The sequence below is a fragment of the Panthera tigris genome, chromosome D2 (assembly GCF_018350195.1).
Source record: "Panthera tigris isolate Pti1 chromosome D2, P.tigris_Pti1_mat1.1, whole genome shotgun sequence".
In the NCBI taxonomy this organism is placed as follows: Eukaryota; Metazoa; Chordata; class Mammalia; order Carnivora; family Felidae; genus Panthera; species Panthera tigris.
This window is the reverse complement of record NC_056670.1, coordinates 29598296-29659243: the sequence shown is the minus strand read 5'-3', so window position 1 is coordinate 29659243 and position 60948 is coordinate 29598296. Positions and strand designations below refer to the sequence as shown.

Sequence of the window (60948 nt, the reverse complement as noted above, 5' to 3'; positions counted from 1 at the left end):
CCACAGAAGGCTTCAAAGAGGATACAATTCAGGAAGCCATGGAATAGTAGACTAAGAAGCACCTATGGTGAAACACTCCATATGCCTTTCCCAAACACACATGTAGAAACATAAATGTAGTTCTCAAAAATACTGAGACGCCATGTTTTAAATCTTTGCAGGATGTAAGGTCCACTCAATTTTTCTATTTTTATTTGAACACAAAATATTTAATTTTTTGCATGTAGAGAATAAGAGGTAATTATTAGCATGAAAAAGGAGAAAGTATTTATAATCAACATTACGAAGAAAGCAAATTACAAATACCAGCCTACTCACGTGAAAATCTTTAATGTTTATGTTGATGCATATCTGAGTGCTTATAATCAAATCAAAGTGTGCAGTAAAAAAAAAAAGAAAAAGAAAAAAAATGGCAGCTTAAGAAAGTTCCAGTGTTTCAAAGAAAGCGCTTTTTTTTAATGTATATACATGAAGAAAATTTAGTTGTATCATAAAATAAATGCAGCACTGTAAGATAAAGGAAGACTATTATAAATGGAGTTTTGGCCTTTCCCCCCCTACAAGCTGCAACCATCTTTAACCTGCTGAACGTAACCTCAATGGATATAGGAGTTTTTTGTTTTTCTTTTTTTCTCCTATTCAGTTCACATTTCAGGCTGTTCAGCAGATGCCTGGGAGTCTGGTGATTCAAATCGCTGGTGAAAGTTTGTTCTCTGTTTCCTCAATTTTTCAGGAGCTTTTCTCCATAAAATGATCTCCTAGTAAAACAAATGCAAGACATCGACAAATTAATATTCTCATATTATGCCTTAAGTTTTCATGATGGAAATAATGCCATTTCAATATTTACTGTAACAAAATTAATTTTTCTCCCAACAAAAGCTGTTCTCTTTGCTGAGTGACCTACTTTCTTCCAATTCTAATCTCGGACCACTCCTTCTGCCAATCCTCCCCCCCCCCCCATCAGCACCTATGCACACCACCACCCCCAATCCAGAGCACCACAGCACAAAGTTCTAGCTACTACTGCTTTAAATAATTCCTAAAATCTACCCTTTGGTTTGCTATCACTTGCCTTTATCCAAGTTCAAACCCTGTCACTTCAACCTTAGACACTTAAAAGAGCTTCTGGGTAGATGGCTCTGCCTCCAGTGCCTGAGGCCCCTTTCTAGCCCATCCTTCCAATCACGACTAGATTCGTCTAAAACACTGCTTGGATTGCACTTCAGGAGTTCTCAGCACCTCTAGGATAAATCTCCAACCAGCATTCAAGGTCCTTCTTAACCTTTATCCAACCTTTGCCAACATCACTCCCCCCACCAGCCAAAATGAGTTAGCTCTCTGCTCCCAATGCACTCCAAATAAACCTGCCCTACAACTTCTATATGTTTTTCAAATACTCATTCCTCTGCCTATTTAATCTTACCCTAACCAATACATCCTGAGTCTCTTTTAAATTCCTAAAATTCAAAAAAATCCTATAATTATTTGCTTCATAAAGTCATGACAGGCTGTTTATGTTGGTTACCAAACATCCAAGTGAATGCCCAAGGGAAGCAAGGTACTTATTCCATAGGGCTACACATGCAACATTTTGGAAACTGTAAAGTTTATATAATCCATCTTGACTTACAAATTACCTATGTTTAATTATACAGCATTACGGCAGTATCAATGCAAAAGGTTTTCTCTCTTCTAAATTATTGTCAAACTATTATTTAAGTTTTTTGTTAGTTAATTTAGGGGTATATCTAGGTGGCTCAGTCGGTTAAAAGCTGACTCTTGGTTTCATTTCAGGTCATAATCTCACAGTTTCTTGAGTTCAAGCCCCACATCGGGCTCTGCACTGACAGTGTGGAGCCTGCTTGGGATTCTCTCTCTGTCCCTCCCCTGCTCATGCTGTCTCTGCCTCTCAAAATAAATAAGTAAATAAACTGTAAAAAATTTTTTAATTATATAATTTTTCTTTTTCTGCACATATGCAATGTGAGGACCTTGAAGACAAAGTATAAAAAGTAGTTTTTGTATTCTTCACCATACTCAGCCAGAATGATTTCCTTTTTAACTTTATTTATTTTGAGAGAGAACGCGCATGCACACACATGTTCAAGGTAGGGAAGGGCAGAGAGAGAGGGAGACAGAATCCCAAGCAGGCTCCATGCTGTCAGTGCAGAGCCCAACTCAGAGCTTGATCCCAAAAACTGTGAAACTACGACCTCAGCTGAAATCAAGAGTCAGAGGCTTAACCGACTGAGCCACCCAGGCGCCCCAGCACAGAATAATTTCTAATTTAGTTTTGAATGCTCAACTGACACTCAAGTATTTATTAATCTCATTCAGAATACAAAAGACCATTCCAATCACAATCTTCACTGAAAATTCACCAAAGGCTTGCAATTGATCTTCAAATGAGAACAAGTTTTATGGTAAACATTATATATAAAAAAAATTATTAGATTTGGGTCATCTCAAGTACATTTACAACAAAATGGAAACCCAGAATCCATCAAGTTAATGCAATCATTCAAAGTGATAATGGAAATCTACATTTTTTGATAAAGGAAAGATATTCAAGACACTATTCAGTGAAAAAGCAAATTAAAGAACAACACACATAATATGGTCTAAATACACATATACAAATTTATCTGGAAAACTTTGTTGACCTTTACTTCATTCTGTTCTTTACTGCCTGACTTTTTTTGTTTAACAAACAATAGGTATTATTTTTATAAGAAAATACAAAACCTTGGGAATGCAAGCTTGTGCAGCCACTCTGGAAAACAGTATGGAGGTTCCTCAAAAAACTAAAAATAGAACTACCCTACGACCCAGCAATTGCACTACTAGGCATTTATCCATGGAACACAGGTGTGCTGTTTTGAAGGGACACATGCACTCTCATGTTTATAGACGCGCTATCAACAATAGCCAAAGTATGGAAAGAGCCCAAATGTCCATCGATGGATGAATGGATAAAGAAGATGTGGTATATATATATACAATGGAGTAGTACTCGGCAATCAAAAAGAATGAAATCTTGCCATTTGCAACTATGTGGATGGAACTGGAGGGTATTATGCTAAGTGAAATTAGTCAGAGAAAGACAAAAATCCTATGACTTCACTCATATGAGGACTTTAAGAGACAAAACAGATGAACATAAGGGAAGGGAAACAAAAATATAAAAACAGGGAGGGGGACAAAACAGAAGAGACTCAAAAATATGGAGAACAAACTGAGGGTTACAGGAGGGATTGTGGGAGGGGGGAAGGGCTAAATGGGCAAGAGGCACTAAGGAATCTACTCCTGAAATCAGTGTTGCACTATATGCTAACTAATTTGGATATAAATTTAAAAAAATAAAAAATAAAACAAGTTAAAACAAAAAAAATACAAAACTTCCAAGAGAAAAATAAAAACGCTGCCAAATGATAGCCCATTCTGGTGTTCTGCAGAATGACAGGGAACAAATCTATCCCAACACTATTCCACTCACACTTGCTTTCCTAGCATATTCATAGAAACCCCCACTTGCTCAGTACTATAAAGCATAGAAAAGTGAGTACTTTCCAGGTGTTTCTAGAACTGCCATAGAACAAAACATCAGCCTGGGTTGTGCCATACCTGCTGCTTGAAATACCTTCTGTCTTCCTCATCAACAAGGACTAGATTCAAGAAGTACCTTACTGAAAATTTTTTGTTCACATCTCTCATTGTTGGAGTTGGGTCATATCCCGCTAAAAATAATCTTATTGGAATTGATTCACCTGAAAGAAAAGCAATTTCCATTTAATTCTAAAGAAGCATTATAAAGAAGACACTAACACTTTAGCTCTTCATGAGACGGCAGCATAACAGAAAACTTTAAACCAGGGTTTCTCAGACTTAGCACTACTGACATTTTGGGCCCAATTATTCCCTGTTGTGGGTGAGGTCCTGTGCACCATAGGAGTTTAAGCATCATCCCTGGCCTCCACTCACTAGATGTCAGCAGCACTCCCCAAGTGTGGCAACCAAAAATAACTCCGGACAACAGCAAATGTCCTAAGGGGGGGGGGGGGGGGGAGCAAAACTATGCAAGATGAGAATCACTGCTCTGCAGTTGGAATACTGGATTCAGATCCCAGTTCTACAACCTACTGGCTGTGGGACGTTGGCCAAGTCACTTAACCATTCTGTTTCAAGTTCCTCATCTGTGAAATGTAGAATACCAGTAATACCCATCTTGTAGAGACTTTGTAAGGACCATATGAGTTAATATATGTAAAAAGCTTAGAATGGTACCAACAGATATGTCCTATTTTAGTAGTTTTGTTATTCTTTCATGAAGTTTACCATAATTTCTAACCACGTGTATAATTTCTTTAATACGTATTAACTAATTCATCCAAAACAACAAATGCGTTCAGAATGAGGATTGGTCATTCATTACCAAAAAGACTACTATTCGGATTCTCAAAGTTTCTCCTTTCCTAAGGGTAACTATTTGCATATTCTGTTAAGTCCTTTTTATGTAATACTTTTCTTGTGCACATCTATTTCCTGAAAGATATATGACCTATTACTTTACATAAAAATTTGTGGCTGCTGAAATTTTACAAAATAATGTTGCATCACAGAAGTGCACACACACAGGTCTTGAAGCTAGAAAGGCCTGGGCTCTAACTCCAACTCTGCAATAATTAGCTATTGAAGGAAACCAAATTATTGCACCACAAAATCTACCTCTTGGACATAAAATTATTTTGAACTGCAGGCAATTAGGAAGCAGCAAAAAGCAGAAAAGGCTCCCCATTTTCTGCCTAAAGGCAGGATATAAATTCTCCTTTTAATGAAGACAGAGTCTTACCAGCCCAGGGATGGCTGATAAAGAATCCACAAACAAACCTTACTCCATTAGTTTCCTCCCATATATTTACCTTCCCACAGTCTGCCCTACCTTTGGAAGCCTAAAATTGCTCTGCTTTCCTTTGTCTGGTCATCTCTCCAAATTTATTGTTCTTTTGAAGATGTTAGATAAGCTGAAATTTTAAGCCACTGTTTGTTTTTTTTTTTAATTTTTTTTTAGTGTTTATTTTATTTTTGAAAGAGAAAGAGAAAGAATGCAAGCAGGGGAGGGGCAGAGAGAGAGACACACACAGAATCCGAAGCAGGCTCCAGGCTCTGAGCTGTCAGCACAGAGCCCCATGCAGGGATCACGAACTCACGAACCATGAGATCATGACCTGAGCCAAAGTTGGACGCTTAACCAACTGAGCCACCCAGGCGCCCTGCCACTGTTTTGAGCTATTTGTGTTGAGGTTTCTCCTTTATGATGTCCACTGCATCCATTAGTAAACTTTTTTTTTTTCCGTTATTTATCTGTCTCTCTGCTAAAGGGTCCCAGCTGAAAATCTAAGATGGGTAGAGGTAAAGTTCTGCTTCCCCTACACTATATCACCTTTAACAAGTTTTTTAAAGCTCTTTGCATCTCAGCTTCATCTGTGGAATAAGGAATACCATCACCTAACTTAAAGGAAACATTATACCATCACCTAACTTAAAGGAAACATTAGAGCACCTCAGAGTATAATGCCTCATTTACAGTTGGCACTCAGTAAATGAAAGCTACTTTTTTTTAAGTAATTACTAACAGAGTGAGAAAAAAACAAAGACATAAATTTAAAATGATAAATCCTAGGGCGCCTGGCTGGCTCGGTTGGTGGAGCATGCTACTCTTGATCCTGGGGCTGGTAAGTAAGTTCAAGCCCCATGTTGGGTGTAGAGATTACTTTAAAAATAAAAATCTTAAAAAAATAAAATGATAAATACTGGCTTCATTATCTTGGATACTGAAGATAATAATGGAACTGCTAGTTTTCTTGGATACTATAAGGACTACAAAATCCCACAGAAAACCCCACAGAAATTAATGCTCAGCTATACTGTAACTTGTATTTAATGAGTAAAAAAAAGACAAACTACTCTAATAGAAGACAATCAAAATATTACAAATTCAGAACTAGAGAATATATAAATGTCTCTTCTAAATACTAAATTTAAACTTAGTAAAAAAAATCAAACCTTATTTCGGACCAGGAAATATCATTACAGTCATTCAGTATCTATACAAAGATGACCTTAAAAACAGTATTTTAAGAATCATTTTAAAAATTCATAAATACTTCTATACTAAAAATTTTCAAACTAAATACTTTCAAACTAAACTTCCATGAACACTATCTGCACTACCTATCACAAAAAGTAGTACATGGAAAGTATGTTATCTTACCTTTTACTGGTGCACCATCCATTATTTCGTATTTAGCAATTGTTTCTGTTTCTGTGGTGGTACTGGGTCCTAGCACAATAATGTAAATGACATTACGTTAACTATTTCCAGAATATAATTTCCAGCCTTATAACTTCTTATTTTCCAGCTACATTGAGTATTAATTTATCTTCCCATTTTGTGAAAATGTAATTCATTCTTTTCTATTTCTCCACGTACATTTATTTAATCTACTTATCACTCAACTGAATGATTCACTCCCTTCTTCCCAAACACATAGTTCAGAAAGAATATTCTTCATAGAGTTCCTTCAATCACTTCTAGTATCTACCAAAATAGAAACTAACAATGCACATCAGAAATAACCACTGACATGCTAGTTTTCTCTGCAACATCCAAATTGTTTTCTTTCATAACACAGAGAAAACATCAAACTGAGTACCTGATTGACATAGTTCTTTTAAATTTGGGTATTTATCTTCTAAGAGATTATTTGATCCCAGAGATTTTTAAAAAGTCAACGATACGGTAAGTGAAAAAAGTATACGAAAGCATATATTAATGATCCCATTGTTCTAAAATACCCACAATATGCAGGCTACATCTTCTGAATAATGAGTACAGATTATTTTTTATTTAAACTTTTATAGAATCAGACAATTTTTATAACCAGAAAAAGTATTTAAATAATTTCTTTTTAAACAAAAAGGAACCCAACACTTTATTTTAATATCTTTAAATCACTTAAACTTTTATTAGTAGGTGAAAATGGAGATTAAGATATCACAGATGTTTCTAATTATGACTACAATTATAAATTCTTAAAAAGTGTCGCCTAGGGGCACCTGGGTGGCTCAGGTGATTAAGCATCCGACTCTGGATTTCAGCTCAGGTCATGATCTCACAGTTCTGGGAATCGAGCCACATGTCAGGCTCTGCGCTGACAGCACAGAGCCTGCTTGGGGTTTTCTCTCTCTCACTCTCTCTGCCCCTCCTCTTCCCACATGCTCTCTCTCTCAAAATAAATAAATAAACTTACAAAACAAAGTGCTGCCTAAAATTATTTTCAGCAAAAATCCAACAAAGGAGACAAATCTATACACTAATTAAAATTAAAGAGCAGTTATAAATAATTCTGGGGCAACTGGTCAGCCATCTGGAAAAAACTAAAGTTGGATCCATACCTCGTATCTTAATCAAGACAAATTCCAAAGAAATTAAAAATTTAAACAAAATGCCCAAACTATATTATTTTAGGAGAATCAAACACAATTATTTTCAGAACCTCAGTGTGAAAAAGGCCTTTCTGTGGCATAAAACCTAGAGTCTATAAAAGGAAAAACTGGTAAATCTGACTACACAAACATCAAAAATCTCTACATGGCAAAAACCATCATAACCAAGACAAACTGGGAAAAGTTTTGCTGCTTTTAATACAGAAAAAAAAAAAAAAAGCTGATTTCCCTAATATATACAGAGTTTCTACAAATCAGTAAGAGACTAATAATAATAGAGGTGGAGCAAAGGATATGGATAGGCAGTGTATATAGAAAAGAAATAGCTTTTACACACAGGAAAAGATGCTCACCTTCATTCAGAATGACAAAACTAAAACTACAATGGGGAACCTTCTTCCCCTACCCATTATATCAGCTAAAAATTTTACAATGTTGTGTTGGTAAGAACAGGAGGAAAGAGGCACTTTTCTACATTCCTTGCTGGAATGTAGAACCCCTAAGGAAGACAAACTGGTAATATGTATCAAAATCACAAATGAATACACCCTCTGAAATAACAATTCGACTTTTAAGATTTTTATCTTGCACACACACTTGCACACATGTAAAATGACATTATTAAGTAAAGGAAATGACTGGAAACAACCTGTAGCAGACCAATTAAGTTCTATACATCCATAGAAAGAATACTATAAAAAAGATGAGGAAATATTCTATCCAGTGATATGGAGAGATCTCTAAAATATACTGTTAGGTGAAAAAGCAAAGCATGTATTGTACATAAACATTTAACTAAAAGCAGGGGGAGGGTATAATATAGAGGCACTTATTGTATATGTATAAATATCTAGAAGCATTTTAAAACTTATATGACCTATGAGCTGAAGTACACAGACACTTTTTACTGTATAGTAAAACTTTTTACACTTTATTTTTGAAATGTGTGAATTTATAACCTAATTTTGATGCTTTTTAAAATATTTATAAAAATTAATTTCTAAAAGGCATGATTATTAAACAATACTAAGTATCAAAATTTGTATCCAATGTGTATATTTACTGTGTTTAAACAATATTTTAAGATTTTTAAATTTCAACTAAAACAGGAATTTTAATTCAAATATTTTTTTTTGACTTACCAATTCCTGTGATCTCTTTTTTGATCAGTTGCAACTCCATATGTTGGATTTTTATTCTTACTAATAAAAAGTAAATTTTCCCAACAATCACATCCTTTAAATGATACCTTTGGGGAAAGAATATACCTCATTTACTAAATATCAGTTTAAAAAACAAACAAAAAGAATGAAATATGTCCTGAAAGGCTTTAGCAGACATCTTTAGGATAGTAACTATTTAAGAATACCATTTTGGGGGCGCCTGGGTGGCTCAGTCGGTTGAGTGTCCGATTTCAGCTCCATGAGTTCAAGCCCGGCATCGGGCTCTGTGCTGACATCTCAGAGCCTGGAGCCTGCTTCAGATTCTGTGTCTCCCCCTTTCTCTGCCCCTCCCCTGCTCATGCTCTCTCTCTCAAAAGCAAAAAAAAAAATAAAATAATTTTTAAAAAAATAAAAAAAGAATACCATTTTGACTCTTCATATTATTTAATGTTCCTTTTTTACAAAAAAGTATTCATTATTTTACTATAAAATTAGGAATCGGGGTGCCTGGGTGGCTCAGTCGGTTAAGTGTCTGATTTCGGCTCAGGTCACGATCTCACAGTTCATGAGTTCAAGCCCCGCGTCAGGCTCTGTGCTGACAGCTCAGAGCCTGGAGCCTGCTTCAGATTCTGTGATTCCTTCTCTCTCTGCCCTTCCCTGACTGACGCTCTGTCTCTCAAAAAATAAATGTTAAAACAAAAAACAAAAAACAAAACAAAACAAAAAAAACAGGAATCAAGCTTTTACTTGACTATCAATATACCTCAAAGGAAGAATTAGCCTGATTAACTGCAGGTCCTTTACTTAAGAGCTTAGTTTCCAAAGAACTTAAGCACAAAAAATTAAAATTTTCATGCTTGCAATATTTATTTGGTGTATAATGATGTTTCTGAACATCAAAACTCTGCACAAGAGTTTAGTGTCCTTACTCTAAGTGCTAGAATAGCACAGTTAACAAAGCACTTGGCCATAAAGAGACTCCACAGGTTGAGTCTGCTGCTGTGATATCTAGTCATCAAAGACCTTTCCCAAGTATTCTGAAATAATGTGGTAATAAACCTAGAAATTACTACAATACCCAGAGGGCTTTTTAACCTTCCCCCAGGTTTGGATCTCAAAATAATTTCCCAGGAATTGATCAACGTAATTATGTCAGGCTGAAGGGAGGCTTCCAGTGACAAGCTTTTAGGTCCTAAACAATTTGATAATTTTATTAATAATATGATTTGAGACCCTGAAGGCATGTCTATATCACATTTTTAGTGATATACACTGGCGAGGGACAAGTAATAAAAGTCATTTAACAGAAGAGTACACAGGAAGGGGATAAAAGTATACATCCATTTCTTCAACAAATAAATTTTAGTGGAAAAAAAAAACAAAAGAAATTTAAGAGTCAAACTACCAAATGAAATGTGTTTGGATACACTGGATTTGAACAAATCTTGTGTGGATACTGATTTGAACAAACCATGTGGGGGGAAAAGATATTTTATGAGACAATCAGGGAAATGTGAACACTGACTGGATATGGTATGGGTATTAGGAAACTATTAATATTTTTAGATATAACAGAATTACCGTTCTATTAAAAATGATACACAATTTTTATGGATGAAATTCCATGTCTGGAACTGGCTTTAATATAATCTATGAGGAGTGTGAGGGCTGGATACAGATAAAACAGACCTGACCATGTGTTCATAACTACTGGAGCTGGGCAATGGGTACCTGAGGATTCACTGCAGTGTCCATATACTCTGGTCTATGCTTAAATTATTCCATATTAGTTTAAAAAGGCATTAAACAATAAACAAAACAGAAGCCCATTTCTGTAAAAATGCAACATTATATAAATGTGCTATATACCTTCCCCTCCCCCATGGAAAGGTACACAAGAGAATATTAAATGTGATTAAGTGGGAAAAATAATAGGAGCTCCTGGGTGGCACAGTTGATTAAGCGTCCAACTCTTGATGTCAGCTCAGGTCATGATCTCACAGTTCGTGAGTTCAAGCCCCACATCAAGCTCTGCGCTGATGGTGCAGAGCTTGCTTGGGATTCTGTCTCTCCTTCTCTTCTGCCCCTCCCCAACTTGTGCTCGTTCTCGCATGTGTTCTCTCTCTCTCTCTCTCAAAAATAAACTTAAAAAAATATTTTTAAATAATAAAATAATGAGAAAAACATGATTGTTTTTTTTACTTTTCTAACATTGCCAAAATTTTCAGTAATGAAAATGTATTGCTTAGGTGGACAGAAAAAGCATTTTTGTTTAGTTTTAAAAAGATAACTAGGGGGGCGCCTGGGTGGCTCAGCCGGTTAAGCGTCCAACTTCGGCTCAGGTCATGATCTCACGGTCCATGGGTTCGAGCCCCGCGTCAGGCTCTGGGCTGATGGCTCAGAGCCTGGAGCCTGCTTCCGATTCTGTGTCTCCCTCTCTCTCTCTGCCCCTCCCCCATTCATGCTCTGTCTCTCTGTGTCTCAAAAATAAATAAAAACATTTAAAAAAAAAAAAAAAAAAAAAAAGATAACTAGGCTAAAGTTATATCAGCCCAGTCAGGTAAATTTTTACAGACATAAGGTATTAGTTGCCCTCTGAGATGGTAAGATCCTCTACAAAAATTGACGGGGGCACCTGGGTGGCTCAGTCAGTTGAGGATCCGACTGTTGATTTCAGCTCACATCAAGATCCCAGGGTCATGGGACTGAGCCCTCCATCAGGCTCCGCACTGAGTGTGGGATCTGCTTGAGATTCTCTCTCTCTCCCTCTGCCCGCCTCCCCAACTTGTGCTCTCTCTCTCTCTCTCCCAAAAAACAAAAAACAAGCAGAGACCTATTAGGAATAGAATACAAAAGACACCTGCACTGAGTTAGAAGACGCCAAAAGTTTCTTTCTGTTCAGAGATTCTACTGGGCTGTTAACATCCGATTAATGTCAATTCTATCCTTACCCTGACCAATTTACAAAGACCTGAAAGGCTTGTTAATTTTCCCTGAACATTTAAGTTATCTGTTGTCAAAGGTACTTACTTTGATTTATTATACTCAAATTCTATGTGTAGACAATCTTCAATGCCCACTTCCATCTTAATAGAGTTGTTAACATCAGGATATGTGGCAAGCTGGTGAACAATAAGATCATATTCTTTTACCAAGTCCGTGAGTCTTCTTACTATTGTCACTTTAAGAAAATACCTATGAAGTTAAAGGAGAGGGTAAGTTAAATCTCCTACCATAAATTTCAGTGTCTTCAATAAGCAAACATTAACTGCAACTCAGCTTTCCTCCTTGCCGATCCTTTGGGATCAACTTCATTTACGAATTCAAATTTTTAAATGCCCCCATCAAAAAAATACAAACAACAATTTTAAGAATAGTGTACATACTTTTTTACACGCATTTGAAGTGCTGTGGTCACACCTACTTGGGGAAATCTCTCTTCAGCACTTCTTAACCACATACTAAATGGGATTTGTTGGGAAACTAATGGATTTTGAGGTAATTCTGTTTACCAGACAAAGAAAGTACCTAGGGGATGATTCATACAAAAAAAGTATATGACTAAACCAAACTTCTCGTGACGGGGTTCTCTAAATCTATGATAGAAGACTATCGTTACCTCAGATGAGCATTAGCTAGACAAAACAAAATATTTGGCAGAATTCCTAAAAATCTAAAGCCTTTCAGTCCAGAATTGTAATTAAAAGTTCTAAGGAGTCATTCAACAGTAGCCATTACTTTCTGTTTTTGACACTATCTATTCCGTTGCTAATACGCATTCATACCTCAAGCGGACATTGGCACCGATGTAAGATTCATATGGCTTTTCAACTTGCATAAATTCAAAATCATAACTTCTGCTCTGAGTCAATTCTCCAGGCAAGGCTAGTTCTTTCACTAGGTTTACAAATTCGTGAGTATTACTCTTGTCATTGAAAAGTTCTAAGAAATTTGAAAAAGCAAAAACGACCAATTACATTTAATATAGTTTCATTAAAACTCAAACTTCTACCTCCAAAGCAAATCATTTTTACCAAAATAATTAGTTGGATTTGTCTCTAATACACTAGAGCTATGATATAAATTCCATTATTCCCTTCATTATGCTCCACCTAGGCATAAAAAAATTCAAGCAGCACAGCACAATGAAAATTTCTATTATTAATAACGTATTCATCCCTTTAATGTAGTTAGAGTTTGCCCAATATGAAGCTGTTTTAATAGACACATTTCCGGCAATTATTTGAACCTCCTCCCCTCAAGGCAGAAAGCATTTATTGTTTTGCTTTAGTTAGGCAAATATATTACCTTGATAAAACTATAATATACAAATACAAAAAACTTTTCAACTATCAGTGAATTACTAAAATTTGCCCCCTCAAATATAATCTCGTCTGGAATAGATACAGAAACAAGTATCTACCCATTCCAATTTTGACACTTTAAAAATGTATAGTAAAACTTAGAAAGCTAGATTTAAAACCCAGCTATGTATACTGTATTAGAAAGACCCATTTTCTTTTCTCTTTTCTGAATCTGTAGTAGCAAAAGATTTATAGAGTTTAACTCCTACTAAACCAAGAATGCCTCTGAAATACATATATGGAAATATTTATGGAAGCTGATCTAAGTCAAGAAGAAATTACATCCCTCCTTTTCACATGGAATCTTCTGACAGGTGAGTCTGGCTACAGGCACACATTAGGTTAGGAAGACAAATGGCATGGGTAATTAGAAAGTGAAGGATGAAAGTGACACTGGAAATTGTAAAGCTGGTGAAAGATGCAGGCAGATGGAAATTCCAGTGAGTCAACTAATTTTACTTGAATTATTTCTCAAGGCTGGTAGCTCACATAACTCCTTTCATTTTTAGTAACTAAGTTTAATAACAAATAAAGGCAGGTTGAGTCAAGTATCATTTAATACAATACAAAGAAACCTGTTTTAATGTTTACAAAATAAATCCTCTTTTATTATGCAAAATCAATTCCTTCCTTCCACAAAGCTAAGCTCTAATTCACGCATGTAAGTGCCAAATCCAACCCTCTTCAAACTCAGTTATCATTAAAAAAAAAAAAAAAAAAAAAAAAAAGTAATACTATTTTAAAACTCACCAATTTGACCTACAAATTCAATTCTAATTCCTTGGTGCTCTAGCCTCTTTCCAGGTTGCTTAAAGGCTAGGTTTACCTGCCAAAACATGAAATTATAAAAGATGTTAACAATCCTTTGAGTGGGCCTACCAATAGATTCCTTCCAGATGAATGCAATATATAAGCCCTTCAGGTATTCATTTCTGAAGTTTGAGACACCACCACATACCTAGATCATGATGACTTTATAGCAGTAGAGAAGGTATAACTTATACAATCACTTATTCATAAATTTAAAAGCACCTGCTTTGTTAGGAAGGAATCCTTTATAAGCTGGAGAACTATACTCAAATCAAAAAAAGGGAAAACTTTCAACTATTCAAATGCGTTTTCCAGTCAAATAGTTAAACAATTCTACACAATAGCATTTTAATGTAAGGTAATCACTAATTCCAAGAATTTACTTAAAAAGATCATTTTCAGCTCTTAGTAACCAAAAATATAGTTATAATTCCTAACCTTAAAAGCCATGTTTATTGCCCCTGAATCTGCTACTCACCCTAAAAACAGAATTTCTAAAGATTTAAATTTTGAGTATGATTTATCTCACATATTTTTTAAGTAAAATATATAATCTTTAAATTCCTAAATTCACATCTGCCAAATGGAAAACTTAATTTTATAAATTTTTAATTTGAATTGACAAAATATCTGTAAAGTACATACATATTAAGAAAATTTTTTCCAAACATTAAAGGATTAGCTAACATATAAAAAAGCCTACTTCCAAATGTATTCTTTACTATAAAAAATATTAACATGACTCAAAAAAGCATTTTTAATAATGCTTCTCAAAAGATAACAGTAATCAAGGGTCAATAAAAGCAGAGGTCCAATTACTTCTGTTTGAAAACTATATTAACTAAAATATTCATTTTTCTGTATCTTCCATATCTGTAACCAGAATGAGTTAGTTACTTGCCTTCCAAATTAATATCTCAGAGAAAGAATAAACAAATTGTGGTACATCATATGATGGAATATTATTAAAGTTTAAAAATAATAAGATCAAAGAATTTTTAATGATGTGGGAAGATGTGCATGGTATGTTACATGAAGGAAGCATGGTCAAATTGTATACAAGCATAATGCCAATTGTATTTCTTAAACTACACAAAAGAAATACTCTTAACAACAGTTACTTCTGGAATGTATGAGTAATTTTGTTTTCTTCTTTGTAGTTTTCAAGATTTCTTTTGTTGCTCTTTTACAATAGGCAAATAACACCTTCAAAGTCAGAAAAATACTTCTTGAAGGAAAAAAAATTAGTACTTAGAGGCTCCACATACACTAACAAGTTGAATTTTAGGCTCGAACCACAAATAAAACAAGCATAAAACTAGCATAAAACAAGCATACTCCCAGCTGTTTCTCAAGCCAAGCAGGAATTAGAGCCCTTCTCTAATTTATACTAATAAAACACGTAAGAAGAACATACTTTTTAAAATGTCTATTTGGTAACAGGTTTTGGGAATGCCTTCATTTGAACATGGCTGTGTCTGGTATTTTTTAAATGTACAGACCTTCAAAAAACATTCTGAAACCCTATTATTAAGGTAGAAATGCAAAGTTATTTCATTTTCCTACCAAATTACCTAAACTCTGAAATTGTCCTTGGTCTCCTACTGATGTCAAAAACAGTTGCTTTTTAAGCCTGATGCAAGATATTCTGGAATCTAAAGGATCCCAGAGTTAGAAAACATAATTGAGCATATTTAAAAGCTGTTCTAAAAGGGAGCATAGAAACATAAATTAAACTAGGATAGTGAACTGGGTTAAAAAGTTTTAATACTAACTGTTACAATTTTGTAACTTTTATTACAATTTCAAATTTACAAAACAGTTTTAATAACAGCACAAGGAAATTCCATATAATCTGTATTCAAATTCATCATGTTTATATTCTGTCCCATATGCTTTACCACCTTTTCTCTCTCTATATATGTGCATGCATAGATACACAACTTTTTTTTCACAGTTGAGAATAATCTGGAAGCATCATGCTCCTCTATAATCTCTTACATAATCACAGTGCAATTATCAAAATCAGGAAAGTTAAAACTCCACAGTTTATATTCGAATTCCAACAACTGTCCCAATAATGTACTTTATACCCTTTTTTCCTTCTGTCCAGGCTCTAATCTAGAATCGTATGTTACATACAGTTATGTCTTTTTAGTCTCCTTTAATCTCAAACATTCCTCAGTCATTGCCTTTCCTGACCTGGATGTTTTTAAGAATATAGGTCACTTACTTTGTAGAATATCCCTCAATTTGGGTTTTGTTTGACGTTTTACCACAGTTAGACTCAGTTTATGCATTTTTGCCAAGAATATCGCAGAAAATGAAGTTGTATCCTTCTCAGTGTATCTTATTAGGAAGTACATGATGCCAATTGGTGATGTTAACTTTGATCATCTGGTCAAGGTGATCTGCCAGGTTTCTCCAATTTGAAGTTACTATTTTTCCCCTTTACTATTAATAAGTAATTTGGATATGTGAGACTATGTGTATATGTATAAAAGGCCATGAAAACAAAACATAAGGAAACAATCCATATATAAAACATACACAGGGGCAACTGGGTGGCTGAGTCAGTTAAGCATCTCTTGATTTCGGCTCAGGTCATGATCTCACAGTTAGTGAGTTCAAGCCCCGTGTTGAGCTCTGCACTGACAGTGCAGGGCCTGCTTGGGATTCTCTCTCCTCTCTCTCTCTCTCTGCCCCTCTCCCCGCTCATGCATTCTCTCTCTCTCCTCTTTCTCTCTCAAAATAAATAAACGTAAAAAAAAGACATATTCATCGCTCTAACAGGCCAATCTCAAAGCTCATTCTTCAGCATATAATATCCTGTAGATGTCTCAAATAATGCTGTCTTCAGGAGCTATGTAAGTGAAATTCATCTACACTGTGTTTAAGACAAACATGTATCAATTTCCATACCATTTATAGTATAATTTACAGTTAATTACCAAGATATCTGTACTCTGTTGTTGCTGGATATTGTGGTTTCCCAAAATTAGTTTCAACTGCTGCCAGAAGAATAAAGTCCATATTCTTGAAAGATACTTCAGTAATATTCTTTGTTTAAAAAATTAAACTATAAAGCCCTTAACCTCAGAATAAACCTCTGTTCACTTTTGTAACAAGGAATTCAGAATTCACTATGGGTGGCTTGGTAGACAAGCTTGAATTGCTTCAAGACAATTTACTTATCACTGATCAATCTAAAAGAATGTTAAGGAATGATACCTTATGAACCCACCAAAAATATTCCCAGAAAAATCACTATCAAATCTTTCACAATTCACAATTTTCTACAATTATTGTACCTAGTAATTTCAATTAATAATAAACAATAATTAAACAATCAGTAAGACTCTCAGAATTACTCAGAAGGCCTAGTGATACAAGCTGAAATTAATTTCATTTATTTTTCACTTAATTTTTTCAATGTTTATTTTTAAGAGCACACGTGCGTGCAAGTAGGGAAGGGGCAGAGAGAGGGGGCAGAGGATCCAAAGTGGGCTCTGGGCTGACAGCAGATAACCTGATGCAGGGCTCAAACTAACGAACTGTGAGATCATGACCTGAGCCAAAGCTGGACACTTAACCAACTGAGCACTCTTCCTCTCTCTCTCACAGTAAATAAACTTAAAAAAAAAAATGAATACAATTCAGAGAACAGGAGAAAATATTTGTGAAACATAACTGATAATGGACTTGTATCCAGCATATAAAGGAACTCTTGTAACTCAATAAAAAGACAATAAAAAGAAAAAAAAAATGGGTATGAACAGACTTTTCCCCAAAGATATACAAATGGCAATCAGCACATGAAAAGATGTTCAGTACTAGTCATTAGGGAAATGCAGACCAAAACCATGAGATGTGATAGCACTTTATACCCACTAAGATGGCCATAATAAAAAATACAATATTAAGTAGTGCCAAAAAAGTGAAGAAACTGGAACCCTCATACATTGCTGGAAAGAATGCAAAATGGTGCAGCTGCTTGGAAAAGACTGGCAGTTTTTCCAAAAGTTAACACAGAATTAACATGACTGAGCAATTCTACTCTAACGTATATACATCTAAGAGAAATGAAAACATATATTCACACAGAAACTTGTACACAAATGTACAGCATTATTATTCATAACAGCCAAAAAGTAGAAACCCAAATATCCTCAACTGATGAACCGGATAAAGGAAATGTGGTATATCCCTCCATATTCCACACGGATATATATTGGAATATTAACCATAAAAAGTGATGTTTTGATACATGCTACATGAACAAACCTTGAAAACATTATGCTAAAGGAAATAAGGCAGACGTGAAAGGGCAAATTTTGTATGACCACCTTTAAGAAATAACTAGAGGGATGCCTGGGTGGCTCAGTCAGTTGAGCGTCTGACCTCAGCTCAGGTCATGATCTTGCAGTTCGTGAGTTTGAGTCCTGCATTGGCCTTGCTGCCCTCAGCACATAGGCCACTTTGAATCTTCTGTCACCCACCACGCCATCCCTTCCCTGCTCACACTCTCCCTCTCAAAAATAAATAAAACATTTTAAAAAAATAACTAGAACAGGTAAATTTACAGACAACAAAGTGGACCAGAGGTATCCAGGGACTGGGAGAAAAAGGAAATGGCTAGCTATTGTTTGATGGGTACAAAGTTTCTCTTTGGGGTGATGAACAAATTTTGTAATGGTTGTACAACTCTGGGAATGTAATTAATGCCACTGAATTGTACTTAAAAAATGGATAAAATGGCAAATTTAGTATATATTTTTTTTTTACTAACTTCTTAAAAAGGAATGAACCCTGAAAACATCACATTAAGGAGCTAGACACCAGAGGCTATATATTGTACGAGTCCATATATATAAAATATCCAGTAAAGGCCAATCCATAGAGAAAGAAAGATTTGTAGATTAGCGACTGCTAGGTGTCTCAGTCCATTCGGGCTGCTATTACAAAATACTGTCGACAGGATGGCTTGTAAACAACAGAAATTCATTGCTCACAGTTCTGGAGGCTAGGAAGTTCAAGATCAGATCAAGTGCCACCAGACTTGGTTGAGAGCACTCTTTCTGGTTCACAGATGGCCATCTTTTTCACTGTGTTCTCACATGGCAGAAGGTATAAGGGATTTCTCTGGGGTTTCTTTTATAAGAGCACTAATCCCATTCATAAGGGTTCTGCCCTCATAACCTAATCATGTCCCAAAGGCCCCATCTCCAAATACCATCACATTGACAATTAGGTTTCAACACGTGAATTTTAAGAAGGCACAAATATTCAGTGTATAGCACTAAGGAAGCGATTGCTAATGGTATGGTGTTTCTTTTGGGGTGATGAAAATGTTAGGGAATTAGTGGCGGTGGCAGTACAATTCTGCAAATATAGTAAAAACACTGACTTGTACACTTTAAAAGGGTGAATTTCATGGTATGTGAATTATACTCAATAGGTTATTTTTTAAAAAAGAAAAGAGCAAATGTCACAAATAGACCAACGGAACACAACAGAAGTTGGAATAAAATCATACAACCTCTAAACTATGACAAAGGTGATATTGCAGTGCAATGAAGGAAACGATAAGTGTTCTGGGTTCACCAGATATCCATGTGGGGGGTGGGGGGAAACTAGCCTTGACTCCTATGTCACACAGACAAAATCAACTCCAAGCAAACTGAGGCTCTAAATGTGAAGTGTAGGGGCACCTGGGTGGCTCAGTCCATTAAGCATCCGACTTCGGCTTAGGTCATGATCTCATGGTTCGTGAGTTCGAGCCCCAAGTCAGGCTCTGTGCTGACAGCTCAGAGCCTGGAGTCTGCTTCAGATTCTGTCTCCATCTCTCTCTGCCTCTCCCCTACTCATGCACTCTCTCTCTTTCAAATATAAGTAAATATTAAAAAAATTTTTTAATGTGAAGTGTGTAAAATAAACAAATTTACAGGAGAAAGGTAACAGGAGAATATCTTCATGCCCATAACGTAGGCAAAGATTCCTTAAATAGGATACAAAACATACTAACAAAAAGGAAACTGGGGCACCTGGATTGGCTCAGTCATTAAGACTCTTGATTTTGACACAGGTCATTATCTCACGGTTTGCCAGATCAAGCCCCATATGCACTGATAGTGCAGAGCCTGCTTGGGATTCTCTCTCTTTCTCTCTTTCTCTCTCTCTCTCTCTCTCTCTCTCTCTCTCTTTCTCTCTCTCTCTGCCTCTCCCCGGCTCGTGCTCTCTCAAAATAAATAAACTTAAAAAAATAATAAGGAAACGGAACATTTGTAATGTATTAAAATTAGAGCTATTCATCAAAAGACAGCCACAAGGGGGCGCCTGGGTAGCTCAGTCAATTGAGCGGCCAACTTTGGCCACGTCATGATCTCAATAGTTTTGGTTGGCTGCTGTCAGCACGGAGCCCGCTTCAGATCCTCTGTCCACCTCCGCCCCCCCCCCCCGCTCCTCCCCCACTCTCATGCACTGTCTCTCCAATATTATACACCAATAAGAAAAAAGTCAACTGAGTAGATAAATGAGCTCTCCCCACTCCCCAAAAAACGTGAATAGGCACTTCATAAAAGATATCAAATGGCCAATACATCTATGAAAAGTAGTTCAACTTCACTGAACATCAGGGAAATCAAAATTAATACCATGTAACAATCAAGGGAATGAGACTATGAGAAGACAAGCCATAGAATGAGAAAAAATATCTGCAGGAGACACATCTGGTAAAGGACTGTTATCCAGAACATAAAAAGATCTCTTAAAACTCAACAAGAAGAAAACAAACAATTTAAAAATCTGCCAATTAAAAATTAGGCAGATCATGTGAACAGGAGCCTCACCAAAGAAGATACACACTTGGCAAATAAACATAAAAAAGATATTCAACATCCCATTACCACTACACACCTACTAAAATGGACCAAATCCAGGGGCGCCTGGGTGGCTCAGTCGGTTGAGCATTCGACTTCGGCTCAGGTCATGATCTCACAGTTTGTGAGATCGAGCCCTGCATCAAGCTCTGTGCTGACCGCTTGCTCAGAGCCTGCTTCAGATTCTGTCTCTCCTTCTCTCTCTGCCCCTCCCCAGCTCACGCTTTGTCTCACTCTGTTTCTCAAAAATAAATCAATGTTAAAAAAAAATTTTTTTTTAAATAATAATAAAATAAATAAAATGGACCAAATCCAGAAAGCTGACAACACCAAATGCTGACAAAGATGTGGAGCAACAGGCGCTCTCACACGTTGCTGAAGGAATGCCAAATGGTAGCACTACAATGAAAGACAGTTTAGCAGCTTCTTACAGAGCTAAAGATAGGCTTACCACACCATCCAACAAGCACACTTCTAGGTATTCATCCAAATGGGCTTAAAACTTATACCTATACAAAACTTGCACAAAGATGTTTGTAGCAGCCTCACTCATAAATTGCCAAAACTTGGAAGCGACCAAGATGTGCTTCAGTAGGTGAGTGGATAAATAAACTGTGGCACATCTGGGGCGTCTGGGTGGCACAATCAGGCATCTGACTCTTGATTTCAGCTCAGGTCACGATCTCACGTTTTGTGAATTTGGGTCCCACACAGCACAAAGCCTGCTTGGGATTCTCTCTCCCCCTCTTTCTCTGCCCCCCTCCTGCTTGCCCACCCACTCTTTCTGTCTCTCTCCTCCTCTCAAAATAAATAAGTTAAAAAAAAAAAAACTTTAGAAATTCTTTTTTTTTTTTAAATGAGAGAAAGAGAGCAAGCAAGCAGGGGAGGGTCAGAGAGAGACGGAGACACAGAATCTGAAGCAGGCTCGACTCTGAGCCATCAGCACAGAGCCCAACACAGGGCTCAAATTCACAGGCTTCAAGATCATGACCTGAGCCAAAGTCAGACACCTAACCAATTGAGCCACCCAGGTGCCCCCACCCCCCCAAAAAACCCACAAACTTTAAAAAGAAAAGACTGTGATACATCCAGACAATGAAATTTTATTTGGCACTGAAGAGAAATGAGCCTGTGAAAAGACATAAAGGAACCTTGCGTATTACAAAGTTAGAGAAGCCAATCTGAAAAGGCTAGATACTATATGATTCCAACTACATGACGTTCTACAAAAAGCAGAACTATGGAAACAATAAAAAGGTCAGTGGTTTAGGGGGCAGGACAGGGAAGACGAACTGGCAGAACAATCGGCGGGGGAGGACAGGGGAGATGAACAGGTAGTACAAAGAAAGTATTTTTCAGGCAATGAAACTATGCTGTATGATATTATAATGATGGATATATGTCATTATACATTTGTCCAAACTCACACAATAGCAACACTAAAAGACTGAATCCTCAGATAAACTATGGACTTTGGGTGATTATGATGTGTCAATGTAGGCTTGTCCTTGGTAAAGACTATGCCACTCTGGTGAGTGATGTTGATAATGAGAGGCTATACACGTATAAGGGCAGGAGGTATACAGGAAATAACTGTACTTCCCTCTCAATTTTTCTGTAAACCTAAAACTGCTTAAAAAATAATTCTTAAAAAAAAGTTCTGGAAAAAAAAAAGTATGCAGACAGAAATTCACATGTCAGGAATACCATAAAAAGAATTTATTCTTGCTTTGGATGGGATATCAGACCTCTTAGAACTTCAAAACTAGATCTAATATATGCAGGATTTTTATGCAGAGTCCCTACAATGCAAAGCCAAGTTTGGAAACCAATTATTCAGTCCAACCTCCCTAATTTTAAGGTGAAATCCATAAGGTTAAATGACTGCCCCGAATTATCTACCAAGATTGGTAAAGTCATGGCTAGATCTCCCACCTCTAATCCAACAATCTTTTTTATTATATTCAGATATTTCAGAAAACCTAGACTTGTTCTTAGTGAACATGCTGGGTCACAGATAATCAATGCTTGTTTTCTTCTCTTTTAAGCTATCTTTTCAAAATACTCATAAATCATCTATTTAATAACGTGTTCTAAAGGTATGTCAGGAATCAATATTAACAGCAGTTACAACATTTGCAAAATAGATACAAAAAGCAAATATCATGTACCCCTCTGATAAAAACAACAACAACAAAAACACTACCCACATATACTCTTGCCAATGGAATTTAACTTGTGTCTCATCAAGTCTCTAAATTCAGCTACCAATTTACAAGGCAAAAACTCTGTCATGAGTATCCAATCACAAAGAACTCTGCAGTTCAAGTGTCCCAAGTTCTTCAAAGTTTAAAGAAAAGATAGTCATAAAGAGGGAACCAGAGATTGAAAGAGATTTAAAAGCGATATCAATCTTTTTAAAGGAACAAGAAACGATTAAGAAACACAAGGGATTTTATTATTATAGAAAGCATAGTGGCTGGCTTCTTTTGAGAAGAGACTATAACTGACTGAGATGAGACACAGGGACTACTGGCAAAGTTCTCCTTCTTGACTACAAGAAAACATGCCTTATATTTATTTTGTGGTTTTTCTCTACGTGTTTTATTTTACAATAAAAATAGATTTTACAATAAAAATTTATTTTACAATAAAAATACAAAAAAATATTTTAAATAAAAATTTAACCTTTTATTTTACAATAAAAAGGTTAAAAATGAAAAAACAAAATCTCAGGTCAATAAATAATCAGATTCCAGATACGGTATCTTTTGAGCAACAGAAAACATTTATCTACAAAAGGTTTTATCATTTTTAAAAATGTAGTCTATAGTTATTGATTAGGTCTACATATGATCTCTAGCAATTCCAAAAATATAATCTGAAGGCCTACTGTTTTTTAAAAACCACACTGAAGTAGCTTTATTTCCTTAAATTTGTCCTCTTCCTTTATTTGTCCTATAACATCAGCCATGAACTCCTAATTGGCCCAGATGACATAAGATTATGTTAAACCAGACAATAAATGTTGCCTTCTAGACTTAAAAACAAACGGGGCATCTGGGTGGCTCAGACGGTTCAGCGTCCTATTTTGGCTCAGGCCATGATCTCACGGTTCCTGAGTTCGGGTCCCGCATCGGGCTCTGTGCTGACTGCTGACAACTCAGAGCCTGGAGCCTGCTTCCGATTCTGTGTCTCCCTCTCTCTCTGCTCCTCCCCCACAAGCACTCTGTCTCTCTCTGCCTCTCAAAAATAAAGAAAACTAATAAAAAAAATTAAAAAACAAACAAAAGTTATGATTAATGGGTATCAATCATATTTGCTAAGGTGTAAGATTATTCTTCTACAAAAAAAGATTATTCTTCTACATTGCTTGATAAGGAAAAGGGGCAAAAGTGAAACCTTACGTAAGGTATCATAAACGTATCTGACTATGCATAGATACATTCCAAATGTACATTAAATCCTCTACAGGGTACCAAGAAATGAGATCAACAGACACCACAGTAGTAGTGTAGAGAGATAAGCTACAAAGAATGAGAAAGAAATTTTTAGAAAGGTATACTAAAGAATTATCCCCAATCTCTACAACTCAACTTAATGTAAAATGAGAAACAAACTTTTGAGTGGATCACAGCCCCAGTGAAGAAGCTAAAGCGAAACATGCATAGTCACAAACACAAAATTCTGCATGCAATTTTAGACTCTGTCCCTGTAATCCTTCCAGTAAGAATCTCTCTTGTAGGGGAACCTGGGTGGCTCAGTCAGTCAAGTGACTCTTGACTTCAGCTCAGGTCATGATCTCCCAGTTCGTGAGTTTGAGCCCCAAGTCAGGCTCTGCGCTAATAGTGTGGAACCTGCTTGGGATTCTTTCCCCCTCTTCATGTACCCCTCCCCTGCCCTATTCTCTCTCTCTCTCTCTCAAAATAAATAAGTAAACTTTAAAAAAAAAAAATCTTTCTTATAAATGCTCTAATGGAATCAAGGATTTTAGCTGACCTTCCAAAAAAACCTTCCATCTCCAACAAAATCATTCAAATTTAGAAACAGCACAGACAACTTTGATGACTAATTCTAATATCCTACAACTAGGTAGTTCTCCCAAACACAAGATTTACCTTTCCTGAAACAGATTCTCCATCATAGAAAAGATAGTGTTTTTCTACTTTGCCATCTTCAGTTTTCATCTCGGCCATTTTCCTGGTTTCCCCATCATTAAGGACAACATCGATCTCACAAATGGGTCCAAAAAAGCCTCCAAGAAAACTCTGAAATAAAAGGAAAATGCCCATAATTATGTGTTGTTAGACAGTACATTTTGTAATTCAAGTAAAATTACCTATGACCTACAGTTAAACAGACTGCAAATCTGTTGAGTACAACAAGGAAATAAGAACTTAAATTCCACATCAAAACTAAACAAATTTAGGAGCACCCAAGCTGGGTCAGACCGTGCAACTCTTGACCTCGGGGTTGTAAGCTTGGGCCCTACATTGGGTATAGAGATTACTTAAAAATAAAATCCTAAAAAAAAACAAAAAACCTAAACAAATTTAGTATAACAATGCACATACAACTAATATTGTACTGTACATTAAAATGTTAAGAGGACAAATTTATATGTTTTTTACCACAATTTCTTAAAAGACAAAAAGAAAACTAAAATTTAAACATGCTATAATTTCAATCATTGCCATAGGTAAATGCTATAATTAATTACTAACATATACCAGAAATCTAAAAAAATTTTTTTTTATTTATTGATTTGAGAGAGTGGGGCAGAGAGAATCCCAAGAAGGTTCCATGTTGTTAGTGTGGAGCCCAATGTGGGGTTCAAACCCACAAACTGTGAGATCATTACCTGGGCAAAAATCAAGGGACAGACACTCAACAAACAGACTGTACCACCTAGGCACCCCTAAAAATTAATTCTTAATATATGGTTTGAAAAGTCCCCTTTATTCGTGGATCTTTCATATAGCAGAACTCATAAAATCCAAATTATGCGTATAGATCCAAATGAATTATTACTATGTAATACTTACTATAAAATGCACCGCGATATGGGTCTGAACAGGACGCGTTACATTGTGTAAGCCCTTGGAATAAATAAAACTGGCTCTAGTAGAGGAGACTGACTAAATTTCTGTGAATTTTTCCGAAAAAAATGTATAAGCTGGGGTGTCTCGATTGCTCAGTCGGTTAAGCATCCGACTTCGGCTCAGGTCATGATCTCAGGGTTGTGGGATGAGCCCCGCATCAGGCTCTGTGTTGGGGACACGGCCTGCTTAAGATTCACTCTCTCCCCCTCTCCCTCTGCCCCTCTGACTCTAAAATACAAATAAATAATAAAATTTACATGAAGAACCATCTCCTATCCTGTCATCCTACATCCTTTCTTAGTCTGCCCTACACAACCATAGTAATCTCTCAAAAACATAAACCTGATCATATGCTGTTTAAAATCCTTCAACAGGCTGGTGAGAGTACAAATGGGAACAACTACTTTAGAAAACAGGTGGCATTATCTGGCAAAGCTAAAGATATACATACCCCATGACCCAGCAATTACACCCCTAGTTATCCACCCTAAAGAGAACTCTTACACATGAACCAGGAAACAAATGTAAGAATGTTAATAACATCATTGTTCACAATAGCTCCAAATAGGAAACAATTCAAATATCCATCAACAAGAGAATGGGTACATAAATTTTAGTCTATTCATAAATAGGCAAAGGAATGAGACACAACTATACACACAGATGACTCACACACACACACATACCCACTAATACTGAAAGAGGTCAGACACAAAAAGAATACACATGCAATATTATTCCGTTTATTAAAAAGTCAAAAACATGTAACATACACTCTAGTATTAGAAATCAGGAAGTGGCTAGAAGAGAGCACAGAGGGAGCTTCTAGAGGGCTAGTTATGCTGTTGTGTTTTTAAATTTTTTTTTAATGTTTATTTATTCTTTGAGAGAGACAGCGCATGAGTGGGGAAGGGGCAGAGAGAGAGAGGGAGACACAGAATCTGAAGCAGGCTCCAGGCTCTGAGCTGTCAACAGAGCCTGATGCGGGACCCAAACACACGGACCATGAGATCATGACCCGAGCTGAAGTGGGTCACTCAACCAACTGAACCACCCAGGCACCCCCTTATGCTGTGTTTTTATCAGAGCACTTCCTACACAGGTTCATTCACTTTGTGAAGATACATCAAGCTGTATATTTGTGCACTCTTCTGTACTTCACTGTTACACACACACACACACACACACACACACACACACACGTATTCCCTAACGTGGCCTACATGTAACTGGCTCTACCCATTACCTCCAACCACACCAGCCTCAAATTATCCAAGTTAATCAAATTTGCCAGTTTCTTTCTCATCCTAGACCAAGTATCCTTAACCTAACTAATTCATCCTCTGAGTCTCAGTCTGACTCATTTCCATAAAGAGGCCTTCCTTTCCTTCCTAATTGAAACTAGAGTCTCCAAATTTAGGCCTCACAACACCATGTAGTTTTTACTTCATCATTTATTATACTGTGTGCTTATTCAATACCTGAATCCCTAACTGAACCGTAAATTTCCTGACGACAGATACTTTATCCTTTGCTCATCACTAAAGACACAGTAGCTATGGGTAGTATGTGGAATTTAGTAGAAAGCATTAAAATATATATTGAATGTTAAATTAATATTGAATAAAACACATACTGTTCTGGGGACCCTGGGTGGCTCAGTCGGTTGAGTGCCCGACTTCGGCTCAGGTCATGGTCTCACAGTTTGAGTTCAAGCCCCACACTGGGCTCTGGGCTGACAACGTGAAGCCTGCTTCAGACCCTCTATCTCCTTCTCTCTCTGTCCCTCCCTCCCTCTCTCTCTCTCTCTCTGTCAAAAAAAACATTAAAGAAAACTTAAAAAAATTAAATATAAAAAAGTTAAAAACACATGCTGTCCTCATAATAAAAAATAGATACAAAAGAAAGGAGTTAAATCTGGAATATTTGATGAAACTAGCCCTCCCCCCAAAAGTTAGCATCGGTGCAGTAGATAAGTCTAGAGCAAGGAACTTGCATCAAATCTCAATTCTGTCCTTAGGTAGCAGAGTAACAGCAAGCAAGCTAATGATCCTCTTAAAACTCAGTAGGTCACAGGATGATACCATGATCAAAGAAGACAGTGTTTTCCTAGATTCTGAGCCTGCTGGGTTTTATTAATCCTATATTAACAAAAAGATTGTGATTTCAGGGATGCCTGGGTGGCTCAGTCGGTTAAACGTCTGACTCTTGGTTTCCACTCAGGTCCCGATCTCACGGTCTGTGGGTTTGAGCCCCGCATCCAGCTCAACACTGATTGTGCAGAGCCTGCTTGGAATTCTCCTTCTCCCCTCTCTCTCTGCCTTCATCCGAGTTGTGCTCTCTCTCTCTCAAAATAAATAAACTTAAAAAAAAAAATGGGCAAGTTTAAAAATAAATATATCGTAATTTCAAGAAATCAACTCAAAAAATTGCCAGATTTGTATTTTTGACATACTACAAAAACACAAGCAGCATGTTTTCCTTTCAGCAATGTTTTAATCTTTCCTGGCAACATTACAAATAACAAAGTCAATTTTCACCAGAAAACTAATTTTAATCAGAAAATGATTCTGAACTTAGAATGAAAAACATCAGTGATAGGTCATGTGCACTGTCCCTTCCTAGTTAGCTTTCACACTCCCAAGTTTTAAATTCAAAACTTGCTCAAGATGGTTTATGTCCTCCTAAGGGCTACAGATATGACAATGTACAGCAGCTCAAAATCAGGCTGCTGATATTTACTAATTATCAACTATGTGCAAACTACTGAGCAGCCAAGGTGGCAGGGAAGGGTGGGAAGGTGGGAACTGCTATGGGAGGAGCAATTATGAAAGGGTAGAAGACAACAACCTCATTTAAGATATAAAATAGAAGCAGGAAAATAAAATTCAATTTTTTCATTCGCCTTTAATACTTCCCAGAGCTGCTTCCAGGAAAAATGAGATTCGAAAACTACAAAAATTCTTTTACAAATAAAAGCAAATATTATGGTAACTTTTCCCACATATGGATACTTAACGCACAGAGAACTTAGGATTTGAAAGCTGACACTAAAAGATCAAAATCAAAATTGCCACTAATTAAAGTGGTGTAAAAGAGGGGCACCTTGGTGGCTCAGTCAGGCTAGGCGACCAACTCTTCATTTCAGCTCAGGTCATGATCTCGCAGTTCAGGAGATCGAGCCCACATGGGGGTTCTACACTGACAGCACAGAGCCTGCTTGGGATTCTCTCTCTCCCTCTCTCTTGCCTCTCTCCCGCTCACACTTGCTAGTCTTATAAAACTTCACAATTAACTAATAACATAATTATATAGTTAAATAGTCTTATTTTGACATGATAGGTAAAAATCAAAAATTCCTACGCATTAAAAATATGTGAAAGCTATGTTATCCTTTATTACTTTCTGTATGCCTGTAGTATTTCACAACTAAAACTTTAAAAAGTAGGCTTACTTTTCAACATAAATTGTCAAAACACTAAGATGGGGACAGATTAGATTTTTTTTAAAAGCCCAGTTATAATACATACAGAAGCATAATAGATTAATAAACTGTAACATTTTAACAAGATTAAGTTAACAAACACCATGAGAATTCAGCACCAGGTTAACATCCAGTTTTTCACATTAGGACACATCAAAAACAAACTAGTCTTATCAAAGGCCTCCAGAAAACTGTCAAGGTCTTACAATTAACAAGTAGACAACGGAGAGAAAAAGACATCTGAGGTAAAAGTTTGGCTTTTCTCTTTTCCTTCTTTTTGTTTTTTGTTGCTTATGTATTTTTGAGAGAGAGAGCAAGCAAGTGGAAAGGAGGCCAGAGAGAAAGAGAGGGAGAGACACAATCCGATGCAGGCCCTAGGCTGTCAATACAGAGCCCAACAAGGGGGGCTTAAACCCATGAACCTTGAGATCATGACCCCAGCCAAAGTCAGATGCTTAAGCGACCAGACCGACAGAGCCACCCAGGCGCCCCTTTGTTTTCCTTCTAAAAGGAGTTGAAAGAAAAAAGATTTGTCTACCCAAAGTCTTGCTTTTGAAGTTTTTACTTACTACAAGATATGCATCTTCCGTCATTTCAAACAAAAGTCATAAAATTAAAATCTTTTTTAATTATTCACATCAAATTTTAATAATTTTCCTGTTATGTAAACAAATCAAAATACATAATTGACAGGATGGTGAAGACTAGGAGGTAGAAAGTGAATGAAAATTGTAAAGAAGGTTAGTATACATCAACATAGGCTTTTGCTGAAATTACAGAAGACATGTATTAAACTGAAAGATTACTCATATCTTCAAGTGAACATTTAAAATATGAGATTTTCAGGAGCAATATTAGACAATAATATACAAGTCAAAACTCTTAGGTAGCCTTTAAATAGCTAACCTGCAATATATATGACTATTAAAAGATTACAGCATTGTTTTTACAGTTTTCTAATTGTGGCCTAACCCTCCTATCACCTTTAGGTTAACTTAAGATTTTCCATATAATTCATAAACCCATACTGGGCATTACCACCCAGCAAAATTACATGTGAATATGTTAAAAGCCAACAAACTCTTTAGCCCTCACTGAAGAAATTTCACTACCTCCAGTGGATGTAAAGAAATGCAACTCAAGGTGAGTGGATAGGGAGGCTCTCAAAATTTACACAAGCAATGAAACAGCAAATTTTCTTGCATAGGTTACATTTATGTCCATTTGTGTTATAAAGCTTTACAATTCAGTTTATGTTTGATGAGTAACTTGAAAATAAATTGCTCTTAAACTATTCAAAAGCTTATTAAAAGTAATAATTTTAAAAATAAGCAATAAATAGGAGGGCCTTTTATGTCTTCTTGGCAAATTATATTCAATTAAAAAAGACTTCCCTAACTCCCTCACTAGGCAAGGTCTCCTTTTTAGATTTATCACAACTGTAATTTCCACGTTAAATAAATAATTTGTACAAACAGATCAAACAGATGTTTACCTCCCTCTAGACTGTAAGCTACAAGAGAGCAAGGCCTGTTTCAGTCTTGCTCGTGGCCCCTGGCCAACCTAAGTAATTATTTGTTGCATGAAAAAAAGGGCCCCCAGTTTAAGAATGAATAGGTCTGTCTTTTACTTTTCTGATTTTAATTAAATCAACACGATTTCTGAGTTTAAGATGTATTTATTCAAAACAATTTATTTTTAATTTTTTTTAAATAAACCTAGCTTCTGCTTCAGCCAAAACTCTCAGTTTACTCAACCAGTGAGCTTTGGTAAAGCTAACAGTATCAAGAGAGCACACAGTAGGCACTCAACGTACACTTGTTAAAATCAAACGAATACCACAAAGTGAGCCAAATGAGATCCAATCTAGAGACGGCCAACGCACACAAAGTTAAACGCCTTGTGCTTCCCACGAACCGGTTGGAGTACTCCGATTTCCCTCCCTTCTCTGTTCCCTAGGCCATTTCAACATCCCGAAGCGTTAAGTTTCTAGAAAATGGCTTGGGGAAGGAAATGAGAGCCAAAGCTTAAACTAGCGGGCACAAAACCAGTGTCTGAATTAAAATCATCCCACTTCAACGTCCTTTCCTTTTTTTCTCCCATTCTACAAGTGTCAAAATCAAGGCTGAACTGGGGTCAGGATACGGCAGAATGTCACCACAAAGAGATTAAAACAACAACAACCCGGAGTTTATCAAGCTCGTGACACTGAAAGAGAGTGACCCAGTACCCCCCCCCCCCCACCAGCCCGGAACTGGGGGACTCCCGGGTCACTCCACCTGAAGGGAAGCTAGGCTGTCCGGAAGGAGCGGAGGGACTAGCTACCTTGGAAGGGGAGGCGGCGCTGAGCCCCCGCAGAGGCGGGGTCCGAGTACCCAGCCAGGGCCCCCACAGCCGGTCGAGGAAGGCGGGCAGAGGCTCCGACATGGCCAGGAGAGCGCGCAGCCGCCCGCAGGTGCTCGGGCCTCTGCGAGACCGGGAAAAGGCGGCCCCGCCCGCCCTTCCCCGCTCCCGGGGTGGCTAGACAGGCCTAACCCGGTTCCCCGCCCTGCTCGCCGCCCCCCTCCTGCCGCTCCCCTGCGCCCCACCCGGGATACCCGGCCCCGCCGTTGGCGGGCCCGCCGCGCGCTGTAGGGCCAGGACTGGAGGCGAGCGCGCGGGCCGCCGCGCACTCACCATTGTCAGCGCCGCCGCCGCGTCCCCCCCACTTCACTCCGCTTCCCTCAGGAGAACTCCCAGCCCAGATTCCCTCCGCCCCAGCGCCCGTCACGTGACCTGGAGCCGCTGGCCGCACGTGACCCCTCCCTTCCTTTCCTCCTCTCCCCCTGCTCAGGTCCCCTCCCGGCCTCTTGCCCCGCCCCACTGGCCAGCCAGGCCCTCGAGGATTGGCAGTTTGGGGGCGGGGCCTCGTGCTCCACCCTACGGCTGAGGAGGCGGGGCCACTGAGATGACGTAAAGTGGGAGGGGCCTGGGCGGACGCAGGCACCACAGGCCCTCCTCTCCCTCCCTTCCGTCACGTGAGGGGCGGTCGGCTGACGGGCTTTGCCACGCCCAGTTCCTCTTCCCTGTGGAAGTTTGAGTAACTGGAAAAGGACGGGGGCGTGGTTTATCTCCCTGGGTGGGTTACTAGGGCCCCTCCGAGGTGAAGGGGCGCTGTTACCCGAGGCCCTGCTTCCCTAGGCCTCGCAGGGTACGTGCTCTCTTCATCCAGGGATTATGCATTTTTCCATCTTTCTGGAACTCTGCCCAGCTCCCGCTCCTTCTGAGAGGTTCTGGGTTTTGAGAAACTTATTAGCTTTGTAGCCTCTGAAGAGCCAATAGAAAAAACGTGAGGGTGCTACATCCGTTGCTTTGTAAAGTACGCGGAGAGCTTGCGATCTAGCCCCGCCTCCCCCAGGCCCTGCAGCCCAGCCAGTGCGTGAGGTGGGGGAAGCCTTCCTAAAACAGGTGATGCTACTAGCCACTACTCTGGTTTTAACCGCATCCTGACGCTGTGGTGTAGCCTAGAGGCCCTCCAGTTGAACGGGAGGCTGTTTTAGTTTTTAAAAGCAGTGTTGAACCACCACGGTGTATTCTGTACCTGACCAAAGCAGGAAAAGAATGATAATCTGAACGCGCCATCGTTATCCCATCGTAAAACAAAATCCAGTTGGTGCCGCAGGGCCATAAAGCAAGCACAAAATTAGAGTATGGTCTCTAGCCACAAAAAAATTCAACTAGAAATATCAAAAAGATAGTCAGAAAATCCACAAACATGGAAACTAAGCAACATAATTCTAAGCCTCTATGTCAAAGAAGACGTTAGTGGAAACTTAAAAATAGTTTGAACTAAAAGAAAATGAACCTACAACATAGCAGAATTTATGGTACGAAGTATATACAGGGAGGTCTGTAGCTTTAAATGTATATATTTGAAAAGAAGAGTTTAAAAATCAGCAATGTAAGTTCACATCTGGAAGTAAAAGCATATGAACATGTGGAGGGGAGCAGGGGGTATATGAGAGCTATACTTTGCACTCTACTTTTCTGTGAACTTAAAGCTTATCTAAAATTAAATATATATATAGTAAGTCCTCACAGGGATGGTTAAATTATCTTCAATAAGGATGCCACGACAACTCAATGAGGAAAGGACAGTCTCTTCAACAAATGGTGTTGGGAAAACTGGATTTCCACTTACAAGAGTAAAGTTGGACCCTTATTTTACACCGTATAGAGAAATTCACTCAAAATGGGCTTAAGACTTAAAACTATAAAGCTGGTAGGAGAAAACATAGGGGAAGATCTTTGGACTTGGCAATGATTTCTTGAATATGACACCAAAAGCAACAGAAATGACAGGCATAGGACTGGCAACAAAAGCAAAGATAGACAAATGGGACTGTATCAAACTTAAAAGCTTTTATGCATCAAAGGACACAACAGAGTGGAAGGGAAACCTATGGAATGGGAGAAAATAGTTGCAAATCATATATCTGATAAGATATTAAGACTATATAAATTACTCCTACAGCTAAACATATTCTTAGTATTAGACTATAGGAAGAATACTATAACTCAATAACAAAAAATCAAATAACGCGATTAAACAATGGGCAAAAGACTTGAGCAAATATTTCTCCAAAGACGATATACAAATGCCCAATAAGCATATGAAAAGTTGCTCAACAGCACTAATCAGAGAAATGCAAATTAAAACTACAAGATAGCATCTCACAGCCATGAGGGCAGCTACTTTTTTTTTTAAGTTTATTTATTTTGAGAGAGAAAGAGAGAGAGGGGGAGAGTGTGTGTGCACTGGAGGGGCAGAGAGAGAGAGAATCCCAAGCAGGCTTCACACTGTCAGTATGGAACCCACTTCAGGGCTTGAGCTCACAGTGAGATCATGACCTGAGCTGAAACCAAGAGTCAGCCCTTAACCGACTGAGCCACCAAGGCACCCCAGGGTGGCTACTATTTTTTTTTAATGTTTTTATTTATTTTTGAGACAAAGCATGAGCAGGGGAGGGGCAGAGAGAGAGGGAGACACAGAATCCAAAGCAGGCTCCCGGTCTGAGCTGTCAACATAGAGCCCGACGAGGGGCTCAAACTCACGGACTGTAAGATCATGGCCTGAGCTGAAGTCAGACGCTTAACCAACTGAGCCACCCAGGCGCCCCAAGGGTGGCTACCATTAAAAATAATAATAACAAGTATGGGTGAGGATGTGGAGAAATTGGAACTTTGTGCACTGCTGGTGGAATTACAAAATGTCAAGGCCCCTTATGGAAAACAGCATGGAGGTTCTTTAAAAAATTGAGAATAGAACTGTCATGATCTGGCCATCCCACTCCTGGCTATGTATCCAAAAGAATTGAAAGTAGGGTCTCAAAGAGGTATTTGTACATACATGTTCATAGCACATATGAGCACTCATATTCATTCATAATAGCCAAGAGGTAGAAGCAACCCAGATGCTCACAGACAGATAAATGGAATATTAATCAGTCTTGAAAAGGAAGGAAATGCTATCACACCCCACAACATAGAGGAAACTTGAGGACACTATGCTAAGTGAAATAGGCCGTACACAAAAAGATAAATACAGGATGATTCCACTTATATGAAGTATCTAGTCAAATCCATAGACACAAAAAGTTCCCAGAAGCTGAGGGAAGGGGGAAAGAGGAGTTACTGTTTAATGAATATAGAGTTTCAGATTTGCCAGATGAGAATGTTCTGGAGATCTGTTTCACAATGTGAATATACTTAACATTACCACACTGTACACTTAAAAATGGTTAAGTTGGTAAATTTTGTGTGTTTTTTTACCACAACAAAAAAATTAAACTCTGAGAGTAGAAGGAAGGAAAACAAAGATAAGAATGGAAGTCAATGGAATAGATATAGGCAAGCAGTAGAGAAGATCAAGAAATCCAATAGTTGGTTCTTTGAAAAGACTAATGAAGTTGATAAGCAATACTGATCAAGAAAATAAGAGAAAACACAAATTAACAATATTTGGAATGGAAAAGAAGGCATCACTTCAGATCCTACAGACATCAAAAGGATAACAGGGAAATATGTGAACAACTTTTATGCCAATAAATTTGACAACTTAGGGGAATGGACATGTTCCATTAAAACAACTTTCTGAAATGAACATAAGAGGAAATACAAAATCTGAACAGTCTTACATCACTGAAATTGAACACAAAATTTAATATCTTCCCACCCTAAAATTCATCTAGGCTGCAGACTTCACTGGTGAGTTCTACAAAACTGTAACAAAGAAACAATACCAAGCTTCCTACACAAACTTTTTAAGAGAATACAGGAGGAGAGAGTGCCTCCCAACTCCTTTTCTGAGGCCAGCGTAACCCTGATATCAAAATCCAACAAGGACATTACAGGAAAGAAAACTGCACATCAACATCCTTCATAACCTTAGCTGCAGAAAATCCTAAACCAAGTTTATAAAGTAGAAATTTCTGTAAAAACCATGATCTGTGGGTTAGCCCTACACTGTGGTTAAATGTGTTCCTTTGTGTGCCTCTAAAATTCCTATTTAGTGGAGTGGGACAACATCTTTGTACATGTTTTAAAGTTTGTCTCTGTTATTGTTGATGCTCAAATCAGCATTAAAATATAGGTAAAGGGGTGCCTGGGTGGCTCACTCGGTTAAGCATCTGACCCTTGGTTTCAGCTCAGGTCAAGATCTCACAGTTTGTGGGATTAAGGCCCCTGTGGGGCTCTGCCCTGACAGCAAGGAGCCTGCTTGGGATTCTTCCCTTCTCTCTCGGCCTCGCCCCTCTGCCACACTCTTTTCCAAAATGAATAAGTAAACTTTAATAAAATATAGATAATAATGAAACAAAAACAAATGAAACTTTAAGGCTGCAAAGAAAGTAAAGCTAAATCTAAGAAGAGGGAATGTGTTCTATGTTTTCCCCTTCTAGATAGTTTTGTTGTTGTTGTTGTTGTTGTTGTTGTTGTTTTTTAAATAGGAATCTCCATCAAATAACTATTTCCTGAAGCCAGATATTTGGATTCTGGGATGCAGACATTTGTTCATTAAACATATAGTTATTGAGTGCTTACTAAATGACAGGTGTTGTTTTAGGCTGTGGAGATAGAACCAATTAGAAAGTAATAATAATAATAATGAATGATAATAATAAGCTTCTTGTCCCCAAGCACTTATGTTCTAGTGTAGAAAGTGGTCAATAAACAAGTAATTAAATATAATATTTTTAATTAGAAGAAAGCACTAAAAAGAAATAAACATGGTGACATGAGTGGAAAAGAGCTATTTTTAAATTTTTCTTTTATTAACGTTTATTATTTTTTGAGAGACAGAGACACAGCATGAGCTGGGGAGGGGACAGAGAGAGAGGTGGAGTCACAGATTCCACAGCAGGCTCCAGGCTCCAAGCTGTCAGCACAGAGCCCAACGAAGGGCTCGAACTCACTAACCACGAGATCATGACCTGAGCTGAAGTCAGCTGTTTAACCGACTGAGCCACCCAGGCGCCTCAGAAAAGAGCTATTTTTAGATAGGGTGGTAGGAAAGTGACATTTAAACTGAAATATGAAAGGAGGAGTCACCTCCCTTTAAATAGTTTCTCTTCCTTACCAGTTTAGGGAAGGAACCAAAAGTTACAACTTCATCCCATACCTCTGACCGACTGCAGTACCTAAAACCCAGTAAACCCACAGTAAATATTTTGACTTAATTTTTAATTAGATCTCTAAGTGGAGATCAACTAGTCCCGACTCTTATTAGGATCAAGACTATACAAATGGTGAGGGTAGAAGAGCTGATGACCTGACTTACAGTACAGTTCTTTTTAACCCTACCAGACTACCCACTTGACATTAATAAATACTAGGGGTGCCTGGGTGGCTCAGTTGGTTAAGCGTCCGACTTTGGCTCGGGTCATGATCTCACAGTCCGTGGGTTCGAGCCACATGTCAGGCTCTGCTGACAAGCTCAGAGCCTGAAGACTGCTTTGGATTCTGTGTCCCCCCCTTCCTCTCCCCCTCCCTCATTCGTGCACTGTCTCTCTCTCTCTCTCTCTCTCAAAAAAAGTAAACATTAAAAAATTATTTTAAATAATAATAATAAAGAGCATAGTCAAAGCCTGTTTAATAAGTCAGATAGAACCTGGATGGAGTCCAATGATTTCTAAATTTCCAAAAGTTATTTTAAAGCTGTATTAGATATTAGTATATTACTCATAACTGTATTGATGCTGATACTGTCATTTGAACTGTGAGAAGAAAATCATAACAATAATGCCAAATCTTCATGAAATGACATTACTAATGAAAAAAGAAGATGATTTTTTTTATATATATATACTTAGAAGATATGCCTGTTATCTTGACTGCTATTCTGGTTCCCACCCACTCTTGTCTGGGGGCCTAAATATCAACACATTAAGGAGAATAAATGAAAGAAAAGTAGCAGCAGTGAAGAAACACTGAAGCCAAGTATGAATAAGAGCTGGCAAAGGAGGTCATGCCAAAGGCCAATTTGTGCTAATGACTTGTCCTGCTGATCAAAACCCAATAGCTATGTTATTGTAATAAATACAAGGAGCAGTGGAGCTGTTGAGCAAGTTATCTATCTACCTACCTACCTACCTACCTATCTACTTATTTGGCAAGCCAGAATGTTAAAGCTGCATTGTAAGAAGTACAGTGTTTTTCCAGGCAAGGACTGTGACATCTGTAAATTTGCCCTTTGCAAATAAAAGAGGTGGGGAAAATAGGACTAACTTATGAGCATTTACTTTCATAAACAGAAGGACCAGGTTTAGGAAAAAAGTATTAGGTGAGGGGCGCCTGGGTGGCTCAGTCGGTTAAGCGGCCGACTTCGGCTCAGGTCATGATCTCGCGGTCCGTGGGTTCGAGCCCCGCATCGGGCTCTGTGCTGACAGCTCAGAGCCTGGAGCCTGTTTCAGATTCTGTGTCTCCCTCTCTCTGCCCCTCCCCCGTTCATGCTCTGTCTCTCTCTGTCTCAAAAATAAATAAACGTTAAAAAAAAAAAAAAGTATTAGGTGAGAAGATAGTTTGAGTCTTTATCTACCTACCAGCAACCTCTTAAGAGAAAAATAGCCATTTGTTGAAATTCATGAAAACTAAAAAGTCATATTAATACCTGTGACAGTGTAAAGGAGCAGCTATTTGCAGAGTTGACAGCCAAAGCTAAATAAAGGGAATCGAGAACAAATACATGAGGGGCACCTGAGTGGCTCAGTCAGTTGAGCATCCAAGTCTTGATTTCAGCTCAGGTTATGATCCCAGGGTCATGGGATCAAGCCCCGTGTCAGGCTCTGTGCTGAGCGTGGAACCTGCTCAAGATTCTCTCTTTGTCACTCTCTCCTCCAGTCCCTCTCCCTTGCTCTCTCTCTCTCTCTCTCTCAAATAAGTAAAAAGAAAAAGGAAAAAAAAAGAATAAATATACCAAAAGAATGAAAACCTTAAAATCGAATTTACAGTATGCTGAGTATAAAAACACTTTTTTTCTCAACTTAGAATATAGATATGTATTCTAAATAGATATAGAATATATATAAATATATATAAATATATTTTAAAATATACAAATATATAATATATAAAATATGTAATATATGATATATATGAAAAAATATATAAAAATATATATATTATCTATATATAGATATCTATCTAGATAGATAGATATCTAGATAGATAGATATCATCTATGGATAATATATCTATCTATATATAATATATATATATAATATAGATAGATTATATAGATAATATCTATCTATCTATATTATATAGATATATATAGGTAAATATATAAATATATTTATAGGATATATATGTAGTAGAAAATATAGAGAGAATATATAAATAGAATATATTTATTCTCTTTAACTTTAGCTGGTACAGTTGTAATCACGGTAAATACTCTTTTTTTCCCCCTTTTCAAGTCACCATTGTAAATAGCAATTGTTTCTTTCAAAAATACATAGTTCTTTTCTTAAATGTACTCAATGTTTTATCTCAGTGTCCCCCTTTTTTAAATTGAGATATAATTTACATACAATGAAATATGCAAGTCTTAAGTATACAATTTGATCAATTTTGACAAATGCAAGCATTTGTTTAACCTACACCTCTATCAAGATATGAATGCTGCCATCAACCCCAGAAAACCTTATATTGTCTCAACCAACCCCGTCTCCAAGAAGCAAATGCTATTTTGATTTTTTTCAATATTGGCTAGCTTTGAGTGTTCTGTAATGTCACAGTAATGGAACCATACAATAAGTACTCTTTTGTGTCTCATTTCATTTGCTGAGCATAATCATTTTGAAATTCATCCATGTTATTCTATGTTATCAGCAGTTCGTCCGTTTTTATTGCTTAGTAGTATTCCATTGTATGAATAGATTACGGAGTATTTTTCCTTTCTTCCCGTTAATGAACATCTGTTTTTTGAAAGCGCAATTAGCATTCATATACAAGCCCTTTTGTGAACATACCTAAAATGGAATTTCTGGGTAGCTCAAGTATATATTTATTAAGAAACTACCGCACCCTTTCCCAAAACCGTTGTGCCATTTTACTCTCCCATCAGCAGTATTTAAAAGTTTAACATCTTTACATCTTTGCCAACATTTTGTGCTGTCAATGTTTTCAATATTAGCCATTATGGATGTGTAGTTATCTCACTGTAGTTTTTTTTAATCATTTAGTTTTGAGAGAGAGAGAGCACGAGTGGGGGAGGCACACACACAGAGAGAGAGATAGAGAGAGAGAGGGACACACAGAATCAGAAGCAGGTTCTAGGCTGTGAACTGTCAGCACAGAGCCCAACGAGGGGCTTGAACTCATGAGCTGTGAGATCACGGCCTGAACCGAAGTTGGATGCTTAACCGGTTGAGCCACCCAAGCGACCCTCACTGTAGTTTTAATTTGCATTTTCCTGAAGATTAATGTCAAGCACATTTTCATGTGCTTGTGGGCCATATGTATACCTCCTTTTGTGAAGTGTTTGTTAAGACTTTGCCAATCTTTGGGGCACCTGGGTGACTCGGTTGGTTAAGCAGTGGATTTTGGCTCAGGTCATGATCTCACACTTCATGATTTCGAGCCCCACTTCGGGCTTTGTGCTGACAGCTCAGAGACTGGAGCCTGCTTTGGATTCTGTGTCTCCCCTCCATGTCGCCCCTCCCCCGCTTATGGTCTGTCTTTCTCTCTTTCTCTCTCAAAAATAAATAAACATTAAAAAATAAAATAAAAGGTAAAAAATCCTCTTTCCAAAAAAAAAAAAAGACTTTGCCAATATTTTATTAGGATGTTTATCTTATTATTGAGTTCTAGTTTATTAAATATTTTGGATACATTTCCTGTATCAGATATATTAATTGAAAATATTTTCTCTAAGTCTATAGCTTGCCTATTTACTTTCTAAATGTTTTTGGATGACCTGAGAATTTTGGCTTTTAAATTGAGGTATGTGATCCATCTCAAATTAAAGTTTGCAAATAACATGAGGTGGGATTTGAGGGCTTACTTATGTCCACATGGTTCCAGCACCATTTATTGAACATAATTTTCTTTACTTCCACCAAAACAACAACAACAACAACAGCAAAAACAACAGCAAAAACCTGCTGTGATTTTTATTGAGATTGGTAGCTCAGTTTGGGGGAAATTGACATCTTAACAATATCAAGCTTTCCAACCCGTGAACATGGTATATTTCTCTATTTATTTAGATCTTCTCTCAGCCATGTTTTGTAGTTTCCAGTGTAGAGGTCTTATACATCTACTGCTAAATTTAGCTCTAAGCATTTATATTTTTGATGGAAATTTAAAATTTCATTTTCTAATTCTTTAATGCTTGTGTGTATGGTTTTCTATTTTGACTTTGTATCTTGCAACCTTGATACATTTCTTTGATTTCCTCTCACCTCTTTTCTCTCCTCTCTCTTCCTGGATCCTCTATTAGTCATATATTGGGCTTACTGGATTGGTTGTGTCATTTTCATATTTTTTCTTTCCTATTTTCCACCTATCTGGTTGGCTGTTTTGTTTTTATTTCTCTCTTTTCCCCAACTTTTTGTCCCAACACTTACAATTTTTTTTTATTGCCATGTTATGGTAGCCAGCTTCTAAGATTACTCCCAACGATCCATACGTCAGTGTAGTCCCTTGTCAAATTCTATCAAGGTTGTTCTGTATGCCCAACACAAAAAAGATGGAAGTGATAGTGTGTGACTTCCAAGGCTGCTTCTGACTTGCTCTCTCAGATCATTCACTTTGAGAGAAGTCAGCAGCCATGTCATGTAGCACGATGGAGAGGTCCACAAAGTGAGGGTCAAGGCCTCCTGTAAACAGCTACACTAACTTGTCAGCCATGTGAATGAACCATTTTGGAAAGCTGGTCCTCCCATCCCAGTCAAGCCTTCAGATGACTGCCACCCAGCTAACATCCTAACTGCAACCTCCTGAGAAGACCTCCTAACCAGAAATACCTAGGTAATCCCCTCCCAGATTTCTGACCCACAGAAACTATGAAATAATTAAAGTTTATTGTTATTTGAAGCCAATAAGTTTTGAGGTAATTTATTAAAAGCAATAATTAACTAATAGATACTATTATATTTTTTTAATTCTTAAGAACAGTTTATTATTCTCTGAAAGTCTCATTTTATTAGCATTTTGTCCTTGTGAAGATAAAGAAATAAAATATCCAGTAATCAACATATAAACATTTTAAAGTGTAGATTTGTGCATAATTTCCTCTGTAACAAATCACATATCAACTAGCTGCATGATTGTGATAGTAAAGTTCCAAGTTCCTGTGAACCAATTATAAGTGATAAATCATACTATACCGTTATAAGCTAGAAACATAACTGATAAGACTTAAGTCCCAAAATAATCATTGGTTTAGTGCAGTGGTTCTCAAGAAGACAGGATATTTCTCTCCAATGGACTTTTGCCAATGCCTGAAGACATTTTTGATCGTCAAGTCTGTAGGAGTGCTACTGAGATCGGAAATCCTGCTAAACATCTTACAATGCACAGGACAGCCCCTTACAACAAAGAAGTATCCTGTCCAGAATGTCAATAATGTTAAAGCTGAGAAACCTTGGGTTAGTGTAAACCTAAGAAGACAAATAGAGTTCTGAAAGATCAATTGTATTAATATTTTAAGCAGTGACTCAGATGGTAAAACAGACCACATGCTGAGGGAATGGAGACAAAACACTTTCGCAAAATCAATCATTGCCTCTTCTTTGCTACCTTAGATTTTTGTGTATAATTATTACAGATTTGAAAAAATATAACATAAAATGTATTACAGCTATGTATGTGTTTCCCCTGTTACACTGGGAATATTCTTAACTGTTTATTCCTGGTAACTTGATCCTTTGTAGATTTTTGTTGATTGTATCATATGAGAAAAATGATGATGGATTACTTACTCAAAAGTACAAATTAGAAGAAACCCTAAGTCTTCCCCCTCTAAAAAGCCCTAGAATTATAGCAATGATTGACAAATAGAACCCAAAAGTAAAAGAATCAGAATTTTAAAAAATCTACTTGGCTTCTACTTCCTTTATGTGTCTGAGAATATTCACTTCCATCTGTCTACCTGCTTTTGTGCCAGGCAAGACTGACACGTTGATTCTCATTCAATCTCTGTTAGACTCTAAGCTCAAGGACAAAGGCTATGTTGTAGGTCTTTGTTTCTCTCTGTATCCCCATCACCTAGCGCAGTACCTGGCACATAGATGGAACCTTTAAAATAATCTTATGAGGGGAGCCTGGGTGGCTCAGTCGGTTAAGCGGCCGACTCCGGCTCAGGTCATGATCTCGCAGTCCGTGAGTCCGAGCCCCGCGTCGGGCTCTGTGCTGACAGCTCGGAGCCTGGAACCTGCTTTGGAGTCTGTGTCTCCCTCTCTCTGCCCCTCCCCCGTTCATGCTCTGTCTCTCTCTGTCTCAAAAATAAATAAACGTTAAAAAAAATTTTTTTAAAAATAATAATCTTATGAAGTAGCTATAACACACATTTCCATGATTAGAATTTTTTTAGGGACTATGTGCCAAACACTGAGCTTAACCATATCTCATATATTTCCTTATTTGATCTTCACCACCACCCTTTGGCAAATATTGTTAACCTATAATACTGATAATGATAATAGCCTGTGTTTTGATCACTCACTCAATGACATTGTCCTGAGCACTTTACGTACATTAATTTATTCAATCTTCTCAATAAGCCTGTAGGGTAGGCACTATCATTATCTTCATTTTAAAGAGGAGGAACCTGAGGTACAGAGAAGTTAAGTAACTGATCTAGGATTACCTAGTGGGTGAGTGACAGAGTTTTGAATCCAGGTAACCTGCCCTCAGAGTTCACACAATTAACCCCTTCACTATTTCCTTCCCTGGACAAGCTTAGCAAAATTAAGTGACTTGCCTTGAGTTACAAAGCTAATAAAGAGAGAAATTGGTATTAAGCCAGGACTTTGCAGTTCTAAAACTTACACTTTTTCATTCAGTCTAATTACCTCTCCAAAGATCGAAATATTCTACAGTTCCTTTGTGGCTAGTTTAAAATCTTTCTCCATAAAAGTATTGTATTATAAATAAAAACCAACCTAGGGATGGTTAAATGGGGATGGGTATTAAGGAGCACGCTTGTTATAATGAGCACTGAGTGTTGTATGTAAATGCTGAATCAGTAAATTCTACTCCTGAAACCAATATTACACTGTATGTTAACTAACTGGAATTTAAATAAAAACTTGAAACTACAAAAAAAAATCAACCTAGGCTATCTATTCTTTCTTCCTTTTTTTACATTAAAGAGAGAGAGCATGAGCAGGGGAAGCGGCAGAGAGAGAGAGAGAGAGAGAGAGAGAGAGAGAATCTCAAGCATGCTCCACGCTCAGAGCAGAATGCAGGGCTCGATCCCACAACCCTGGGACCATGACAAAATCAAGAGTAGGACACTCAACCAACTGAGCCACCCAGGCGCTCCTCTATTCTTCAAATATGTAAGATGTAACACTTAACTAGAAAACACAAAGCAGTATATTTTCTAAAACACGCCTTTTTTTCCCTCTGTTGGAATAGTTATGGGAGCCAAAAAAATTGGTCTCATGACGGTAACACCCTATTGAGCATAAAAACTCACAAACTTCCTCCTGAAAAATCACAGATTTATTAATGGGAAGATGAGGGTATAACTTAACAACTCTCACCAAAAGTAAAATGCTATAAAGATTGGGACGGATGCTTTCTGATGGGCATTACATTTGATACAAAGATTTTCACACTCTGGGGGCACCTGGCTGGCTCAGTTGTAAAAGCGACTCTTGATCTTGGGGTTGTGAGTTCAAGCCCCACATTGGGTGTGGAGATTACTAAAATAAATAGACTTTATTTTAAAAACATATTTTCACACTCTACGTCTTACTTTAAGCCATTCACATACCTTTACCTCAGACTTCTTAGTCCCCAATCTATAATCTTTCTATTTTAGGCCCCTGACCAAAACATTCACCACTACCCATGAAAGTGTATATATTCTAACCTTAGGCTACTTCTCTTTCCACACAGAGGAAATGACCAGTTACACCACCTGAAGCTCTGCCCACAGGAAGAATTTCCTCTCACAGCTATTTTCTTTTTTTTCTTTTATTATATCGGAACTACTTTCAACAATACATATACATATACATATATATTTTTTTTTTAAGATTTTAAGTTATCTCTATGCCTAACGTCAGCCTCGAACTTATAACCTCAAGAATAAGAGTCTCATACTCCACCAACTGAGGCACGCAGGTGCCCCCCCCCCCCAACAATAGATGTATTTTTTAATTGAAGCCCGGTTGGCATACAGTATCATGTTAGTTTCACGTAAAGAACATCCCAATTCAACATTTGTATATATTATTAAATGCTCACTGCCATAAGTATAGTTGTCATCTGTCACAGAGTTATTACAATATACTTGATTATATTCCCTACACTGCATTTTATATTCCTATGAATTATTTGTTTCATAACTGGAGGTTTGTACTTATTGCTTTTTTTTTTTTTTGTAATCAACATTTTATTGAGCTCTCCTACCCCGAGGAAATCTATTCCAGCAGATTTTCTCTTTGCCACGGGCATCACAGACACGGGGGTGCAGCTGGCACTCCCCTCGCTGCTCGTCATATGAGGACCCACGAGAGGAAGGCTCCCTCTTGGGACAGGCCAGGCACCGCGTGGGGCCAGGAGAGCAGGCCCAGCCAGGCCTTAGCGCGGGCGGTTAACCAGGAACGACCCCAGAGGTAGAATGAATCTTTTCTCTTACAAGAAGAAAAAACTAGTATGAAACCCCAGTCATGTGCCAGCCCTCAGAGTTTAAATATAAAAAGGGGATCATCAGGCGCTGAGGCTGTCCAGGTCGAAAATGGGTGGCGGTGGCTGTGTCCCGGTTTCCGGGGCTGTCAGGTCGGTCCGGGGCACAGCTGGGACTGGTCCACGTCCAGCGGCGCCCACGACGAGGAGGGCTCAGCTCGCACGTGAAAGGCCCTCACCTACTTCGTAGCTCTTCCTGGTGTGGAAGTGAGCATGCGGAAGGAACGTCTTCCTGAATTCGCGTCGCGCAGAGCGCGAGAGACCCTAGTTGGTCGCCTCCCCCCATCTCCGCATCAGGGCCAAGCCTTTTCCCTGGGGAGATGGTAATCCCACTCTATTCCATGACTCCCACGTGAATCCACTTCCCACCGGCTACGGAGATGAATAAAGAGAACCTGGACCACGGCCCCGGGGGGCGGGGACCACAGCACTGGTTTGGACCATGACTCCGCACACGGGCCAGAAAAGTATGTGGGACCTGAAGCTCACCTTTCCTTACGTGTATCAAATGACGACCAGTATGCTGACCTTCCATCCCTTTGCTTGTGGCAGGAGATGGCTTACATAAATAACTCAGATTGGTCCAGGAATAAATAAAAAAAAATAATAATAATAAATAAAAATAAAATATAAAATAAATAAAAAAGGGATCATCAGAAAACAGCTAAACAGACAACACCTATTTCACCCATCCCTTTACCACCTTCCCTTTGGCAACCACCAGTTCTCTGTATTTATGAGTCCACTTCCGTTTTGTTTTTAGAGTCCACATAGAAGTGAAATCATATAGTATTTGTCTTTTTCTGTCTAACTTATTTCACTTAGCGTAATACCCTCTAGGTCCATCCGTGTTGCCGCAAATGGCAATATTTCATTCTTTTTTGTACCTAATATTCGTGTGTGTGTGTGTGTGTGTGTGTGTGTGTGTGTTTGACTTGCTAGCTGGTGTTGGCCCACACACGACCCCTCAGGCACACACTGGAACTGGATGCAGAACGCTTACCAGCTCTCTTACCTCTAGAGAGGACATTTCCATGACTCTGCCCAGCAGGCTCCCCTGGATTCCACCTGCCCCCACCGCTTATTATGGTAACTGCACCGCCTGGCTTCTAACGGTTGCACTACCACCTGGCCTCTATCGTTTCGCGAACCTCTCATTCCCATTGCTATTAGTGAGCCCAGTTCTGCAGCAACATCTGTACCATTAACCTTGCCCTTCAGAGGAAAGTTACTACTGATAGCTCAGAGATGTCGTCCTTCTCACCAGCGTATTCTTTATCACTTGGGGCTTCCCGTAGAACAAAGTCTTCTTGGGGGTTTTCAAGACTGACAGTCTGTTCGTGTAACGTGCTCACTTCCTTAAACCCTTTCACCCCTTCTTCCACGGCCTGCTGTGGTGGTTGTAAGCATTCCTACTCCACTTAAGAAGGGCTGTTGCTTTCTTCTAGCTTCTAAGAGCCATTCTAGCATGGCGTCAACACCTTCTCCCGGAGTTCTTGCCAGGGTGTTAAAACAGAATACTACTTCTATGTTTTACCTCTGTCCCTTAATCCAGCACTCTTCGAATTAAGTCACATAGACACTCACTGCTGAGGTACATGACAGCTGGGTTCTGCAGAACCCGCAGACTATATTACCTTTCTTTCTTAGCGGGCCCCAAATTTCCCCGTTCATTTTTATCGTAGCTGTAGTTACTCATCTCATGGGTAAGGAGAGAAGTTAGGGATAGACCTTGAGGGAGCCTGCGTGTGGTATTGGAGGGCACAAGCCTCTTAACCACCTTTAAGCCAGAGGGAAGACCTACTTCTTAAGGAGTGGGCCGCTGAAGTTCAGAGGGCTTGAGGGAATCAGGGGCATCGAGATCTGAATGTATCAACCTGGATGTCATCTCTCAGAGTCCCATTTTTTTTCCAGTCAGGGCCCTGACTTTACATGACAGACTTGGCTAGGTTGACAGTTTAACGTTCGACAGCATTTGGTCACTTTGTGTCTCTGCGTCACATTTTGGTCATGCTCGCAATATTTCTTTCTCGTTGCCATACTTGTTACGGTGATCTGTGAGCGGTGATCTTGGATGTTAGTATTGTAATTGTCCTGGAGTGTCATAAATTGCACCCAAATAAGATGACAAACTTAATAAATGTGTGTATTCTGACTGCTCCGCCAATCAGCTGTTCCCCTGTCTCTCCTCTCTCTCTCTCTGTCTGTCTCTCTCTCCTCAGGCCTCCCTATTCCCTGAAACACAACAGTATTGAAATTAGGCCAATTGATAACCCTACAAGGGCTTCTAAGTGTTCGAGTGAAAGGAAGAGTCGGTCACACATCTCTCACTTTAAATCAAAAGCTAGAAATGACTAAGTTTAGTGACGAAGGCCTGGAGGCGCGCCGAAAGCCAGGATCGGCGGAAAGCTAGGCCTCTTGCGCCAACAGCCGAGTAGTGAATATAAGGGGCAAGTTCTTGAAGGAAGTGAAAAGTGGTACTCGAGCCAACACATGAACGATAAGAAAGCAAAATAGCTTTATACTGATATGGACAAAGTTGGAGTGGTCGGGATAGAAGATCAAACCGGCCACAACATTCCCTCAAGCCAAAACCCGATCCAGAGCGAGTCCCTAACTCTCTTCAGCTCTCTGAAGTCTGAAAGAGGTGAGAAAGCGGCAAAAGAAAAGTTTGGAGCTACCGGAGGTTGATTCGTGAGGTTGAAGGGAAGAAGCCTTCTCCATAACGTGAAAGTGCAAGGTAAGGCGGCAAGTGCTGGTGTAGAAGCTGCAGCAAGTTTTCCAGAAGATCCAGCTAAGATCATTCGTGAAGGTGGCTACACTCAATAACAGATTTTCAATATAGACAAGACGCCTGTTGGAAGAAGATGCCACGTAGGGCTTTCACAGCTAGAGAGAAGTCAATGCCTGGCTTCAAGGCTTCAAAGCACCGACTGACTCTCTTTTTAGGGGCCGGTAAAGCTGGTGACTTTTAAGTTGAAGCCCGGGCTCATTTCCCATTCCAAAACTCCTAAGGACCCTTAAGAATCATGTTAAATCTACTCTGCCTGTGCTCTATAAATGGAACAAAGCCTGGATGACAGCATTTCTGTTGACAACACGATATACTGAATATTTTAAGCTCACTGATGAGAACTATTGCTTAGAAGAAAGATTTCTTTCAAAATGTTACTGTTCGTTGGCAATGCACCCGAGAGCTCTGAGGGAGAGGTACAAGGAGATTAATGTCATTTTCGTGCCTGCGAACGCAACATCCATTCCGCAGCCCCGGGTCAAGGAGACACTGAGACTTGCAAGTCTTATCATTTAAAGAAATATATTTCTTAATATCTATATTTCTGTCATATAGAGTGATTCCTCTGATGAATCTGGACAAAGTAAACACCTTCGGGAAAGGATTCACCATTCTAGATGCCATTAAGAACATTCGTGATTCACGGGAAGCAGTCAAAATAGCATGAACAAGGGCGCCTGGGTGGCTCGGTCGGTTAAGCGTCCGACTTCGGCTCAGGTCATGATCTCACGGTCCGTGAGTTCGAGCCCCACGTCGGGCTCTGTGCTGACTGCTCAGAGCCTGGAGACTGTTTCAGATTCTGTGTCTCCCTCTCTCTCTGCCCCTCCCCTGTTCATGTCTCTCTCTGTCTCAAAAATAAATAAACGTTTAAAAAAAATTTCAAAATAGCATGAACAGGAGTGTGGCAGAAGTTGACTCCAACCTTCATGGATGACTTCATGGGGTTCAGGGCTTCAGTGGAGGAAGTAACTGGCTGATTTGGTGGTCATGAACTTGCGGTTTGTGAGCTCATGTATCATGAGCACTGTATCTTTGTCTCTCTCTCCCTTTCAAAAATAAAGATTAAAAATAAAATTTTAAAGAAGTGGAGACTGAAAAAAAAATAAGTCGAGCCTGAAGATGTGGCTGCAGTGTCATGATAAAACTGAACAGATGAGGGGTGCCTGGGTGGCTCAGTCGGTTAAGCGGCCGACTTCAGCTCAGGTCACGATCTCGCAGTCCGTGAGTTCGAGCCCCAGGTCAGGCTCTGGGCTGGAGGCTCGGAGCCTGGAGCCTGCTTCCGATTCTGTGTCTCCCTCTCTCTCTGCCCCTCCCCCCGTTCATGCTCTGTCTCTCTCTGTCTCAAAAATAAATAAAAAACGTTAAAAAATTGAAAAAAAAACTGAACAGATGAGGAGTTGCTTCTTATGGACGAGCAAAGAAAACAGTTTCTGGAACAGAATCTACTCCTGGTGAAGATGCTGTGAAAATGGTTGAAACGACAGCAAACGATTTGGAATATCGTATAAACTTAGCTGACAAAGCAGGGACAGGGTTCAAGACGATTGAGTCCAATTTTGAAATAAGTTCTACTGTGGATAAAATGCTATCAAACAGCATCGCCTGCTACAGAGAAATCATCTGTGAAAAGAAGAGTCAATGAATGCGGCAAACTTCATTGCTGGAGCCACCCCAGCCTTCAGCAACCACCACCCTGATGAGTCAGCGACCATCAACATCAAGACAAGTTGCTCCACTAACAAAAAGATTATGACTCACTGAGAGATGATGGTTAGCATTTTTTAGCAATAAAGTATTTTTAAATTGAGGTATGTATTGTTTTTGGCTTTTTTTAGACATAATGCTAGAGCATACTTAATAGACTACAGTATAGTATAAATATAACTTTTATATGGAATGGGAAACCAGAACATTCGTTTGACTCACTTTATTGCAAAACTCACTTTGTTGTGGTGGTCTGGAACTGAAACTGCGATGTGTCTGAGGCGTGCCCCAATGCTGCGAAGGAAGCCCATCTGTTTTCACATTTAGCCTTTAATTAACCATCCTTGGTCTTTCATCGTCTCTTTTAAAAGCATTACTTGCTTCTAGCAATAGCCATCCAATACTATTGTCTTTATAATTACCACTTCCTCCTATTTCTCAATGCCCAATACCCTAGCCCTAGTACCCCCCAGGTCATCGTCAGTGAAAACTTCAGTAATTGCAGTGCTGTCCTGTCCCTGTGCTGCATCTCTGGCCGGGGATGGGGTCCTCATTGCCAGTCAGGCAGCAGGTGATCTAGCTCCCAGATCCCATTTTAGCGTCTGCTTTCTACGTTCCTGTCGCCAACTGTCACCAGTTGGACTCTCCATGTAGCAATGCAGTAAGTTTCTAAGGGAGCATTCTCAGGATAGATAACCTGGAAGGGGAATGGAAGGAAGCAAGACTAAATAAAGGAAGAACAGGATTCATGACAACGATGCTGACAAGCTTTTCAGAACTCAGGGGAACAGAGATGGGAACAGCCTTCAGGAAGAAGAGGCGCCTGGACAAGAATAACCTCGCTCTACCACAATTGTTTTCTTCATCTGCTGGTTAATAGGATTTGATTGCAAAATTTGTTCTGTAAAATAATCTTGCTGATATCTTGTCTATAAGACTTCTAGAAACATCTGAGCAAAAATGATTATTTCTTAATTTATCTATTATAACAAGAGATCCCAGACAGCTTAACTCATTGATTATAGTTCTGCTTTAATAGAGGAACATTTGAAAATACACAGATATCCAGGAAAAAAAAAAAAGGAAAGCAGTATGAAGTATTCCGAGCACAGTCGTGCTTTAGTTTGGGTCCTAAGTTTCTAATTGTAACACCAATCGTAGTTCTCAGCAAACATGGCCCACCAGCTCTCCCAGCACATCCAGTGGTAACAACAGAGTGGTATACTTTACAGGGGACTTGTCAATTACCCACCCACTCTATAAATTTACCCAGTGTTCCATCTGGATTTTTCATAAGAAAAGGGGCATATCAATATAATTCACAATCAGTGTCAGGTTTCTGAAGACTGGGGTGTGAAATATCACTTGTCAATTTGCTTCTCAGGCTGAATTTTTTTTAAACAGGTTAAGTTATTCTTTAAAGCCATTTTCTAGACGTGGGCAGTCTAGGTAATTTCATAGTGATGTTGGTTGAATACAATACAAAGGGAATGCAGGTATTTTCCAGGACAACAGGATAGGTGAAGGAAGCTTGAAGAATTCATGAAGAAAAAAAGGTGATGAAACCTAAACTTTTCTTTCAGATGTTTTTGAAATCCTATAAACCTTTTTTTATTCCAGAATTGATCATTTCACTCCGGTACATAAAACGTATAGAATGCATTGCCTGGCATCAAAATGGGAAACCCTCTCTTTCACAGAATGAAATTCTCTTCTGGTCCATCTTGGCCCAAGTCCTGGTTGTCTGAGGGCAGATTTCTCTTGAGAGGCCTAAAGTTGTAATAAAAAGCATCGTTTTCATCTACTGGTTGGTATTCCTGGTCAATTTCAGTGAGGAGGCCACTTCCAGAGCCGCTTCCAGATCCTGAGCCAGAGCCAGAGCCAGAGCTGGATCCGGATCCGGATCCAGATCCAAAATAGTCCTCAGAGAGAGGGAAGACATCATTCAAGTTCTGGGATCCTGTCATTCTGAAGTAAGACCAAAAAAATGGAAAAGAAAAAACAGTGAAGTTTGAGACATAAGAAAGATAACCGTAAAAAATTTTTTAAGGTAGAAAATTAATGCAGCCACCCAGTTGCTCAAACTAAAAGTTACACATTTCCCAGTTATTCAATGCTTTAAAACAAAAAACAAATCAATCAGGCCTTTCTACATGTTTGCCTAGACTTAACTCACTGCATTTATCTATCAACATCTACACATTGCAGACTCATATAAGCAATGCTAATTTTCTTATCAGTAGCATAGCAATCCTGTATTTGGTAAATTAAGAGGACATTTATTAAAAAAAAAAAGATATATTTTCCCATTTTCTTCCATTAAAGAAAGCACAAACAAGTAAGTCAGCCTAGATAGATGACATTTTTCCCAAATTTAAAATTTCTACAAAACTTCTAATATTCACAGTGCTTCAACACAACTGAATCTAAAGAAATTCTTTGTGACAAGTTAAGCGTTATGTTTGCCACCATATTAACATTCAATTTCCTCTCAAACAGTAAATGTATTGGGGCACCTGAGTGGCTCGGAAGGTTAAGCATCCGACTCTTGATGTTGGCTCAGGTCATGATCTCATGGTTCGTGAGATCGAGCCCTGCATTGGGCTCAGCGCTGACGGTGCAGAGCCTGCTTGGGATTCTCTCTCTCCCCCACTGTCTCTGCTGCTTCCCCACTTGTGCTCCCTGTCTGTCTCAAAATAAATAAATAAACTTAAAAAAAAAAGTAAATATATTCATTCAGTTGGGTTCAGTTTGGTGGTTTAGAAGTCCACTCAGCACCAAAAGACTAGAGCCATGTCGCTACCCCTCAGTGGTACAACAACACAACGAAATATCAGAGACAAAAACTGTGTTTCATAGTCTATGGGTCATTTTTTCCATGAAGATAGTGAACCACAGGCCATACAACAGATCAGAGCATCATGCATGCATGCCTTCAGTAAATATTGAACATCGGATCCCTATTCTAAGTGCCTAGGATAGAATGGGGGTGAACAGATGAGGTCCCTCCTCGAGAAATTTAGAACTTATTGGGGAAGACAGACCATAAAAAGCGAATAAATCAGGAAACTATGAGATGGTGCTAAATGCTATGCAGAGAAGTGAAATAGACTAATGTATGAAAGGGTGACCAGGTGGCTAGTTTAGACTGTGGGGTCAGGGAAAAGGGATCAGCACCGGAAAAGTGGAAACGCATGCGCACACACGCACACACACGCACACACACACACACACACACACACACACACAGAGTATCAAAAACATGGAACAATGAGGTCACCTAAAGAAAGCATGCAGATAGAAAAGAGGCCCAGCACAGAGCCAGGGCCATATCAATATATTAAATATTGAACAGAGAAGAACGAATAGTCAGGGAAGTAGAAGAAAACTCAAGATAAGGTGGGGCCATGGAAGCCAGAGAAGAAAGCATTTCCAGGGTGGGGGCATCAACTGTTTTGAAGGCAATTAAAAAGTTGAGAAAGCCAAACACAGAGAAAAGAGTGGATGTGTTAACCAGGAGTAATTGTGACCTTACCAAACATTCTGAGGGGAAGGTAGAAATGAATGGAAGTCCAAACAGAAGGGGTAGAGGGATGGGGAGACAGGAAGCATCCTTTTCAGTAAGTGTTACCGTGAAGAGGAGCAGAGAACAGGCAACAGCTCGACAGGATGCAGAGTCAAAGAAGGGATTCTAGCTAACTGCCTGAGATGCTAGAGAATTCTGCACCCCGGTGGAAACAAGATGCTGGTCTCACAGGAGGCACTGCAGAACTGAAGTCCTAGAAAAGGCGTGTAGAGGTGGGATCCCCAGAACAAGGAGGAGTGGCCCTAGAAGCTGCCACAGAGTCCAATCAGGAAGCTCATCTCAATATTTAACACAGGAAACTACTTAATGTGTGATGGAAAAGCAGTGAAGCCAGATAGGGGAGAGCGAGGAAACCCAGAGATGAGAGAAGATACTTCTCTCCGTGGGCTAAAGGGACAATGGAAGGAGGTGGATTTCCCTGAGCCCAGCTACTAGGGGCATCTGGTGGGAGCCGAAGTCATGGAGGAGACACAGTCCTGCCAGAGGTGCCACTCAAGGCAGGGACCGAGGAGAAGAAACATCCTGATCTCTCCCTGCCTCTCATGCTCTCTGGTCTCCCTTCTGTGCCTTCCATTGTCCAAACTCAGCCACAGATCAGGGAGCCTGAGAGATGCAGACCAAGGGATGAGCCCTCACCCCTTACCCAATACAGAGAAGGAAGAGGAAAGGAAAAAGAATGGATAGGAGGGCAAATGGGCCTGGGACTAACACAGAAGCAAGAACTGTTCACTCCTAACTGTCTGGGGTGTCAGAGTGAGATGGAAAATTTGCCGGCTGAGGAAAGAGAAGATTGTAGAGACTTAAGGAGAGACGAAATGGTGTAAAAATAGTTGTTTGGGAGAACTTGGGTTATTCCTCCAACATTTTAGCTTTAAATGAATTACTGTGGAAACTCAGAAGTTAAAATAATGGAGGATGCTACAAAATCAATTTCAAGCTTAATGCTGTGGACTAAAAGTAGAGGCACAGGAGGGTGCCCGGGGGTGGGGCTCAGTCGGTTAAGTGGCCACCTTCAGCTCAGGTCATGATCTCACGGTTCGTGAGTTCGAGCCCCACATCGGGCTCTGTGCTGACAGCTCAGAGCCTGGAGCCTGCTTTGGATTCTGTGTTTCCCATGCTCTCTGCCCCTCCCTCCCCCCCCCCCCCCACTCATGCTCTGTCTCTCTGACTCTCAATACTGAATAAAGGTTATAAAAAAAAAAAGAAAAAAAAGGAAGTAGAGGCATAGGAGCAGGATTGCAGAGCGACATTTTGAGGATGGTGACGATGTAATCTCTTATGCAGTGAGTGCCAGCAACGAAGAGGGTCGCCAGGACCACCCCCCCTCCCCCGCCAGGAACCCCCCTCCCCCGCCAGGACCTCCCCCCTCCCCCACTGAGTGATGATGGCCTCACCTGGTTTGGGCACGATGACTTCCCTGGCTTTGCGGAGAGTAATTTTCTAGGGTTAATCTTCAAAGTCTGAAGATTAAACCTTTATGATAATCCTTTTCATAACGCATTTTTGCTACCTGTTATACGACTTTGCTGCTTACTAAAACAAGTGATTCTAAGACAATTCCATTTTTGTTACTTATGAATTCCTATTGGATCCTTTTTTGCAAGTTTAAATCAGGTTTTATTTCATCAAGAAGAGGTTTGGCTTTGTCTCTGATAAGCCATGGCCATTTATTCTTCTCCTCCCTAATTTCTTTTTTCATCACTACTATCTAATCTCAGGATATTTTAATAAGCCCTATTAGCAATCATTCTGTATTCCTCCCTCTCCTCCAGCCCCTGGTGACCACTCATCTATTTTCCAACTCCATAGAATTGACTATTCTGGGCATTTCATATGGATAGAATCATGCAAGGTGTGGCTTTTTGTGTCTGGTTTTTTTTCACTTTGCATAATGTTTTCAGGATAGGATCCATGTGATCGCACACTTCGTTCCTTATTTGGCCAAATAACAGTCCACTCTAACGAAATACTGCATTTTATTTATGCACGCAGTTGCCAGACTCCTATTGGATTTTAATATATAACGTGCTCTATTTATATAAACAGAATAATGCTCAATCATTTCCAATACTTGTTGGTGAAAAGTAGTTGGTTTTTGTCTCTGCCACCACAAAATGACCTTGCAAAAGTATGGATGAATCGTGCATTCTTGCGCATCTCACACACCAGTAAATACAGTATACAGCTTTACCATGTACTGTGTGGTGAAAACCAAGCCACCAAGGCAAGAGCCTGAAGAAAAACACATTGGACAACCCTCCCATCTCCAAGCCAAGGTCTCAACAGGGGCCAGTGAAAGTAAGATCAGAGAAAGTTCACTTACAAAAAAGGGTCAGTCCTTGGAGGGAGGATTCTGTTGGTTTCATCTGGAAGCAGGTTGAACATTGGTCCTTTTTCATCAATGCAGTTTGCAGAATTACTCTCAGGATTGCAGCGTACCCACTGGTACCTGGCCCTCCGCACAGGAGAACCTACCCCAAAAAAGGAACCCATGTGGTTACTAAGTACCTCTCACACAGCTTCTCATCACTCTGTCCAGAAGAAATTGTTGATTAAATGAATTCCAAATTTGGTAGAAGGTAAGGTGTGGGCATGAGCATAAATAGACCATAAATAGAATGACCATAAATAGAATAGCAACATCCACCGTGTGCCAGCCTTTTAGATACATTGTCCTCCCAACAACCCCATAAAGTAGCCCAGGGTTTAAGGTTAGAATAGGCTTGGGCAATCAGCCACCTGGAGTAAAGTCCCAGCTATGCTACTGGTGACCTGGGAAACCTTCACCTCCCTGAGCCCCCTCTGTGAAATGAACATGCTAACAGTGTCATTTTTTCTCATAAGCTGGTCCTCAAAATTAAATGAGAAATGCATGTAAAGACGTTAACATAGTGCCAGGAACACAATAAACACTTGGTGGTGTTAACTATTATTATTTTTGTACTATTCTCTCCACTTTACGCAAAGGAAAACTGTGGCCACACGGGTATTGAAGGGCCCAGTATTCAAACCCATATCTGACCCCCAAAGCCTGCCCCTTCTTACAGAGATGAGTCAAATCACATTCAGAAAGATTAAGGAATACACCAAGTAGTACCTAAGACATTACGGGGCCCTGGTTCTTTAGGGCCATATGATGTTCTTAGGAATGAAAAGTAAATAAAAACTTGCCCTCTTTCTTTGCCCTCAGATCCAGTCAGAGATTTCAGAAGAACCAGGCTGTTCTATTCGCAGAGGGACAGACTGGTTGGACTACCCCAGTTTGTCACAGCTTCTTTTGAGTTTAGTTTCTACACAGAAGTCTCCAAATCTGGTGTTAGAAGGTCATACAGGAGACGCCTTATTAATTCATGAAATAAACTGTCTATTCTTCACTTTAGCAAGAATGGAAGCCCGATGGTGAGAAATACTTCCCCATACTTCAAAAGGTTCATCTCCTCCCCACCCGAAGCCCATGTTTTATTCACACAAGGGCAACTAATAATCACCTAGCAAGAAAGGGCATGTCTAGAATCCTTGAAAAGCAGGAAAAGTGGTTTTAAAACCCAGTACATTGTTGTCTGTACAGATCAAAGTGGAAATGGTAACAACTATTTCAGAAAACAAACAAAAAACCCAGTGCTATGGACAATCACGGCAACTTTTTTTTTTCTTTTTTTTGAGATAGCAAAAGATTGGAAAATTACATGTTAAGGTTCAGCTATTAAAAGAATGAGGCAGGGGTGCCTGGGTGGCTCAGTTGGTTAAGCGTCCGACTCTTGATTTCAGGCCACGTCTTGTGGTTTGTGGGTTTGAGCCCCACGTTGAGCTCTGCACTGACAGTTCAGAGCCTGCTTGGGATTCTCTCTCTCTCTGCCTCTATCCCAGTTGCTCTCTCTCTCAAAACAAGTAAATAAACTTAAAAAAAAAAAAAAAAAAAGAATGAGGCAGCTCTCTGGGCACTGATATAGATTCTCCAAGGTAGATTATTCAATTTAAAACAAAGTAAGGAACACTGTGCATTGTGTTAATATTTGTGTGTGTTTGTGTTTTTAAGAATATATTTACATATATGCTTGCATATATGTATCTTGAACCTCTGAAAAGTTACACAACATACTGATTGCCTTTGTGGAGGGGATTGGTAGGCAGAAGACAGAGGAAGGACCCTGACTGCCCTCCCTCCTCTTGACACACTTCTGCAAGCCCCCTACAACAATTCATCTGCTTCCTGTCATCATAAATTAGTTTAGGGACGACTGGGTGGCTCAGTCAGTTAAGCCTCCAAATCTTGATTTTGGCTCAGATCATGATCTCACAGTCATGAGTTTGAGCCCTGCATCAGGCTCTGTGCTGACAGCACGAAGCCTGCTTGGGATTCTCTCTCTCCCTCTCTCTCTTCCCTTCCTCTGCTCACCCTCTCTCTCTCAAAAGTAAATAAATAAATAGACTTAAAAAATTAGTTTATATCTTCTATAATTTTACATAAATGGACTCCTATAGCAATCTGACAGGGTTTCCTGACATTGTTTTAATTCAGGGACTAATGGAAAGGTGTCTTTACCTTTTACAGCACTCTCTTCTAGAAATGGGCAGTCTGTTTAGATATTCTTTACATCTAGGCTGCTTTTGTTGCAATTTTTAAAAATAACATTTATGTTACAGGGCGCCTAGGTGGCTCTGTCAGTTAAGCTTCCGACTCTTGGTTTTGCCTCAGGTCATGATCTCATGGTTCGTGTGTTCGAGCCCCACATAGGGTTCCACGCTGACAGCATGGAGCCTGCCTGGGATTCTCTCTCTCCCTCTCTCTCTCTCTGCCCTTCCTCTACACTCTCTTTCTCTTAAAATAAATAAACTTAAATAACTTTATTTTTAAAAAGGAGAAAAGAAATATGAGCTTATTATAGGAAATTTTGAAAAATGTATTAAACAAAAAAAAAAAAGAAAAATGACCCTTGATCTCATTACCCAACATCCCCAGAGACCATGAACTTTGGAGTTTTGGGGTCACCCCCAGTATCTGTTTCTAGGAGAGTATGCACAAACTATGTCCTGTTCTCTTCTGACACCAACTATCAGAGGTTGATACCAAAGTCAAGTTCACTTTACCTCTCAATAGGATGGCCAAGGACTTTGTTCTTAAAAGACTGCAGAACCACAGAACTTTTTCAAAATGTCCTCTTTCTTTATGGTTCTCTATTACGTCTATTTGTACTCAACTTTGTCCTAATAGCTCTGATTAACCAAGTTATTACATCATTAAGATATATGATAAACATTTTATATCTATAAAGAGATATATAGATATAGGTAAAATACAGTGTATAAAAGATACATGAAACTATTCACCTCAGTACTATTTAAACTAGGGAAACAGGAAATAACATGATCAAAACAGTTAAAAATCTCATTATTAGTCATTCATATGAGGGAATATTGACAAAAAAGTTAAAAAGTAGTGGCTATAGAAAAGACTATGTAACATCATGGGAAACTCTATATTTAAAAATGAGGGAAAAAGGCAGAATACCATGCTGCATGGTAGTTGTTAATGCAACCACATAAACAGATATTGGGGAGAAATTTGAGGAAATCCACAAAAATATAGTGATAGACTCTTTGGTGATTTTCTTCTCATTTTGTTTTATAAATTTCTATAAATAACAATATTCCTTGAAAAAATAAAGACACTAATGTAAGAAAGTAAATATTCTCCCGCTGGTTTCTTTCTTTCTTTCTTTCTTTCTTTCTTTCTTTCTTTCTTACCTTTGGAACTACTATCACAATTTTCCCCATGGTTCCTGAATATCGCTAACTGTATCTGGCCTGGGACAGCTAGTCATCCAAAATAGGTTAGTTCTGTCACTGTCTGGAGACTGGAGGTAAGGTAGCAAGATGACATCCAATGCCCCTTACTAGCTATGTGACCTTGACCAACTTATTTAACCTCTGTGTAGCTCAATTTCTTCATCCAGGAAATGGGAACAGTAATAGATCTGATAATGAGATATAAATGTTAGGTTCTTAGAATAATAACTAGCACCATGGTCAGAGCTCCTTAAACACTAGTTTCTCCGATGAGGAGGAGACCACAATGACCAATCTCTGCTAGTAGACAACTTATAAAGACATCAGAATTTAAACACTCGTTCTACCATTTAGCATCTGTCTGATTCTCAATTTCTCATCTTTCAAAGATGAATAATAGTATCCCAAACAGTTCCTTTACAGTGAGATGAAAGTATGTAAAACATCTAGCACAAATCTTTGCACATGGTATTGGTATGGTTTACCTTTCTCCTCTGATTCTTTCCTCAAGCAGCGTAAGTTTGGCTTTGAGTGCTTGCTACTTAAAAACCCTGCATTGTAGGTGGGACTTAAAAAAAAAAAAAAAACAAAAAAAACCAACATGTCCAGCAGAGGGCGATGTCTTCACACTCTGTGCTGTCTAGAACAGCGCTGTCCAATAGAAGTGTTCAGACAACCATGTATGAAATATTCTTTTTTCTTTTAATGTTTATTTATATTTGAGAGAGACAGAGACAGAGCGGGGGAGGGGCAGACAAAGACAGAGACAGAATCTGAAGCAGGCTTCAGGTTCTGAGCTGTCAGCACAGAGCCTGAACGGGGGCTGGAACTCACAGGATCATGACCTGAGCCTAAGTCCCACGCTTAACCCACTGGGCCACCCAGGCGCCCACGTATGGAATTTTCAATGTCATAGCAGCTCTATTTTTTAAAGTAGAAAGAGACGAGTGAAATTAATTTCAAGACATTTCATTTAACCAATGTATTCAGATATTGCCATTTAACATATAAGCAATATAAGTTATTAATGAATATTTTACGTTTTTCTTTTCATGTAAGTCTGGGTGCATATTTTGCACTAACAGCACATTTCAGTTTGGATTCACCCCATTTCAAGCGCTCAGGGGCTATCATTTTGGGCACTGTAGATGTTTGCCTTCTCCTTTACATGCAGCCGATGTGCTATCAAGCTGAGAGAATGTTTGCATAGATAGGAAGTTAAACAGAAAAGTAAAACTAAAACTTTACGGGGAAGCGTCCAGGTGAAAGACCCTATCGTTTTGCTGGCATAATACAGCTTTCGTAAACTCATGAAAACAAATTCTAAAATACAAAATTCCCCCCAGAATTCAGAGTCTCAGCTTTT

General features: G+C 38.9%; 2 protein-coding genes across 3 annotated transcripts in view; both read right to left on the bottom strand.

Moving 5' to 3' along the window:
* Positions 1-434: 434 nt before the first annotated feature.
* Positions 435-32090, bottom strand: VPS26A (VPS26, retromer complex component A). 2 transcript variants are annotated; one of them, XM_042960379.1, is made up of 9 exons: positions 31987-32090; positions 24843-24992; positions 13787-13862; positions 12458-12614; positions 11703-11867; positions 8652-8758; positions 6275-6343; positions 3628-3770; positions 435-758 (listed from the first exon to the last, which is right to left on the bottom strand). In XM_042960379.1, exons 1-9 carry the CDS (start codon positions 31987-31989, stop codon positions 645-647), a joined length of 984 nt encoding a protein of 327 aa, XP_042816313.1. In that variant the 5' UTR covers positions 31990-32090; the 3' UTR covers positions 435-644. The 2 variants fall into 2 exon arrangements, with proteins under 2 accessions (XP_042816313.1, XP_042816312.1); XM_042960378.1 differs by lacking the exon at positions 31987-32090 and adding an exon at positions 31636-31859.
* Positions 32091-51221: 19131 nt separating this feature from the next.
* SRGN (serglycin) overlaps positions 51222-60948 on the bottom strand; it is a 14767-nt gene continuing 5040 nt past the window's right edge. Inside the window, exons 2-3 of the mRNA XM_007095748.3 lie at positions 56119-56266; positions 51222-52177 (exon numbers count right to left, since the gene is read on the bottom strand). Coding sequence (XP_007095810.1) covers positions 51904-52177; positions 56119-56266 — 422 coding nt within the window. The 3' untranslated portion in view covers positions 51222-51903. The remainder of the gene's footprint in view (positions 52178-56118; positions 56267-60948) is intronic.

Excerpts from the sequence above, each read along its gene's own strand:
- VPS26A (XM_042960378.1), bottom strand. The coding sequence starts at position 31,737 with ATGTCGGAGCCTCTGCCCGCCTTCCTCGACCGGCTGTGGGGGCCCTGG. Across the intron at positions 8,759-11,702 it reads TTTGAGTATAATAAATCAAA|GTATCATTTAAAGGATGTGA; the intron begins GTAAGTACCTTT and ends CTTTCCCCAAAG. Across the intron at positions 3,771-6,274 it reads GGATGGTGCACCAGTAAAAG|GTGAATCAATTCCAATAAGA; the intron begins GTAAGATAACAT and ends CTTTTCTTTCAG.